Source organism: Phoenix dactylifera, unplaced genomic scaffold, assembly GCF_009389715.1.
Source record: "Phoenix dactylifera cultivar Barhee BC4 unplaced genomic scaffold, palm_55x_up_171113_PBpolish2nd_filt_p 000444F, whole genome shotgun sequence".
In the NCBI taxonomy this organism is placed as follows: Eukaryota; Viridiplantae; Streptophyta; class Magnoliopsida; order Arecales; family Arecaceae; genus Phoenix; species Phoenix dactylifera.
In genome coordinates this window covers 1-71,668 of record NW_024067877.1, presented here as the reverse complement: position 1 = coordinate 71,668, position 71,668 = coordinate 1, and the positions used below count along the sequence as shown (strand labels likewise).

At 41.2% G+C, this 71,668-nt stretch overlaps 3 protein-coding genes and 2 pseudogenes across 4 annotated transcripts; 3 read left to right on the top strand and 2 right to left on the bottom strand.

Moving 5' to 3' along the window:
- Nucleotides 1-23,578: 23,578 nt before the first annotated feature.
- LOC103722914 (uncharacterized RNA-binding protein C17H9.04c-like) lies at nt 23,579-25,646 on the bottom strand. 2 transcript variants are annotated; one of them, XM_008813645.4, is made up of 4 exons: nt 25,539-25,646; nt 25,105-25,432; nt 24,053-24,123; nt 23,579-23,886 (listed from the first exon to the last, which is right to left on the bottom strand). In XM_008813645.4, the coding sequence occupies exons 2-4, from the start codon at nt 25,416-25,418 to the stop codon at nt 23,873-23,875; spliced, it is 399 nt and encodes a 132-aa protein (XP_008811867.1). In that variant the 5' UTR covers nt 25,419-25,432; nt 25,539-25,646; the 3' UTR covers nt 23,579-23,872. The 2 variants fall into 2 exon arrangements, with proteins under 2 accessions (XP_008811867.1, XP_038974835.1); XM_039118907.1 differs by having other exon boundaries at nt 25,105-25,607.
- Nucleotides 25,647-30,568: 4,922 nt separating this feature from the next.
- Nucleotides 30,569-39,308, bottom strand: LOC103722902 (lys-63-specific deubiquitinase BRCC36). Its single transcript, XM_008813626.3, has 10 exons — nt 39,059-39,308; nt 36,046-36,171; nt 35,865-35,952; nt 34,606-34,691; nt 34,321-34,518; nt 32,695-32,891; nt 31,320-31,478; nt 31,143-31,223; nt 31,008-31,062; nt 30,569-30,928 (listed from the first exon to the last, which is right to left on the bottom strand). Exons 1-10 carry the CDS (start codon nt 39,167-39,169, stop codon nt 30,722-30,724), a joined length of 1,308 nt encoding a protein of 435 aa, XP_008811848.1. The 5' UTR covers nt 39,170-39,308; the 3' UTR covers nt 30,569-30,721.
- Nucleotides 39,309-45,354: 6,046 nt separating this feature from the next.
- On the top strand, nt 45,355-57,512 carry LOC103722913. Its single transcript, XM_008813644.4, has 8 exons — nt 45,355-47,572; nt 47,652-47,753; nt 47,909-48,061; nt 49,405-49,568; nt 56,060-56,207; nt 56,426-56,548; nt 56,647-56,734; nt 57,126-57,512. The coding sequence occupies exons 1-8, from the start codon at nt 45,419-45,421 to the stop codon at nt 57,290-57,292; spliced, it is 3,099 nt and encodes a 1,032-aa protein (XP_008811866.1). The 5' UTR covers nt 45,355-45,418; the 3' UTR covers nt 57,293-57,512.
- Nucleotides 57,513-66,052: 8,540 nt separating this feature from the next.
- LOC120103949 lies at nt 66,053-68,507 on the top strand (annotated as a pseudogene).
- Nucleotides 67,633-69,583, top strand: LOC120106061 (annotated as a pseudogene).
- Nucleotides 69,584-71,668: the final 2,085 nt, after the last annotated feature.

Below are 71,668 nucleotides of genomic sequence, written 5' to 3'. Positions count from 1 at the left end.
GCACCTTTTCAAATTGTCTTTCTGGCCTTGTTGTTCTATGGTAATACATCCGCAGGTTAGCGGAATTCCAGCCCCTTGGAATTTCTCGGCCGTCTAGGGCTTCCAACTGGTAGGAGCCAGGTCGGTTTACCCAACGAACTTTATACGGGCCTTCCCAATTCGGCGCTAGCTTCCCACCTTCCGTAGGTTGAGATGCCTTAGCTCGCCTCAGCACCAGATCTCCAATTCTGAAAAGCTTCGGTCGGACTTTGGAGTTGTAATATCGGGCCACCCTCCGCTGATACATTGCCATCCGAACCTGCGCCATTTCCCTTGCTTCTTCCAAGAGATCCAGGTTCCCTCGGAGTTGCTCCGAGTTGGCCTCGGGTCGGTGTGCGGCTACCCGAGGTGAGGGAAGTCCGAGCTCTATGGGGACAACGGCTTCCGTGCCATAGGTTAGGCTGAAAGGCGTCTCCCCGGTAGGAGTCCGATGCGTGGTCCGATACGCCCAAAGGACATTCTCGAGTTCCTCGACCCAAGCTTGCCCCGTCCGTCCGATCCGCGCTTTGATACCTTGGAGGATTGTCCGATTTGTGACCTCGGCCTCGCCGTTGGTTTGGGGATGCGACACGGACGTGAACCGATGTTCGATCCCGAACTCCTCGCAGAAGTCTCGGAAATGCTTGTTATCAAACTGTCGCCTGTTATCCGAGATGAGGACCCGAGGTACCCCAAATCGGACAATGATGTTCTTCTTTACGAACTTCCGGACTTGCGCCTCCGTGATGGTGGCCAGTGGCTCTGCCTCCACCCACTTGGTGAAGTAGTCGATTGGCAACAATCAAAAATTTCCGCTGGGCCGAAGCGATGGGGAATGGTCCGAGGATATCCATTCCCCACTGTGCAAAGGGCCAGGGGGCGGTGATTAGCGCCAAGGGAACAGAGGGACTCTCTGGATGTTGGCGTGGCGCTGGCAGGCGTCGCATTTCCGTACGTGATCCTTTGAGTCCTTCCAATAAGGTAGGCCAATAGTAGCCTTGCCTCATGATCTTGTGCGCCAGGACCTAGCCCCCAGTGCGATCCGCAAACGCCTTCGTGGACTTCGCCGAGGACGTAGGCCGCTTCCGAGGGGCGGAGGCACTTTAAGAGGGGGGCGGTGAACGAGGTCCGATATAGCCTCCCTTCGTTGAGTACGTAGTGGGCGGACTTCATAACAAGTCGCCGAGCTTGATCTTCGTCTTCAGGGAGGATCCCTTCGGCGAGGTAGGCGACAAGCGGGTCCATCCAAGACGGCTCCGGATCAATCGCCATCACCGCTCCAGCCTCGCCGATGCTCGGGGCATCCAGGGTCTCCAGGTAGATCGCCCTCGACAAGTTGTGCGCGTCTGCGCTCACTAAGCGGGACAGCTTGTCGGCCCTGGCATTTTCACTTCTTGGGACCTGCTGGATGTCGACACTGCCGAGGTCGGGAATGAGTGCTTGCACCTTCCGGACGTAATTCTGCATGGTCGGGTTCCGGGCTTCGAACTCCCCACGGACCTGCCCGACCACCAGCTGGGAGTCGGTGAAGACCTTCAGGCGCCGGATGCCGAGCTCCTTGGTGAGTTTGAGTCCCGTGACTAGGGCCTCATACTCCGCCTCGTTGTTGGTCACTGGAAATCCGAACCTCAAGGCATACTCGGCTATCACTCCATCAGGGCTGGTGAGGACCAGCCCGGCCCCTCCACCTTCGGGGTTCGACGACCCATCGGTGTGAAGCGTCCAAATCGGGAGGTCGAGGCTAGGTGTTTCCGGCGACCTAGGTTCCGCCTCCTGCACCGTGCACTCAGCGAGGAAATCCGCGAGCGCCTGGGCCTTGATAGCGGGTCGGGGCTGGTAGCGGATGTCGAACTCACCAAGTTCTACTGCCCACTTCACCAGCCGTCCTGCATTCTCAGGATTGCTGAGGATCTGCCGCAGCGGTTGATCGGTCAAGAGGGTGACAGAATGGGCCTGGAAATAGGGGCGAAGCCTCCTGGTCGCGGTCAGCAGCGCGAAGGCGATCTTTTCAGCCTTCGTATACCGCGTCTCGGCATCCCGTAAGACCTCGGCTGATGTAGTACACAGGCTTCTGGAACTTTGCCTCTTCCCGAACCAGTACCGCACTGACTGCGGTTGGGGAGACCGCCAGATAAAGGTAGAGCATCTCCCCTTCTTGCGGCTTGGACAGCAGGGGAGGAGACGCCAAGTATTCCTTGAGCTGGTCGAATGCTGCTTGACATTCGGCCGTCCAGAGGAAGTCTTTCGGGTGCTTCAACACCTTGAAGAAAGGTTGGCAGCGTTCGGCCGACTTTGCCACAAATCGTCCGAGCGCGGCGACCCTCCCAGCGAGCTCCTGAACCTCCTTCACTTTGGTCGGAGGGGACATATCTTGGATGGCCTTGATTTTGTCAGGGTTGGCTTCGATCCCCCGCTGGTTGACAATGAAACCGAGGAACCTCCCGGCCGAAGCGCCAAAGGCGCACTTCGCTGGGTTCAGCTTCATGCGAAACTTCCGCAGGGTGGCAAAGTCTCCTCCAGATCCGCGATGTGCTGGTCTGCATGGCGGCTCTTCACCAGCATATCGTCCACGTACACCTCCATGTTCCGGCCGATTTGCTCTTTGAAGATTTTGTTGACGAGGCGCTGGTAAGTGGCGCCAGCATTCTTCAGACCGAAGGGCATTACCTTGTAACAGTACAGCCCCCGGTCTGTTATAAAGGCAGTTTTCTCCTCGTCCTGTGGAGCCATCATTATTTGGTTGTAGCCGGAGAAGGCGTCCATGAAAGACAGCAGCTGATATCCGGAAGTCGCGTCGACCAGTTGGTCTATCCGCGGAAGCGGAAAAGCTATCCTTGGGGCATGCCTTGTTCAGGTCGGTGTAGTCGACGCACATCCTCCACTTTCCGCTCGCCTTCCGGACAAGTACGACATTTGCCAGCCACTCGGGGTAGCTGACCTCCCTTATGAATCCTGCCTCCAAGAGCTTGTCTACCTCCTGGTCGACCACTCGGATCCGATCCGGGGCACAGTGTCTCTTCTTCTGCTTTACTGGTCGGTGGGTTGGGTCGACGTTGAGGGCGTGAGAAATGACCTCCGGGTCGATCCCAGGTACATCGGCCGCCGACCAGGCAAATACATCGGCGTTGGCTCGGAGGAATTCCACCAACCGAGCCGAGCTCCCGGGTCGAGATTGGTGCCGACCCGGACCGTCCGGTCCGGGCGACCTTCCTCGAGGGGAACTTCGATCACACCCTCGGCCGGCTCTCCGTGCCGCAAGGCCACCTCGTCTCTGGCGTCGAGGGACTCGACGCTTAAGGCTTCTACGGGCTTCTTCCCTTTGAGAGTTGCTAGGAAACATTGCCTTGCGGTCGGTTGGTCACCTCGGACCTCTCCAATCCCGGCCGCCGTGGGGAACCGCATGAGCAAGTGGTACGTTGAGACCACCGCGCGAAGGGCGTTCAGTCCGGGTCGTCCGAGGATAGCGTTGTAGGCCGAGGGAACACGGACGACCAAGAACCCGAGCCGCACCGTGGCTTCTGCGGGTGCAACGCCCGCAGTCACAGGCAGCTCAACGACACCTTCGGCCGAGACAGCGTCTCCAGTGAATCCTATGAGGGGGGTGGATGTTTTGTGCAACAATTGTCTGGACAAGCTCATCTTTTGGAAGGCCTCGTAAAATAAAAATATCAGCTGAGCTTCCACTATCCACAAGAACACGCCTTACATCATAGTTTGCCATAGTGAGGGAGATCACCATGGCGTCGTCGTGGGGGGTCTGAACCCCCTTTACATCTTCATCACAAAAAGTGATTACATTACCGACCCTCTGCCTCTTTGCGACGGCTGCCCTTGATGCTTCAGTCGAGCCCCCCGCGTTCCTCTCGGGCCGGGGGCAGCCCCCAGTGATAGTATGGATCACGCCCGCGACGGATCGATTCTGCTCCCGAGGCTCCGGAGGGGCCGGGTCGGCCGGACGCGAGTCTGCGGGGGGACGTCGGTCGTTCACATATCGACCGAGACGCCCTCGGCGGAATGAGAGCCTCGATCTCGTCCCGAAGCTGGAAGCAGTCTTCGGTGTCGTGGCCGTGGTCCCGGTGGTACTCACAGTACGCCCGAGAGGGCCTCCTCCCAGGGATCTTCTTCATCTGTCTCGGGACCGGGAGGTCCTCTCGCCCCTTGATTTTCATGAGGATCTGGGCCCGGGGAGTCAGGAGAGGAGTGTACCGGTTGAAACGTCGGGGCGGAGAAAGAGGGCGTAGGGCGCCGTGGTTCCTCGCCGGCGACGGGCTTCTGCGCCGACGTTGAGGCGTCGGGCTCCTCCCCTGGCGTGCCTCTTTTCGCCTTTTCTTCCCGAGCTTTGGAGGGATCTCGGCGGCCTCCTTGCTCCGGTGGGCGGCCGCCTCCTCGGCGTCCGCATACTGGTTCGCCCGGGACAACAGCTCCGGGAAGCTCCGCGGCAGGCGTTTGTCCAGGGAGAAGGTGAGTCTGCCCTTTCGGAAGTCACGCTTCAGGGCTGAAAGAGCCACCTCCTGGCTCAGGTTCCGGACTTCCAACGTAGCCTTGTTGAAGCGGGTAAGATAATCCCGCAAGCTTTCTCCCTCGTTTTGCCGGACATCAAAGAGGGAGTCGGAGACCAGTCGCCGCCGGCTACTGACGGCGAAATGGGTGATGAAGAGGCGGGTAAACTGATCGAAGGACTGGATCGAGTTAGCCTCCAAGCCGGCGAACCACGCCCTTGCCGGGCCACGGAGGGTCGCCGGGAAAGCCTTGCAGAGGAGAGGACCTGATGCTCCGTGGAGGAGCATAAGGGTCCTGAAACTCTCGACGTGATCCCGCGGGTCCGCCGCCCCGTCATAGGGCTCGATCGCCGGCATTTTAAACCCCGGCGGATTCGGGGTCCGCAGGATCCTCGAGGCAAGCGCCGGTTGGGAGGAGATCTCCAAGTCGGCGAAGGGATCTTTAGAGTGGCCCTTCAGGACCTGGAGTTGTCGGTGGAGATCGTCCACCCGCCGGTCCAGGGAGCGCGACCGATGGGTGGGAGACAAGGAGCACCGAGAGGGGGACCGACTGGAGCGCGGGTTCCTTGAGGACTGGGGGGTCTGGGAACGCGCCCGGGCCCGCCTCTCGTACCCCGCGCAGCTTCGATGGGACGGTCCCGGCAGAATGGACCGTGCTCGAGAATCTTCCTCGCGCCGGCGCTCCTCCCCATGGGAGAGGAAGGAGCGCGGGTTAAGGAGGACAGGTGAGCGCTCAGGGAGCAGCGGCTCCTGGGCCCGCTGCGACGCCCGAGACATCACACCCTGCAGGTTCTGCACCACCTCCGCGAGGGTGCGAACCTGCTGGGCTAACTGGTCGAACTGAGCGGCTTCGACCATCTGAATCGGGGGTGGAACGGTGGAGTGTTGCTGAGAATGTGTTGGAGACGCAGCGGCCTCCCGGCCGGAGGCGCGAGAGGCCCCGCGACCGGAGGCATTGGAAGCTCCACGACCACCTCGCCGTGCCATTACGATCGCTCTAAGATTCGGCCCTCCTTCTAGCGCCAACTGTTGCTGGTGGTCCAAACCGAGAACGATTGGCACAGCGGTGTGAACGGGATTCCGTCTGAGCTGCCTTGGTTGATGTTGATTGTGCTCCACCTTCCACCGGGAAACCTGCAAGCAAGCCTCGCACCACCACTGGGGCAGTGGGGGCCCTCCGACGATCAAGTCAGAGGAGATTGGAAGAGAAGGAGAGATAATTGCAGGTAGTAGGAGAATGCTCTGGAAGTTCTTGCTTACCTCCCCCCTTCTCCCCCCCGCAGCATATATACCAGGCTGGGGGGTCCTTCGGGGGGGTTGGTCATCGTGTGGCACGATGGAGTTGCCACTGACATGGCCGTTACAGGGCGTCGTGGGGCAGCGCTGGGTACGGCCGTGACAGGGTGTAGTGGAGCTCCGCCTTGTACGACTGTTACAGGAGATCGTGGAGCAGCGCCGGATACGACCGTTGCAGGGACAGAGGGTCGTGGCGTGCTTCAGGGGAACAGCCTGTCGTTGTCGAGAGGTTGCCGACTCGGGATCGGATTGCTGGATCAAGGGGCAGCTGACTCGGGGTCGGGCTGCGAAGCCGGAGATATCCGACTCGGGGTCGGATTGCTGGATCAAGGGGCAGCCGACTCGGGGTCGGGCTGCGAAGCTGAAGATATCCGACTCGGGGTCGGGTTACTGGATCAAGAGGCAGCTGTAGTCTTCTTGGGCGCGCGTGTCGGTCACGTGGGGCATGGTGGCTGAGTTCCCCCGTAACATAACCCTTTGCCACTAGTCTAGCCTTATTCCTTATAACAATTCCATTTTCATCTAGCTTATTTTTATATATCCATTTTGTACCTATAATTGGATATTCAGAAGGCCTCTCTACTAGATCCCACAGTTTGTTTCTAGTAAATTGGTTTAGTTCTTCTTGCATTGCATTTATCCAATTTACATCATTTTCGGCTTCTTCTATATGTTTGGGCTCAAAGTGTGAAACAAAAGCTAGATGGCTATTTAGATTTCTTAGTGAAGCTCTAGTCCTAACCGGTTGAGATGGATCATCTAGAATGAGTTCCTTAGGATGCCCGTGAGCATACCTCCAAGCTTTTGTTAGCCCATGATCCACAATAGCCTCTTGGCTTGATGATTCTCCTTCAATCAACTTTTGATTATCATCTTGTAATCCCATCTCATCTATCTTTTCCTCAAGTATTTCAACATCATCATCAAAATTAACTTTCTTACTAGAGGAGATGTCACTAGAGTCATCAAATACTACATGTATAGATTCTTCTATGACTAAGGTTCTTTTATTAAATACTCTATAGGCTTTACTAGTTGTAGAATAACCTAAGAATATTCCTTCATCAGATTTAGGGTCAAATTTCCCTAGATTGTCTTTCGCATTATTATGCACAAAACACCTACATCCAAAAACATGAAGATAATTAACCTTTGGTTTTCTGTTTTTCCACAGTTCATATGGTGTTTTCTTTATAATGGGTCTTAATAAAACTCTATTTAATATATGGCAGGAGGTATTAATGGCTTCTCCCCAAAAGTACTTAGGGAGGTTACTTTCACATAACATCGTTCTAGCCATTTCCTCTAGAGTTCTATTTTCCTTTCCACAACTCCATTTTGTTGTGGTGTCCTAGGTGCAGAAAAATTATGGGTTATCCCCTTTTTACTACAAAATTCGTCAAATAATTGATTTTCGAATTCGGTACCATGGTCACTTCTAATGGCTATGACTGAAGACTCTCTAGCATTTGCTACTTCCTTATGGAACTTTTTAAACATAGAAAATGCTTGATCCTTATGTGCTAGGAACATGACCCATGTGTACCTGGAGTAATCATCTACTATAACAAGACCATATTTATTTCCACCTAGACTTGTTGTTCTAGTTGGACCAAATAGGTCCATGTGTAATAATTCTAGAGGCCTAGAGGTAGAGACACATTTTATGGATTTAAAAGAGTTCCTAGATTGTTTGCCAAATTGACATGCTTCACATATTTTGTTCTTTTCAAATTTTAATTTTGGCAAACCTATCACGGAGTCTCTTTTAACTAATTTAGTTATTATGTCCATGCTTGCATGACCTAACTTACGGTGCCATAACCAACTAGCATCATTATCTTTAGTTTCATTTACAACTAGACATTGGTTATGTTTTGCAAGATCTTCTAGGTCTACAACATATACATTTCCACGTCTAATCCCTTTAAAAACTAAGCTATTATCATTAGGATTTGTTATAATACATAGTGATGGTTTAAACATAACATCATATCCTTTATCACATAATTGACTGACGCTTAACAAGTTATGCTTAAGACCATCAACATATCTAACATTATCTATAAAAGTAGAAGGGGTGATTTGAACTTTACCAATACCAATGATGTGACCTTGGTTGTTGTCTCCAAACGTCACAGCACCTCCCTTCTTAGCTTCAAGGATGAAAAATTAGTCTTTATCACCCGTCATGTGCCTTGAGCAGCCACTATCCAAATACCAGCAATTTTTGTTGACCTTGGCTGCAAGACACTCCTACACAAGCAAATCATGTCATCTTAGGTACCCAAGTTTTCTTGGGTCCTTCATGGTTAGTCAAGTTGGTTCCTTTTGGAACCCATACCTTTTTAATTTTTTTTTTAGTTTTACTTTTCCTAAAATTACATATATTTGCTTTATGGCCTACTGTACCACAACAAAAGCAGGTTATTTTCTTAGTTTTTGTTTCTCCAGCTTTAACAAAGAAGTTACTAAGAAGTTTTTGCTTATTCCTTGGTTTATATCCTAAACCGGCTTTATTAAACACTGCACGTTGACTATTTAGTATCATGTTTAATTTTTCAGAACTATAGGTAAATCTTTCAACTAAGGGTTTGTATTTGTTAAGTTCTTTAGTTAGTGTTTGATTTTCGGCTTTTAGATCATTAAGTTCTTTAGTAAGATCCTTATCTAAGGTTTGTTTATATTTTTTAAGTTCTGAAAGTTCCTTAGTTAGTTTTTCATTATCTTTCGTTAAGGTGTTAGTCTTCTTAATTAAGAGTTGGTTGCTTGTCTTAAGTTCTAGATTTTCTTTGGTAAGATTATCTTTATCCTTAATTAATGAATCATGCTTATGAATATAAGTTTGGTTAGTTACTTTTAGTTCTCTGTTTTTAACATTTATATTCTTATACTCAATCATTAATTCATTGAACGCATCATAAAGTTCATCAAATGTAAAATCAAAATGCGTATCGGAAGTTACCTCGTTTTCGTTGGCCATGAAGCAGAAATTGGCCTTCTCTTCTTGTTCTTCATCTGATGAGGAGGATGATGAGTCGGAGTCCGATAGGGTAGTGACAAGTGCCTTTTTCTTCTTGTACTTACTCCCCTTCTTCAGTAAGGGGCACTCCGCTCTTATGTGACCCGGCTTCTTGCACTCGTAACAACCAATCCCCTCATTTTCCCTTTTCTTACCTTTGTCTTTGCGGTAGGAATTTGAGGGGCCTCTCCTTTGATGATAGGACTTCTTGTGGTTGATGAATTTCTTGAACTTGTGCACAAGAAGAGCCTCACCACCATCTTCCTCATCTTCTTCTTCTTCACTGCTGCTGCTGCAAGACAAGTCCTTGTTAGAAGAAGTAGATTTAAGGGCTATTACCTTTTTCTTATGGGAGGACTCTTCCTCGTTGTGTTGTTTCATGGTGAGCTCGTGCGTCATGAGGGATCCAAGAAGCTCCTCAAGTGGTAGCTTGTTCAAGTCCTTGGCTTCTTGAATTGCTGTCACTTTAGCTTCCCACGACCTTGGTAGACACCGAAGGATTTTCCTGACAAGCTCACTGTTAGTATAGTTCTTGCCAAGGCTTTTTAGACCATTGACAATATCAGTAAACCTAGTGAACATGGATGTGATTGTTTCATTTGAATTCATTTTAAATAGTTCATATTTATGAACCAAGATGTTTATTTTGGATTCCTTGACTTGATTCGTGCCCTCATGGGTCACTTCAAGTCTGTCCCAAATTTCTTTTGCTGAATTACAAGTTGAAATCCTATTGAATTCATTACGGTCTAAGGCACAATAGAAGACATTCATTGCTTTAGAGTTTAATTGTGCCTTCCTCATGTCATGTTCATTCCAGTCCATTTCTAGTTTAGGTACCTTAACACCATCTACGTAAATGGATGGGATGTATGGCCCATTTACTACAATGGACCACATCTCATAGTCTTGGGCTTGGATGAATATTCTCATCCTAGCCTTCCAGTATGAGTAGTCAGATCCATTGAAGAAAGGGGGTCTTTGGGTGGACTGACCCTCAATGTGAGAAGATCCAAATGGGGTTGTCATTTTGATCTTTTAACTCTTGAGTGGAAGAGTTTTTGGCTCTGATACCACTTGTTGCCCAGATAGACAACCCAAGAGGGGGGGGGGTGAATTGGGTTTTTAAAATAATTTGACTAATTAAAACTTTGTGGATGATTAATTAAAAACTATAGCAAGTTATTTAATTAAGGCCTAGTGCTGTGAGTAATGTGCGGGGAAGAAGATGAGAGACAATGCACTACAAACACAAAGTTTTATAGTGGTTCGGAGCTAACCCTTGCTCCTACGTCCACTCCCCAAGTCTCACTTGGGAATTTCACTATAACCCCCTTGGATTACAGCCGGTTGTTTTGCAAGCTCACAACCAAACTTGTTGTTTTACGAGCTCACAACGAACTCGGTCGGTTTTCCCAGGCTCACCGACTAGAACCAACCCCGATTGTTTTCCCGGGCTCACAATCAAACCCTTACACATGTTGGTTTTAACTTGGCTCACCAACCAACCTTAAACCTCTTAATTCAATCCCCCGATTGAATCAAGTAAATACAAGAGATAGAAAAAAACAGAAAATAGCTTCTCAAAAAGCAGATTTAAAACAATATAATCGTAAAGGAGTTAGAAGCCCTCAAACGCTTTTAAGCTGGTGAAGAGGTATGGATTCTGGAACTCCGCTCTCCTCTTGAAAGAGTGGTCGACTTGAATGCAGGAGGAGGAAGCTTTGAATGTTGGAAAGAAGTTGTTGGAGCAGTAAATGCAGATCTCCCCTTTTTCGTTTAAGAGCACTTGGAGAGCTTGAAAACTTGAATGCTTGGAGTGGAATATCTGTTCTCTGCCTTGCTACAGTCCTCTGTGGCTATTTAAGCCAACCCCCACGGAAACTAGCCGTTACTCTGCTTTTTCTGGCCGTTCTGCACACTCTGCGCAGCCTGACAATATGACCGTTGGTGGGTTGGAGTCGACTCGCGCGATCAGGAGTCGACTCGGCTGTAGCAGGAGTCGACTCACGCTTTTCCGGAGTCGACTCGGCAACTGTTCCAAATTTGAATTAAAGTTGCCGTCTTGACTGGGAGTCGACTCGTCTTGACCTGGAGTCGACTCGCCAACTTCTGGAGCTGACCTGGCAATTTTGGAGTCGGCTCATCCACTGAAGTCCGTGGATCCAATTTTGAATTTTGTCCACTCGAGTCGACTCGACTGTCCTGGGAGTCGACTCGAATCTCAGAGCCCGAACTCCCGTTTCTCTGTCTTTTGGCTCATCCAGTCTTGGAGTCGACTCGAACTTCCTTGGAGTCGACTCGGCTCTCAGTTTCCGAAAGTTGGTCTTCTGCCTTTTGACGTGAAGCTTGTCTCGGAGTCGACTCGAGCTGTCTGTGAGTCGACTCGAATCTCAGAGGCAGTAACATGGTCTTCTGTCTGTTGATGGTTGCTCAGTCTCGGAGTCGACTCGCGTACTGCGGGAGTCGACTCGAATCTCAGAGTCCGAAAATCGTTCTCTGACTTTTTTCTTGTGTTCCTCTGAGAGTCGACTCTTACCTTCTTTGGAGTCGACCTGCCAACCATCGGAGTCGACTCGCGTTCCACTGGAGTCGACTCGAATCTCAGACCCGAAAACTGCTCTCTGACTTTTCTTTGTGTTTCTCTTGGAGTCGACTCTTACTACCCTGGAGTCGACTCGTTGAACATTGGAGTCGACTCGTGCACTTCGGGAGTCGACTTGTTGACAGTTTCTGAGTTGAAGCTTTCTGTCCTTCTGTCTGTTCTCAGTCGGAGTCGACTCGTACTGATCTGGAGTCGACTCGAGCTCGTGCCAGTGAACTTGATACGCTTGGAGTCGACTCGTGATACTCGGGAGTCGACTCGAGTCTCAGACTTTGGTTCAGCAGACTTCTTACCTTATCCAAAATACTATGAACCAAATCTAGAGACACTTGGATAGGATTTTCACTGAAACACTCAATTGAATTCATTAGTAATCACAAGATATACTCAAATGCTTTGAGCTCATCAAAATCAAATGGGGTTTTAATCAATCACTCCACAGACTCGAACTCTGGCACATAACCAAAATCTCAGTTAATACCATGCCAAAAGAGAGATATGATAATCTTTAGAGCTTAAGGAATGATTTGATAATTATAGACGTGGAATACTATATCAAATGTAAATTAATGATCAAAATTAATGAATGAGAGAAAAGAATCAAAGAAATGGATCAATCACTTCTAATCCTCTTCTAAGAGTACAAAATCGATCTTCACTTAAGGATTTTGTGAATATATCAGCAAGTTGATCATTAGTACAAACAAATTCAAGCATAACATCACCATTTAACACATGATCTCTTATGAAGTGATGTCTTATCTCAATATGTTTAGTTCTTGAGTGCTGAATTAGATTTTTAGTTAGATTTATGGTACTTGTGTTATCACAATTTATGGAAATCTTCTCTTGCTTAATGCTATAATCTTCAAGTTGTTGCTTGATCCATAAAATTTGAGCACAACAACTTCCGACAGCAACATATTCGGCCTCTGCCATAGATAGTACAACCGAATTTTGTTTCTTGCTAAACCATGAGATTAAGTTTTCTTCTAAGAATTGATATGACCCTCTGGTGCGTTTTCTATCAAGTTTACAACCAGTAAAGTCAGAATTAGTGTACCCTATTAAGTCTATGCTTGATTCTTTAAAGTACCATAACCCTATATCTTTTGTTCCTATTAGTATTTGAAAATTCTTTTAACTGCAATTAGGTGTGATTCCTTAGGATTAGATTGATATCTAGCACACATGCATACACTAAACATGATATCAGGTCTACTTGCTGTAAGATATAATAATGAACCTATCATACCTCTATACAGCTTTTGATCTACTGACTTACCTGATTCATCTTTGTCTAGTTTGCATGATGAGCTCATGGGTGTGCTGATTGACTTGTTTCCATCCATATTAAATTTTTTGAGCATCTCCTTGATGTACTTAGCTTCATTGATGAAGATCCCTTCCTTAGATTGTTTGATTTGAAGTCCGAGGAAGTAGTTTAACTCTCCCATCATGCTCATCTCAAATTCACTCTGCATTAATTCAGCAAATTTTTCGCAAAGACGATTGTTAGTAGCACCGAAAATAATATCATCTACATAAATCTGCACTACTAACATATCTTTATTTTTCTTTTTCAAAAATAAGGTTGTATCAACATTCCCTCTAGAAAATTCATGGTCTAATAAAAATTTGCTAAGTCTTTCATACCATGCTCTAGGGGCTTATTTTAGACCATAAAGTGCTTTATTTAATTTGTAAACATGGTTGGGGTATTGATGATTTTCAAAACCAGGAGGTTATTCTACATAAACCTCCTCATTAATATACCCATTCAAGAAAGTATTTTTTACATCCATTTGAAATAATTTGAAATCTTTAAAATATGCAACTGCTAGTAACAATCTAATTGCCTCGAGTCTAGCCACAGGAGCAAAGGTCTCATCAAAATTTATACCTTCTTCTTGATTATAGCCCTTTGTTACTAGTCTAGCCTTGTTCCTAACCACAACTCCATTTTCATCAAGTTTATTTTTGTACACCCATTTAGTTCTAATTATTGAGTATTCAGAGGGTCTTTCAACTAAGTTCTATACTTTGTTTCTTGTAAATTGGTTAAGTTTCTCTTGCATAGCATTTATCCAATTTACATCATTTTCAGCTTCTTCAATATTTTTAGGTTCTAAATGTGATACAAATGCAAGATGATTATTTAAGTTCCTAAGAGAAGCTCTAGTTCAACAGGTTAGGATGGATCATCTAAGATTAACTCTTTAGGGTAACCGTATGCATACCTCCAAGCCTTTATAAGCCCATGATCAGCAATTACCTCTTGGCTTGTTGAAGTCTCTTCAATTTGCTTCGGTTCATCCTCTTGTAAGGTCATGTCATCTATCTTTTCCTCAAGTATCCCTGCATCATCATCAAAAGCTACTCTCTTGCTAGAGGAAGCATCATTAGTCTCATCAAAAACAACATGAATAGATTTTTCAATAACAAAAGTTATTTTGTTGAAGACTCTATATGCCCTACTTGATGTAGAATATTCCAAAAAGATATCTTCATCAGATTTGGAATCAAATTTACCTAAGTTATCTTTGCCATTATTATGAATGAAACACCTACAACCAAAAACATGAAAGTAGTTTACTTTGGGCTTTCTATCTCTCTAAAGTTCATAAGGTGTTTTCTTTATAATTGGTCTCAATAAAACTCTATTTAGAATATAACATGATGTGTTAATAGCTTCACCCCAAAAATACTTTGGGAGATCACTTTCACACAACATGGTCCTAGCCATTTTCTCTAGGGTTCTATTCTTTCTTTCCACCACTTCATTTTGTTGTGGAGTCCTAGGTGCAGAAAAATTATGAGTTATTCCCTTTTTACTACAAAATTTTTCAAATAGATGATTTTTAAATTCCGTTTCATTATCACTCCTAATAGCTGTAACTGAAGTATTTTTTGCGTTAGTTACTTCCTTATGGAATTTCTTAAATACTGAAAATGCTTCATCTTTATGAGCTAAAAATATGATCCATGTGTATCTAGAAAAATCATGTACTATGACAAGACCATACTTGTTTCCACCAAGGCTTGTGGTCCTAGTTGGTCCAAAAAGGTCCATGTGAAGTAGCTCAAGAGGTCTAGTAGTAGAGATACAATTTATAGACTTAAAAGAACTTCTAGATTGTTTGCCAAATTGACACGCTCTACAAATTTTATTTTTCTCAAATTTCAGCTTTGGCAAACCAATCACAGAATCTCTTTTAATTAATTTAGATAGTGTGTCCATGCTTGCGTGACCTAATTTACGATGCCATAACCAACTTGCCTCATTGAGCTTAGTATCATTAGCTACTAAGCAGCAGCTATTTTTAGCAAGATCATCAAGATCTACTACATAAATATTGCCACGTCTTAGTCCTTTGAAAACTAAGCTATTGTCAATTGAATTAGTTATGATGCACATAGATGGCTTAAACAAAACATCAAAATCTCTATCGCATAATTGACTAACGCTAAGTAAGTTATGTTTGAGACCATCTACAAACCGAACATTATCAACAAAGGTTGAAGGTGTGATTTATATTTTAATGATACCAATGATGTGACCTTGGTTATTGTCTCCAAAAGTCACCGCACCTCCTTTCTTAGACTCTAGAGTGAAGAATTGCTCCTTGTCACCCGTCATGTGTCTTAAGTAGCCACTATCCAAGTACCAACAGTGTTTATTGAGCTTGACTGTAAGACACTCCTATACAAGAAAATCATACAGTCTTAGATACCTAAGTTTTCTTGAATCCTTCAAGGTTAGTTATGTTAGTTCCTTTTGGATCCCAAACCCTTTTAATCTTTCTTTTAGCTTTTGTTTTTCTATGGTTACATATATTAGCTTTATGTCCTACTCTACCAGAACAAAAACAGGTTACATCTTTAGCTTTACTTTCACCGGCTTTTACAAAGAAGTTTTTAAGAAATTTTTGCTTGTTCTTAGGCTTATACCCTAACCCGGCTCTATTAAACACAACTCTTTGACTATTAAGGATCATTTCTAGTTTTTCAGAGCTATAAGTAAATTTCTCAACAATAGGTTTATATTTTTTAAGTTCTTTAGTTAATTTTAAGTTTTCTTCACTCAATGATTTAACATTAGTAATTGAATTATCTTTTAAAGTATGATTACTGTTTTTAAGTTCTGAAATTTTCTTAGTTAGTCTTTCTTTATCTTTAATTAATGTATCAGTTTTTTGAGTTAGTAATTGGTTGCTTGTTTTAAGTTCTAAATTTTTTTTGACAATAGAGTCCTTATCCTTAATCAATTTATCATTTTTATGAATGTAAGATTGATTAGTTAGCTTCAATTCTTTGTTTTTAAAATTTATTGTCTTATATTCATCCATTAGTTCATTAAAGGCATCATACAATTCTTCAAAGGTAAAATCTAAATAAGTTTCAGATATTACCTTATTCTCGTTTGCCATAAAGTAGAAATTGGCATTCTCCTCTTGTTCCTCTTTCGATGATGATGATGACTTATCGGAGTCAGTCCAGGTGGTGACAAGAGCTTTCTTCTTCTTGTACTTGTTGCCCTTCTTCAGCAAGGGACAATCGGCTCTAAAATGATCCGACTTCTTGCATTCGTAGCGTCCGATTCCCTCACTTTTCTTTTCCTTACCTTTATCCTTGTTGAAGGAACTCGAGGGAACTCTCTTCTAATGGAAGGGCTTCTTTCTATTGATGAATCTTCTGAATTTTCGCACAAGAAGAGTCTCTTCTTCATCTTCCTCATTGTCTTCTTCATCACTACTGCTACTGCAAGAAAAATTTTTGTTAGAAGAAGTAGACTTGAGGGCAATTACTTTTTTCTTATGGGAGGATTCTTCTTCGCTGTGTTGTTTCATTATAAGCTCATGCATCATTAGAGATCCAAGGAGCTCCTCGAGTGGCAGTTTGTTCAAGTCTTTTGCTTCTTGGATTACCGTGACCTTGGCTTCCCATAACCTTGGTAAAGAACGAAGAATTTTTCTGACAAGATCACTGTTAGTATAACTTTTGCCAAGGCTTTTTAAGCCATTGACAATATCAGTAAATCTGGTGAACATGCAAGAGATGGTTTCATTAGATTCCATTTTAAATAGTTCATATTTATGAACTAGCATGTTGATTTTAGATTTTTTGACTTGATTTGTGCGCTCGTGGGTCACTTCAAGTCTATCCCATATCTCTTTTGCAGAGTTACAAGTAGAAATTCTATTGAATTCATTGGGATCCAAGGTACAATAAAGAACATTCATTGCTTTAGCATTTAGTTGTGCCTTCCTTCTATCATTATCATCCCAATCTTTTTCAAGCTTAGGTATAGCAATGTTATCAACATAGATAGAAGGAATATACGGTCCATTAACTATGATGCTCCAAACATCATAATCTTGGGCTTGGATAAATATCCTCATTCTAGCCTTCCAATAGGTATAGTTAGCTCCATTGAACAATGAAGGCCTATTGGTGGATTGCCCCTCACTAAGGAAAGATCCAAAAGGGGTTGTCATCTTAATCTTTTACTCTTTTTAAGGATTGGAACACCAATCGATATGAGAGCACCTGCTCTGATACCACTTGTTGCCCAAGGAAACAACCCAAGAGGGGGGTGAATTGGATTTTAATTAATTATTGATCAATTAAAAATAAGGTGAGTGATTAACTAAATATATTGCAAGTGTATTAGTTAGATCACTAGATGCAATAAGTGAAGAGAGTGAAAGAGACAAGGTGCAATACAAACACAAAAAGATTTATAGTGGTTCTGAGCCAACTCTTGCTCCTACGTCCACTCTCCAAGCCGCACTTGGGAGTTCACTATAATCCCTAGGATTACAGCTGGTTGTTTCACAAGCTCACAACCCAACTTGTTATTTTTACGAGATCACAACGAACTCGGTCGGTTTTGACAGGCTCACCGACTAGAACCACTCGATTGTTTTTCCGGATTCACAATCAAACCCAGTTGATTTTTTTCGGTTCACCAACCACAACTTTACACCGTTGGTTTTATCTTTGGCTCACCAACAAACCTTACAACCCTTGATTCAATCCCCTGATTGAATCAAGTATACAAAATAAGAGTTTATAGTTCACAAGAAAGCTTCTAAAAAAAAGCAAGTGTGAGACAATATAAACAAAGTTGAGTTAGAAGCTCTCAAACAGATTTTAGATGAGGAAGTGGGGGCTTCTCGATTTCTGAGTCTCCTCTTGAATGTGCCGAAGAATGGAGGACAGTAGTAGAGCCTTGAATGCGAAGGAAGCACCTTTTGGTTTGAGTTGAATACACTTCTTCCTTCTTTTTTTTGGATTCACTCTACGGAAGCTCTTGGTGGTTGAAATGTTTTAATGCTCAAATGGAATAGCTCTCTTGTTGTCTACTACTGTTCACTCTAGCTATTTAAGTGATTCCTTTCGAAAACTAGCCGTTAGATAGTGATTTGGAGCCGTTCTGATCCGTCTGCACAACCTGACAATGTATCCGTTGGGATCGGAGTCGACTCGGCTGTTACTGGAGTCGACTCGCGCTTTACTGGAGATGACTCGCCCGCTATTCCAGATTTGAATTAAAGTGCATGCCTCATCCTGGGGTCGACTTGGACCAAACTGGAGTCGACTCGCCAACATCTAGAGATGACTCGGGCACTTAGGGGTCGGCTCGTTCTTAGGGTTCCAGAAACTCAACTTTCTATTTTTCTTCCTGGAGTCGACTCGGATTTTCGTGGAGTCGACTCGGCTATCTTGAGAGGTGACTCGAGATCTTCGGGAGACGTCTCGTTCTCAGAGACCGCAAAAACTGGTTCTCTGTCTTTTGAGCAGTTCTGCATCGGAGTCAACTCAGGCCTTGTTGGAATCGACTCGGTTGACTTGGGGATCGACTCAAAAATACTTGGAGTCGACTCGTTCACAGGATCTACGAAACTGAGTCTCTGCCTTTCAGACAGCTTTCCTCTGGGAGTCGACTTGGACAAACTTGGAGTCGTCTCGCCAAGTGTCGGAGTCGACTCGCAACCTTCTGGAGTCGACTCGATAACAGGGTCTAAAATTCATCATTCTGTCTTTCTGTCTGTTATCCTTTGGAGTCGACTCGGAACCATTTGGAGTCGACTTGTCAAGCATCGGAGTCGACTCGAAGCCTTTTGGAGTCGACTCGCTAACAGGGTCTAAAATTCATCATTCTATCTTTCTGTTTTTACCAGTCGGAGTCGACTCGGAGAGTCCCGGAGTCGACTCGAGCTTTTGCCAGAAACTCGAAGTGTGTAGGAGTCGACTCGCAAGGTTCAGGAGTCGACTCGTGATGCAGACTTTGGTTCAAATAGAGTTCAATACTTAACCAAACTATTTTGAACCAAAGCTCAAGACACTTAGACAGAAATTCATAAAGATTTACATGAAACACTAGATTGAATTCATTAGAATAACATACGACATACTCCAATGCTTTGAGCTCATCAAAATCAATTAGGAAATACTCAATTACTCCACAGAGCAGCTGTACATGCCCCCCATTGGCTAAGTCCCCATTCATTGTTCCTGTGCCAAACAATGGCCAAATTTTAAAAGTTCTAGCTCGGACTGAAGTAATGGGCCGCTCTACCGTCTGGATACCAGGGCGATTCAAAGTCTCTAAAGTGGGTCAACTTGGATCCGAGCAACAAGAAAAGCAAATCTTACACTAGGATCCCTGAGCCCATCTAGAGGGAGAAAGAAAAAGAGGAGAGGAGTTCAGTCAAGAGTCTGGGTTTGGTCTGTTAATGGCATGAGCCATCTAGGATCATCAATACATCTAGTCCACCAGTCAAATAGAGGAAGGGTTTTTCTCTCTTTTCTTTAAATTAATTACAAATAGGGAAAAAATGGGAAGAAATATAGAAGAAATAAGAAGAAGAAGAACGAAGAGGAGGAAGAGAGGGAAGAAGAGAAGGAAGAGGCCAGGGAAGAAGGTCCGGCGGCGATCGGGCCTGGGGGGTCGACGGCTGGACCGTAGGTGGCAATCGGCGACAACTGCGGCGGCCGACGAAAAAGGAAAAACTGAGATCGTTCTCGGTTTGGTCTGAAACAGGAGAAGGAAAACCTCTCCGTTAGCTTCGATCGGAGGAATAGGGGAAGGGACTTACCGATGCGTCGATGGAGGTGGAGGATTTCGACTGTGGACTGCTCAACTAGTGGCGACTAGTGGTGACTGGTGGCGGCGGCGCTCGAAATAGGGAGGAGGTTCGGAATAGAGCACTCGGACAAAATAGAGGGAGAAAGGGAGCTTCAAGCAGCGGTGCTCAGTCAAGGTGGCACATCGGCCACCTGAGAAGAAGAAGAAGAAAATGGGAGGAGAGGGATCGGTGGCTCCTTCCGACAATAGGTTGAGGAAGAGGATCGGAGAAGGAGCTCGGGATCGACAGCTCGATCTCAAGTGGATTCGAAGGGAAAAGAAAAGGGATCTGATCCCCGACCTTATTCGACCAGTCTCCGGATTGCGATGAACTCCCTAGCTCATTATGATCGGAGAGAAAGAAGACTCCAGTCAGAGTCTTCTTCCTGGTTTCCTCACGTGCAACGCACGTGAGGCCAGGTAGGGGGCTGGGTCGGTCAAGTGGACCGAGCCCAGACTAGGGTCTTACAACGAGTTTCTTGGCTACGATCCTTTGCTCCTAGGCAGCGTGCATGAGTGAGGGATCTATAGAAGATGAAATTTCAATACTTTCCCATTGAACTATAGGGTACATATAGGAGGAAGTAATGTTAACAGAACAACAAACTGGGAGTGATTCATGGACTGATCACACCCTTAGAGATATACACGAATCGCTCAGCCCATGCAGGAATATCGGAAGAGTAGTTGAAGAGAAGTGTTATTCGATGATCCTGATACGCCCCCGCAAGACATGTGTACCATCAGCTACACTGATCTTGGAACTGAGCAGGTGAAACCGCCGGCGAGGAAGAGCCTTGGTGAGCAGGTCCGCGAGCTAATCAAATGTGTTAATATAGAAGATGAAATCTCAATACTTTCCAATTGAATTACAGGTACATATAGGAGGAAGTAATGTTAATAGAACAACAAACTGGGAGTGATTCATGGATTGATCACACCCTTAAGGCTCGTTTGGTTCACGGAAAAAGAAGGGAGGAAAGTGTGGTCAACAGAAAAGTAATGAAATGCCTCCTGTTTAGTTGGAGTTTTCAAAGGAGAGAGATGGAAAAGTTGTATTTTTATGGAAATATGATTCCCACATTTCATAGAAAAATCTTTTCCATGAGCCAGGAATCACTCCATTTTTAATTTTTACCAAAAATTACCTTCAACATTAAAGAGGCATTAAAGACCCAATTTTTTATTAAGGGTATAATAGAAATTACCCATAATATTTCTAGAAAAGTGGATGGTCAACCAAACATAAGCACTCTAGAAATCTATCACTTTCTCATAGTCAACTAAATATGCCAAAAGTACTTTTTTAGGCATCTTCTTCCTAAGAATCTGTTTTCTAGAAATCATATTCTTAGGAGGAAAAATGCTTTTCGTGAACCAAACGAGTCCTTAGAGATATACATGAATCGCTCAGCCCATGCAGGAATATCGGAAGAGTAGTTGAAGAGAAGTGTTATTCGATGTTCCTGATAGGGTCATCGCTCGTCATCCTTGAGGAGATCGTAGGAGTTCATGGTGGCCATCTCCGTTGTGACATCTGGGAGAGGCATTCGGAGGGGCTGGAGGAAAGGAGGCGGCGGCGTGAAGGAGAAAGGGTTTGGTGAGGCCATCTCTTGATTCAAGAGGCCTTTTGGGAAAGGAGAAAGCTAAGGTTCGAGGGGGTTAGACTCCTTAGATGGTTAGGCTCCTGATCCTTTGCGAGCATGCCACCGCGGCTGAGGCTGGGAGGGAGGCTGAGAAAGAACTCGCAGTCGTCGGGGTTTCCTGGTGCTAGGGGTGGGAGCCATGCGAGAAATTGAACCATGCCACATTCATCCCCGCCGTCCATCATCGCTGCAGCTAATGGCTGTTCGCCAAAGTGAGATGACATAGAAGAAGAGCGGGTCCACCGCTAGTGCCACCGCCCGGGCCAGCAGCAGCCCGCAGCTCCACCGCTGCACGCCGCCGCTCCGCTGGTCCAACACGGCTCAGAACATCCATGCTGGCCACCATCCGGCCCACCTCTCACCGGCACCTGCTGCGAAGGCCCGAGCGGTGTCCCGCCACCTCTCCGTCCACGTTTTCCAGGCTGGGTGGGCCTGTCGAGGAGGACGTACGGCATGGTGGCAGAGGAGGGATAGACCGATGGAGGCACGGAGGTGCTTGCCACCGCCGGTGAGAGCATTGGAGAGGCGGGTGGAGGTGATGCGGGAGAGGTGGAGGTCAGAAAGGAGGGAGGTGACGACGTCGGGATGGCAAAAGGCTCCAGAAGGAGGAGGCGGGAGGGAGGCATCGTACCGATAAGAGGTAATTATAGGAGAAGAGGGAGCCATCGGTTCTGGGGGAAAGGATCCTGGTTAAGCGTCGAATGACAGATAATGAGCAGTGATTGGTCTGGTCTACGGCTAAGCTGGTAGATCGAATCTTGGATATAATTTCTCGTTGCAACGACGCTTACAGTAAAAGGTATATCAATAAATTTTAAAAAACTTATAACTTATTAAGGTGTACAACTATAGATTCTGAGACGTCTTGAGGATCCTAAGACAAAAACTTGCATGGAAGCTTTTGCATCGTAATGATCCGCCTGCTATATTTCTTTTTAGCATGGGGCCGGTGGAGTGGCGCAGATCAGGCAACCATATAAGTTTCATATATGGCGCCTGTCTTAGAAATGGACACGAATTGGATGATCTATACACAGCATTTCCTTGCTGGGGACCCAATGACCGATATCTAACTACCTACGATCGTATGGGTTCTCAGAGAGTATCTTCGTCGTTTCTGGATGCACTCCGAATTAAAAATTCCTTTACGTCCTCCCAGTCTGTGCGGCTTTTCATGAAGTTGCATGAGAAGCACGCTTCTAGCGGCATTTTTTAAGGTCATGCACGCATGCCATCACATGATCAAATAAAGCCAGCATTGTTTGGCCCTTGGTGATCAGCAGCCTCCTTGGAGTAGCCATCCGTGGTGGGAAACCATTCATGCCAAGAGGCCATCTTTCCAGCGGCACAAAATTAATATATATTCTCATTTCAAGTAGATTATTATACGCGGAAGCGATACGGTATGCTTCAGATATGTCGAAGCATGGTACCAGGTACTGTGCAATGCACACACCGTATAATGACTGTGGAATCTCCATCGATCCATACGGACTCTGCGAATGGCACCATGACACAAGTCCGAGGCAAACCCGATCGATGCATCGAAGCTTTAGATATAACCTATGGCCCTTGTTCGATGTGCATTGCCCGCTGCGTGTGCGTATTGGTGATAGCTAATATCGATCGTACCTAGACATGCAAATCCTGATGGTGCACCGGATTGATGGGGAGCAGCTGGTCCAGGAAACTAAAGCATGGACATGGGTCATGGTTCGTCGCACAAAGTGGTTCGTGGACGTAAGGAATAAGATGCCCTGCGAATGGCCATCCTCCCGCAGGTTCTTATCGCTAATTTCACATCAAAATGTTCTTATCGTTAGCTCAAATCATGCGAATAGTCATTGTTTATTAGTTATGGCTAGCTGCGCACTGGGATGCATTTGCATCAAAATCTTGGGCTTCGATCCGGGGATGCCAGTGAAAAGAGAGGCAGATTAGGGTGGCCTGGCTCTGGACTTGTCTCAGCACACTCTTTTTGAAGCATCGCCGCTTTCAGCACGGGTGATATGAATTGTTCTTGTCGGGTTTTGATGCTCAGCTAGAGGAGTCACCATTCCCTTTTGCAATTTCAACTTTAGATATAAAGAGAGTCACAAATGCCCATTGAATCTTATCTCTCGTATCTCTACATATTTTATTTTTTTGGGATAGGGCTTTGGTGATGTGATCTAAGCTCTACCAGTCATTTCTGGGTGCAAAAAGCACTTGGTCATTGTATTCCCAAGAACGCAGAGTTACTCCGATGGATGTGAGAGCATATGCCATCGAAGAAATAGGCTCATTCGACCACATGAAAGCAAGCAGAAGCTACATAAATCATGACCATGCCCATGTTCTCGTGATAGAAAAGGAAGATTCGATAAGCTCTTGCGAGGTTCAATTAATACTGTCTTAAAGAAAGCTAGAAGGCCTTCTGATGCATTGCTGCTAGAACAGGGTTGAGAGGCAGATATAACATGAGAAGGTAACAAAATGCCGACAAAAAGACACTTCCAAAATATGAGTTTCTGTCCGGGCTGCCATTGAAGAAGCCTAGCAGGACGATGAGATGGGCAAACTGGGGCAAGTTAGTGAAAACTTGGAGAAATATAAGTCCAAGACTTTATTTGACTGACTTCACCTCTTACATTTTTTTTTTCCTTTCCCTGATCAGCATCCTGCGCCTGAAACAGAAAGCCATATAATTAACATGATAAATAAACATAACATACCCATTAATCTAGAAAGATACATGTTACTATTTGAATAAAACAGAATTAAGATTTGTTTACAAGGCAAAAGCAGGACAAGAAATCGGAGATTGTGAATTTATTAAAGTAATGTACTTACCATAATCCCTTGGTGCATTGCACCAATAGCATTCCATCCTGCTTGCATAATTGTGCTTATTGCATCCGGGTCTGTTGATACATGGAATAGGAGTCACTATCAGTATTGATACAATAAAGCAAAGTGTGCTGCAGTGGTTACATGTCATGCGACCACGTGCGATCACATTGCGCGTTGTGCAGCTCTTGAATTATATCCTCCTACTCTAGGTAGTACAGATACATACATATGCATGCATGTATAGGTTATGTGTATGTTCTGTTTTGATTAATGGGTCATGGAGCACGAGCTAGCCATCCCTATACCCCTAAATTCCCCCAAGGGAGTTTAATTCCACATCTCTAGTATATTTACCATCGCTTCTCATGTATAGCCCCTATATAAAAGACCTTACCACTAGGATAGCTGGAAAATTCCATTTTATATATTAGAGAAAATATAAGAAAAATTTATATATATATATATACATACACACACATATATCCATAAATGCATCGAGTCGGCTTAAATTGGTTTTGTAAATATTCAAACCAGAATAGAATCAAATATTTTCAGTCCTAACTGGCACCAAAATAATTTTTTTAAAAGAAATATATAAACCAAACCAAAAAAACCGCTTCGAATCATGTTTATGAACTAGCCGATTTTTTACACGCCCTAACTTAATGTGGTCCCGGTGGCCTTTTAGGTTTGTTAACAGGTTTTCTCTCACCAGAGTTGCTCTTGGCCAGGAATTTGGCATCAGATTCTCTGAAGGTCGACGTCTGGCCAATACCTTGCTTTAAACTACCCTGAATCACACGATGATTCATCAAGAGGCTCCCTTATACTTGGGACAAGTCTGGCTAGATAAAGTGCTTTCAGTGCAAAGACATGTAGTAATCGAGGAACAGTAGTGGAGGCGCGACCATATAAATGAGGATCCTAGCTAGCTACTGTAGCTTAGCAGGAGAAGTATAAACAAGGGATTGATGAGAATGGATATATATATGTATGTATGTATGTATGTATGTATGTATGTATGTATGTATGAATAGGGGTAGGGGGCAGACCTGGAGCACATCCAGTCCCCTGATTTCCATCCAGCGGGAGCAGCGTGTCCAAATCCCCAAGACTGAGCCACCGCCGCGCTGGAGTCATCCTTGGCCGCACCACACTTCAAGCAGTTGGCGCGGCTCGCATAGTTGTGGACACCGCATAAGCAGTACCAGTCGCCAGGCTTCACGTCCCATGCCCCACTGTTGCTTGTGTAGTCGGGCCGGTCGACGCCCAGCTTTGCCTCCCCACATCGCTGGCATGACTCCCGCCGGCAGAAGTTAACATACTGGCATGACCTGCAGTTCCAATCTCCTGGCTTCCTGCTCATCTTCTCTAGTCTTCCTGCCCACAGGAACAAAAAAGAAAAAAACATATCCATTCGCCAGTTAGTCAACTCTACGTATTTTGAAGCAATGGGAACTCGAGAAGGTGGAGAAGAACTCAGTACTTGGCGGCGGCAGAAGAAGAACAAGACTAGAAGTCAGAAAAAAAGAACAGCAAAAGAAGAAGAAGAGGAGATGGCTTGACGACTTGGATGGTTTTGCGGTGTGGGTTGGGGTGGGCTTATATAAGGTTGGGTGTTGGGCCCGGGGGAAGTTCGCTTTCTGGTTAGCTGGCCCGCCTTTGATATTGGAATCACGGGGAGAAACGAAGGGGGCAAGGAGGGAGAGGGGAGTGGGAGGAGGATGCTAAAGATGGAAACATCAGAGGATGTCAAGGGGTCTTCTCAGCTCATCTTTTTTAGGCATGCGTGGAGGATATTTGGAGTGGATGGGCAATATGATTGGAGGAATTTCAGATTTTAGTTCAGAACCTCGACTCTTTATGTGATTCCTCCCTGCTACATGCTCAAAAGTGGGTGGAAAAAAAAAAAATTCAAGGAAGGTATTATGTGGGGATGGATGTATATGCTTCGATATGCACACATGTTGGATGTGCTGGGAACTAGGCAGGGCTTGATTGAAACTTAAGAGAAAGTAGAACGGATTGTGGTTGGCATTTTGGTTCCAAATTTATCTAATGCCTTGAAACAGACTAGCGTAACAGCAACTTCTGCTACTTGTATTTTTCTCTCCGATAAGAAAGAAAAAAAGTGGAGCAATGCAAGATGGAATTGCTTGATGGCTTGTTTGGCAGAAAATGGACATTGAAATTGGTCATTATATATGTCTCGGAGCTTACTTTGCGAATTCCATGTATATGATAGCTGGCTCAACACGGTCTTCAACTTTCAGCAAGCACATGTTATATAGGTGCTCATCAAACTGCTACTGAAAACATCATATAGAAAAATATTGTTTTTGTAGAGGATTCAGGTAGATGCAGCCAGGTAATTGATATTTGAGCTGTGTCATAATCTAGGGTCAGATTAAAGATTCTCCATCGAATCCAACAGGGAATGAAAGCTAATATAATTGAGTTGGGACGAACCCATGCCTTACTGAAATTGGCCGCCCATGAGATTCTTGGAGGACCAGAAACATGACATGGCTGACTCGACCGAGAAGCGCAAATCATGCGAACAGCTTTCAGCATGAGAGCATGATTCCGAGGAGCTTTAGATCCCACTAGGCGAGCGCGACAGGGAGGATACGCCTTCCCCGAGTGTGTCGTAGCTCAGATGCCGGTAGTTGGGCATGGCTCAGGTGCTGCCCTCTCGGACCATGGATTGGATAAGAAGGAACCGGAACACAACACCATCTCGCCAGACCAGATGAATATTCCAAACGCCCGTCCAACCTTGGACGCGAAATGAAGACCCCACTGTCTATTCCCCTCGTCTCCACCGTTGCTTAATCGTGCCTTACGTTCTTTTTATTTCTTTCTTCTCCCCCCCCGGCATTTTTCCTAATTTGTTTCCGTTGCTGAACCGTTGCTATTTCACAGCTCCTTTTCTGCGCGAATATTCCTTTACAAGCAGACCTTTACAAGGATACAATAATGGGTATTGATATATATATATACATGCACTGACAGAAAACATATAGAATCTGCTCACAATTAAAAACCCGACCATCACTATAGTTTTGGTAGCATTTATAGATAGTTATTTTTGTATGCAGCTTAGTTTTCTGTAAATTTTTGTGGATGCTTCACTGTTTTTTTTTTTTTTATATGAGTATCAACATTTTTTGTCCTACACTTGATTTGGAGCCATTTAGTTTCTTTTTTTTCATCTGTTCCTCTCCTCTCTTGATAATGTAACTCATCTCCGCCTCTCATCTCTGTTGTAAATATGATTAATCTTCAATATAATTCGGGTGGCTTTTTTTACCTCTTCTTTGCATCAAAAATAAAAAACATTATCTTAATTGCGTCCATATTTTCTACGCCGTGAATTAATCCTGCATTCAGGCTATCAGGCGCATGTGACGGTATGAGTTCATGTATTGGAAAATTTCACCTCTCCTCGAAACCTTTCCTCCTTGCACCCGTTTGAAAAGATACATGCCGATACACTATAAAAGAAGAAAAGAAGAAGGAATAAGAACCCAAGCTTACGAGCTCAAAGCTAGATGAGCATCAAATGATGGGTCGTGCTCTAATTCTCCTTTTTCCTCTTTTCTCCACGGATGAGAGAGACTAAAGGGGATTTTGAGGAGGAACAAGCATCTTTTTTGCCAAAAAAAAAAAGAAAAGAAAAAAGAATTCCTGATGAACAGGTGAATATTGTTCAATGGGAAAGAGAAAAAAAGAGAGTTGATATTGCTATTGTTATTGTTATTATCGTTGTTGTTGTTTCTAAGTAGTCTTATGAAGAACAGAGCCAAAAACTATTGCTTGTAACCACATAATAGCTTCATCACTGAATGTCTGAAAGAAGACTAGAAAGTTAAAAACTTTATGGTTACTGTTGTGGTTCAAATCTGGCCCGAGGGTGCCATGCCGGAGGAGTCGAGGGAGCTGTTAGTGAGTGGAAGAAGAGGACGAGCACCATCTTCCGTGCGGTGGCGGACCTGCACAAAGCCTCGTCGGTGAGGTTCCGGGTGAATGACCGCGGACCGAGGAGGAGGAGCTCCGGCAGGTGGTGCGGCGGTGGACGGCTCTCTCCGGAGAAACTGCAAGAAGCCGGTGGCCGGGGGTTCCGGCGCCGGCCCTCCGATGCTTAAGTCAAAGGGGGGACTTCTTCTTCTCCTTCCTCCAAACATCTTTTACGTAACCTCTCTTCACCTCGAGGCGCCCGACCTCAAATCGCCCGAGGTCACATCTAACAACTAAAACTTTTTCTTCTTCTGAGAAATAACAAGTAGAACCTTTTCTCCCTGGTGCTCTCAAACCAATTTTTCTGCTTCCAACTCTCTTTTTATTTCTTTCTTTGGGAAATCCACTTCGAAAGAGCATCATAGATAAGTGCACGCTCCTGAATTAGAGAGGGTCCTGCACTGGACTTAGCAGAGCCACCCGAAACGTCGAATCAAATCAGTCGTGACGATGAGCGGAAACAGAGGAACTCTGCACGCCATTGCCTTTGTGCATAGATTGGAATGAAAAGAAGAAGGGAAAAAAAAGCTAAAGAATTTATAGGATAAGGCATGCATAGGAGAGATGATGACAATTCCTAAAGAAACAGAAAGAGATGCAGGAGGTAAAATTCCAGCGTCTTATCGGACCAATAGCCAAGCTCAAGAAGCAAGAACAAAGGAAACCTCGGCGACGGGAGACGACGACCGAGAGAGAGAAGGAAAGGGCAGAGGGCCTGCCGGCGATCAGGAGGAGAGAGAACAGAGGATCGGCGGCGCAATCAACTGGTCGCATTTGAGAGAGAGAGACAATGATGGGCTCTTAAGGGAACATTATAATAATTTAAATTTCTAGGGGCTTATTTCCAATAATCTTTGTATACCACTTCACTTAGCGTATCCCGATCCAGTTGTTGGGGGCCACCAAGCAGCACTGCAAAGTCTGAATTAATCCTGGCTAGCAACATGCTGGAGCTTGGTTCAGCCTCGATATGTTTCGAAATGTTATAGAAACGTATGATCGGTCTTGTTATATTAATAAAATTTTTGAAGAGAACTTCCTTAATAAACAAAAAATTCTTCAATCTAGTTTGCCTTCAATCTATATATTGATCTCTCAAAGTTTAATTTCGGTGATTGAATCGTTCTTTATTCTTCATGTTACATTAACCCAGTTTTTATCCGCTAGCACCATCGCTGCCACTCTAACTGACCTAGCCTACCTTCTGCTACTCGATGATTTCACAATGGACCTAAACTCCATGGTGGCAGCGAGGGTAGTAGAGGCGCTCCAAGCAGTGACGCGGTGGTGGCGATGGGATGAAGAAAGAGTGGGTAGTGTTCCAAGATATGGGAAATGAGAGCTTCTCTCCCATGCAATATCGTTGATATTATAAATAATTCAAGTCGAATTCGGATAATTGGGTTCTAAACCTCGAGCTGGGTCGGATTCTGAGTGCCCAATCCATTGACAGGTGCACGAACATAAATACAGAAGATTCCATTAAAAAAAAAAATCATAGCATAGTTCTAGTTCAAAAAAGATGCTCGTAAATACCAGTGATTTACAAAGGAAAAAATAATTAGATCTTAAGTATGAACTCTATGAGCAGGTACTTGACTGACATGTTCGTTATCCTATTTCCTCCTCTCTATGTTTGGTTCTCGATCTTTTCTCTTCAATAATTACTCTGCACTTTCTTGACAAATATATATGAAGTTTTTTTTTTCTCCAAAAAACTAATGCATTCATATTTTTGAATACAAATATCCAAACAGCCCATAAAAATTGCTAACTCATTGTACACTGTGCGAGCAAATTTTCCCAGCTTCACTATGAGCAAATTTCCCACAATTTAATGATATCAAGGAGACAGAGAGTGGATTAGCAAGACAGCAAGATTCATCGTCATTATCTACATAACTACATACATCTAGGTTGGTGTTAAATAAGCAGATTACATGATGGTTCACAAAGCGAACAGGACAAGGACTTACCGCGGGAGCAGCGCTTTGCCATGGCCAGCTTCCTATCTAGAGAGGAGCAAGAGACGGAAGCCGTTCTTGAAATCAATCTCTCTATTTTGGGGAAGGGGGAGGTTCAAGGCTGGAGACTGTGAGGGTAGGAAGGGAGATGGGTGCAGTGCCAAGGGAAAATAACATATGCTAGCCCTCGTGCTTCGAAAAATCGAAGCTTATATGTGGTTTCAGGTTTAACAAATCATATGGCATGTTCATTTTCAATATGATTTTATCGTTGCATATTTTTTACACCATGGCATGTCTGATTTTGTTGGGAGCTCCAAAATATTTACTTGCTTTGTCCGAGACTTAAAACTCAAGACAGATCACAGAGAGGTGCAACTTACTCCCTGAAAATTATTTCGTTGGGATCCCTCGCACCGAAAAACAGAGAAGAAATGTCATCAAACGGCATAATAAAGACAGTATCCCTCAATACCGATTTGCATGATCAAAACACACTTGATCCACAGGGAAAAGGGGAGACTTGCACAAGTAAATTGACGCTGCTGGACGAGATGAAGCAAGATTCAATTTACAAGAGTCACGAGTAGAACAAAAGACATTCATTCTGATCATATCTCAATAATCTAAATAGAGTGACATAATTATATTATGAAATAAGGACCAGAATTACTTATGGTACAAATCAAAATGCCTTTCGCCGGCTGCCAATACCACTAGGACTCCTTACACTACCAGAATCTGATGAAGCATGCATCTCCCTTTGCCCCTTTGATAGGTTGCCACGAACACCGTGAGATGGCAAACGCCGAGGAGATCCTGAGTTCATCTCACTGTCCCTGCAAACAGCTTCGGCCTCCAATAACTTGGCTTCCTCCATTAGCAAGGCTAACTGGTTTAACAAGATGATAATCATCAGCCCTCTTCAATTTCTTACAAAAAGTTATGAAAGAAAAGGTCGACTCGATTACCCGAATCTCATTTTCCTTCAAGCGGTCCTGAAGTGCATTTACTGCAGGGCTTAAACTGCAAAAATTGCAGAAAAAGCACAAGTTCAAAAGAAAACCTTTGTTTAAACTGCAGGGCTTAAACAGGCTCCTACTCACCAGTATTCCATCAACTTGCACAGAGAAGCCTGGTACGTGGCCGTGTGATGAACAAAAGTAAGGGGATGCATTTTCCCACCACTGGTTACAAAGTGCAGAAAAATCAATAAAGGATACCTAAGTCTCAAGAAGAGGTATCACAGACAAAACAATTGCACATCAAGCACAATACATTACCGCATATTTTGGGAGATGGCTTGGCTATATGCAGATCTCTCCTCCTCAAACAGTACATGCTGCATATCAGTGAATGAAGTTAAGGGAGAGTCGAGCTTTAGCAGATACCTTGCTGGCAATACTTGCAGTGGCACTTCCTTCCTGATATACTGTGCACCACTGCAAGCCACGGCAAAATTCAGAAGATGAATTAGAGGATCTAACAGAAAACATTACATATCTTTATTTTCTCTGTAGTTATTGAATTTCTTCCGTTGAACCAAAAGTTTTAGCTTGTAAGCGATGAAATAGTTTGGAATATGGTGATGATGCCATAGATTACTACGTCCAGAAACAAGGGGGAAAGAAAAACTCTCATGAGGATGGAAAGATGTAACATTTGCGAAAGAGTGTTCTTCAACAAAAAAGGTTGACTGCATGTAGACATAGGAATGTGTGTTCGGACAAGCAAATCATGGTTATATTCTATCAGATATACGTCCACTTATTGCTTAAAATTGTAAGTGGATTTAAGATTAACTCAAGCAAGCAGATAATTTTATGACCAAAGCATCAAGGTCACTCGTAAAGTTTTAGTGTAGTAACTAAGGCCTTTTTTGCTATCACTACAGTTTTTCTTTTTCAATTTTAAAAATTAAAACATGACAACCATCTGTTTGCTAGAGCATGTTTCTATTTCTTTTTTTGTTTCTAAATACTCTAGTCTGGTTTTTGAAATAAGTGAAAGCTATTAAAAGTAGCTGTCATTTTCTTTGAACAGAGAAACAGGTTCAGTTTTACCCCTCTCGCCGCAACTGCCACCACCGCTCTCCTACCACTACTGCCACTGACACCATCACTCCCCTGCCACCACCGCTTATAGATATTGATGTTTATGTTTTTTAAATATAACATACACCAGATATGTTTATGTTTTAAAAATTTAGAGAAAAGGAAAACAAAGTTTCGATTTTGAGGTTTTAAGAAATAGAAAGCTGGCAGGGATGCCAAACACAACCTAAATTATATGCACGGGCATTGAAAATGATATCATAGCTTATGGTTATTAAAATAATATGATTCAGAACATGGAATCAGCAATTACAGAATAAAGTATAGAGATTTATAAAAGATGCATCCACAAGAAACACCCTGCACCTCATCAGATAAGCAAATAGTACAGAAAAACTGTTGGTTCATGAGAGCAAGGGGACTATGCTTATGTTTGAAAATTAATTTGTATAAATTTTAAAAATTTATAACAGATAAGTAAGATGAGTGTTCACACTTAAGAGGCATGTATCCTGTGACTGATTTTGCATACAAGTGAGCAGGCACAATCAATCCGCCACCAGATATTTCAATGTTACAGTGACAATACAGTATTCATTGATACCTCATGTCCAAATTAGAGCGATGCAATGCCTCCTGCATGCTAGGTGTCATATCCGGAGAATCTACATCAGCTGCCATGTTATGTGCGCTGTTGGCATTGTAAGCAACAAGAGAGTTTCCTCTTGCTCTCTGCTTCCCTAAATAACTGACATCAGCATGAGAAAAGAACTCCTCCAAATCTGAAGATCTTCCCCCAACCTAAACAACATATGACATATCTTATTTTGGATCATACAAGGAACGCTTGTACAATGTAAAACGGAATGCCCTGGTTGTCAATACTTGTGTATACTCAAGCCAAAATAGAGTCGGTACTCAAAAGTCAATACCTGTATTGAAAAGCTATGAAGTATTTTTCTTCAAGTATTGTGAATGATACAATGCTAAACAAAATCAGTTTTTTGAGAAACATAGTGGGGATGCCACCACACAAGTCCGAAAAAACCCAGGACCACTCCCATGAGATGAGAGATGCCAACTGCCTGAGCTAAGACTGGTCAGCATGGTAAAGAAATTCATCAGAACAATAAAGAAGCATGTGAGACTGCAGTGCATAGATCATAACGTAGCCCAAGTCACGAGATCTCAAGGATATACTCTATGTTGCAGAAAATAATGAGCCTTGTGCTGGAAATTTGACTTTTCATTGATGAACTAAGCAAGCATGATTTACCCCTAGAAGGAAGGCTTTAGTGTTATTTTACACCAACACTTCATTACTAACTATTAAGCACAGCAATAACCCAGGAGATTTTCGATCATAAACAAGTATTAGTCCCAGGACGTTTTCTAGCAGCAACGTCCTCATAGAGAGTTCCCATGTAGGTAGTCAAGGCATTTAGGCAGTCTTAGGAAGTCTTCCACCATCATTAGTTTATAACCTACAGAATGCCCAGGCAGCTAAGCAGCACAGAGAGCTCTAAAACTACCATAATTCATCAAACTTGCATCATTAATTGGCAGCTTAACGCTTACAGATAGATACATCAATTATCCATATTGCAAATGATGGAGAAAGGTCTATCATTTAACTCCCAAATAAATTCTTCATAAATGATTCAAGGAGTCTACAAACGACTATAGGTTAACTATGATAAGATATATACCAAAGTTGTAATAGCTTTTATATATTTTACAGACATATATACATACCGTAGAACAGTTACAAGTGCAAATCTTGTTAAGCTATAACTAGATATACTGGGTATACTAAACTTAAAATAACTCTAGGCAAAAATATATAAAGCATATATCTAGAGAGACATGCACAACATGCACTACCTGGCTGGTCTACTGATCAACTAGTTGACCATCTAGAAAATCCAGTGGACATCTAGATATTTACACCAGCCCAGGAGCATGTAGCCAAGACAGTGCACCCCACCTAAGCATGTAGGCACCTAAGCATTTACCCTAGTAAAACTGTTACTGTAATGGCTTGTAAAGTTCAAATCACTCATCGGCTCAAGTATATATAGTTAAATAGACAACTCAACTAAGGTAAAATGTAGCCGTCTACTCTATCAGAGGTTCATTCATTCACTATCTCATTGGTGCAGGACAGAAGAGTCGTCTAGAAACGAACCAAAATAATTAAAAAAAAAAAAAAAGCAACAGCCAACCAAACCTTGGTAGCTTTGGATGCTCTAGAGTCCCCAGTGTCCTGTTCAAAGCTTTCAGTCAAAGCAGACCCTGATGTTGATGCCATATTCTCCGAGGAACTCCAAGATGATTCAAGCTCTATAATTGAACTATTAGTGACAGGGGACACATGCCTCTGTTTCCCATCCAAGGATTGGAAAGCAATGACTTGAATTCTTCCAATCTGAGGAAATTCTCAAAGCAGTTATTGAGCCACAGAGGAATCCTGCTGCAATTGTACAATAAAAAAGAATAAAATTTGAAGACAGGCCTTCTGAGCATCCTCACTAAAGCAAGAAAAGATCAGCCCAATAAAACCAGGATCCAGCAACTGATACATTGCCTGGGTACGAACATCTGCAAGTTTTAGATTTCATAGATACGATCAAGGAATATCCTTTCTTGCAAATAAGTTCAATTCATTCAAAGAAGAAGACTGCATGTCTGATGCATAAATAAAAGCAGATGTAACTCACCAAAAACATTCATTGAAATGCCATTGTCAAATATAAAGATGCATTACACCAAAAATCATAATAAGTGCTAAATGCAGGATGGGCATATGCAATTGGCAGATAATTATTTTAATAATTGGAACCAAGTAAACAACCAATAAGTAGGCTAGCAAACACTCTAAAGACTACAGATCCTACTGAAAAGTATCAAATATTATGACATAGGTGAGATCATAAATTCTGAAAGTAACAACCTGTGCTGTTCAAAGACTTTTATTCCCTAGTTTTTTCTTAGGTGTAAGACAATGGAAGTGGCAGGACATCATCGGCAAAACCTGAAGCTGCCATGTGCCTTCATTTTCTGCAACACTACTCCCAATGAGTAGGGTAGCAAATAGACTAAAGACTATAGATTGTACTAAAAAGTATCAAGAAGCATGACAAAGGTGAGATCATAAGATCTGAAAGTAACATACTGTGTTGTTCAAAGATTTTATGTCCTCGTGTTCTCTAATGAGTAAGACAACAGAAGCAGCTGAACATCAACAGCAAAAATCATTTTTGAATACCCCAAACAAAATCAAGGATAACAACATAGTACGACCACCAATCTTCAGCAATCAGCTAAATTATGATATAAATATCTTGATACCCTATTTCAACCATTCTTCATTACCCCCTAAGAAAATACATTGTATGTTATCCTCTTTCATCAAAAACTCTACCTTTCTACAAAATCCTTTAATTACAAAATTTGAGTACTGTTACCACATTTTAGTCTAAAGAAAAATTTCATTCATGCACCAATATCCCCTCCTCCAGTCCACACATACCTTAAACTACTACTTTGTAAGGTTTATCATGACAACTGATAGCCTATGCCAAATGAAAAAACAATCAAATGAAAAGATTGCAAATAACTATAATAAGTCAAGCACAACAAATACCACTTGCAATACAACATATAAAAGATAGCAAGCAGGAGGTAATGTAGTTTGACTATAAATTAGAAACATCCTTGAAAGTAGCTCTGTGGAGCCATAACATATAGTAGTCATTATTATTGTCAGCTTACCTACATGAGATGGAAGAACTGTAATATGAGGGTGTGAATGGTACCACCCGATTACCCTTGTTGTCCTTCCTGTTGTCAGTGTCATTCTGTGCTAAAGGGTCAAGTTTAACTTCCAAAACTAATATAATTTGCAAAGGTTAAGATATAAGAGAAAAAGTTCTAAAAATGTGATGATGGATATCTCAGCTTGAGCCGAAGCTGCAGCCAGCAACTCAGGATTAGTCTCCACTCGATCTTTTCTACGATCAGACCGCATTTGTGGGGATGCTCCCCAGATCAGAGCAGCTGCATTTCCACCATTCATGTACTACAAAATTTGCAATGCCAAACATGAAAAACCCAACTAAATAATGGTAAGGAACTTCCATAGTAATGATTTATAGTTTAAAAGATAAATAGGTTACAGAATTAGAAACAGAAGTAAACTAAACAAATCTCAAAATTCCTGAAGAATAATAATAGAACTGGCAGTAATCTCATACAAGTAACACATGCCCATTAAGTTCAAGAACCAAAAATAGATACAATACAATGCATCTGTAGCAATTTAACTTTTTATGGGATCTATCACAATCTATCAGATGTTACAAAATTCAATGATCTAACAAATGAACATAAGTAATATTAACATTCCCACCCTCCCACCAACTCACCCCCCACGGAAAAAAAGATCAGGCATCTCTTCAACTGGATATATAGTGATCACAAATCAAGAGCCTTATTTCCCCGAATATTTGGGATTGGCTCGACAAATTCTTCTGTCATTGTTTAGCTGGCTAGGGAAGTCCTAACTCCAAGCTTATTCAACACTTCCTCATGACTTCCATCGAAGCTGATCATCTGCTTTCTTACTGTCTTCAAGACCACTAACATATCAACAAGCCCTTCAACCATATTGCGTGCACACATAGGAAATACCGTGCAGAACCAAAGAAACTGAATATGCCTTCCATCGGACCATCACTATATCCCATATCATGCAGCTTCTAGCTCTAATAATTAATCATGTTTATTTCTCTTTACTCGTTTCCTCCTGATATTGTTCTCTCCATGGTTTGTTGTGCCAGTACCGAGCACCGTACCGGTTGTCCAACAGCACGAGTCGGTACGGGCCCGCGCCGTGCCGTGTCGGGCTTGTACTGACACAGAAGAGGGCGAACGCAGACCATGGGAAAAAGAAAAAGAGAAAGAGAGAATGGAAAGAGAGGAAAGGAGAGAGAAGGAGGCCAGTGCCCGGGCAGGAGGCGAAGGCCGCCGCTGAGTCTCCTCTTTCGTTCAAAACAGGGTGCGGCCTCTAAAAAATTTCGCAATTTTTAAGTAAAGTCAGAGGCAAACGATTTGCCAACTATACTTAAAAATCATAATTTTTTTTAAAGGCTGGACCCTGTGACCCGGCCGCGGCCTCCACCTCCTGCCCGAGTGCCGACCTTCGCCGCCCTCCGCCAACCTCCCTCCCTCTTTCGCTCGCTCTCTTTTCTTCTCTTTCCTTCTCCTTCTCTCCCTCCGGCGACGGAGTCTCGGTTTCATTGCCAGAACTGTCCGGGTCCGCCACTGGTACGGCTCGGGACATCCCAAACCGGGCGATTCGGGACGGTTCTGCCTATCCTGGTTCTCTCCTATCTCCCCTTACTCATCTTTATCCCTTCTTGTTAGTGAAGATCAACATTTCCTCAAAATATTTTTGTAGAAAAAAGAAAGAAGATAGAGAAGAAGAACTGAAGCAGAAAAGGAATGTAAGAAACCTGCAACCTTATTCCAGTGCAAGCAATATATAACCAATCCCTTTAGTAGCCTAAGGTAAAATACATGAGCTAGAAAGGAACAAAAATACTGGGGGGAAAATGAAGCCAACTTTCGAATACAATAAGATCTAGTTCTCATATTTGCAAATACATGACTCCAACTCTCCAGTCAAGGAAAATTGTATTATAAGGTGATTCTCACAATATGATATCCAAATAGCAGCCTCTACAGTGTGGATTAAGAACGGATATACAGTAGGCACTATCGCCTACCTAGTGATTCTCAAGTATTCGATCAATGGGAACGTAAGTCGCCCTCATGGAGCTTCATGCAGTACACCTAATTGTATCATATACCTATGGTGAAGTGGAAGAAGCTCTGAGTACAGTTTTCTCTATATGAAATTCCCAAATCCCAACTAAACTCTCAGCTCAAGAAATATAGTTCTTTTTTTTATTATCAACAGGAAAGAAAGAAAAATGGAGTAGAACAAGGTGAAGTTCTTAATAAAAGAACTTTGTGTTAAAAAAAAAAAAGAATGCAAAGCTTAAAATATTGTGGGCCATCAGAATTGTCGCCATGAAATATAAAAGCCCAGAACAATATCTCAAACTTTCCAATAACCAAGGAAAGAATCAAAAATTGGACTTTTAAAAGTAACAGAAATCAAACAACTCTATTGCTACAACCACACTCTAAACGGCAAAGAAAAACCAGATCAATTCTGACTCATACCGCAAGAAAACTTTAATAACTTCATCAATTACCAAAAGCATGCTATGATCAGCGACTCAAACCCCAGAACTCTATCCTAATACTAAGTACCTAATCAGCGAGAGGGGGGGCAACAAAAATCAGGCAATGGACGGCAATAGAAGCCCAAGAAACAGAAAAAACACCGCAAGATTTGATCTTTTTATGATCTATGTAGCAAGGAAAGTAGAAAGAAGTAGCCGAGAAAGACAGAGGAAGGTGACTTAGACATATGATCTTGGAGGAGAAGGCCCGTGATCTTCAGGCAGTACGATTCCTCTTCCACGAGCCGGAGGAGAGGGGGGAAAAATTAACGGAACAATGAGAAATTCTAAAGAGAAACTTTTCTTTTCGCTGAAAAATTCCCCAAATGCGATTTTTACAAGGAAGTGACTAATCACGCAAGAGAAACCGGAGGTATGGAAACGCGCAACGCAAGAAAAACCTAATAACCGATGCTGCGAAAAGCATCATAAGATACTTCGAGGAACAAATCGAATCCAATCGATCGGCTCCTCCTCCAACCCCATCACCGCATCGATCTGACTTAGCAAGCCCCAAAACACAAAACCCCAACCAAATCGAGCGATGTTTTTACGGAAAAAGAACCCGGAAAAAGAAGCTCAAGACGCGTGCAAGGTTCGATCTTGATGCGATCAATGGGGAGGACGAACAAGGAAAAGGGGAGAGGAGGTTACCTGGATGTCGCCGAGGAGGAGGCCCATGATCTCCTCCGTCTCCGTGGTGAGTGCGTGGGTGAGGCAGGTCAGCCACACCTCCTCCGACATCTTGACGCATGCCAGCGACATCTCCTCCTCTTCCTCCTCCTCCTCCTCCTCCTCCTACGGAGAGAGAAAGAAATCGCAGAGAAGAGGAATTTTTTTCTAGAAGGTGGGGGGGCGGTTGTGGGGAAGAGATGGGAGCCTGATGGTTTTGTGCCGTGTATTAGGTTACTGTTACGTCTACCATTCTATTCTGTATTAGTATTGATATCATTATTATTATTTTTTATTAACATTATTATCATCACTTATGTATTATAATAATAATAACAACAACAATAAACGAATTCGATGGGTGGCGGCAGATTCCAGCAAGAGGGGTACCAGGTTTTGGGAGGCGAAATCGAGGGATCGTGAAGGTTGCACTGGCATCGATTTTGTGATTAGAAACTATGAGTCTTTGATTGGTAGTGGTAGGAGGGCGGCGCACCTCTTAAACTTTAGTTTGTAGAGCAGAACTCAGGGCTGCATGAAAAGTGCACCCAAGAAAAAAAAAAATTCTCTAACTAATGAGAAAGAGAAAAGAATTTAGATTTGTTGAAAGATTTTGAATTTAAAAATAATATTTATATTATTTGCAATTACGTTACAACAATGTTGAATGGCTAACAGGAAAAAGGACCATATTGGGTCCCTCATATAACTTAAGAAGCTGGTGAAAATTTTTAACTAGAGAAGACTCGAAAGGATGAAACAATAATTTTTTCTGTTATTATTGGATCTTGTTGGCAAGAAAACACTTCCCTTTTTCGCAAATTAGTTGCAATAACTTATATCTACCTCTCAATTACTTCATATTGCATGACAGAATTTTTTGTTCACACGTTAAGTAAATGAGTTGGAAAGTAATAAGTTATGTTAAAAAATACTTATTTCATCCTCCTGAAAAAAGTGTTTTAATTCGTATGATCCAGAGTGTTTGTTTGAAAAAAAAAGATGAAGTAAGTAAATTGCCAAACATTTACTCCATATTTTTAAATTCAGAATGTAGCAATTTTACCAAGAACCAGTTATGTATAACAGTAACATGATTCTCTATACATGCTATTGGTCTAGCTGTTTGTTATGATTTTTTTTATGGAGTGTCGGATGGTGTGGAGTTGATACAGAAACTGTCATTGTCTTTCTCTTTTCCTTTTTTTTTTTTTTCTTAACCCAAGTACTTTGCATCATTTATGCAAACTAGCCTTCAAATTTGGGCGCATCGAGAATTTCCACCAAGCCTGGCATGGCTAGACGTAGTGAAACAAAGATCCAAAATCCATTTTAGGAGAAAAAAACGAAAACAACATTTACTTCAAAGCTAGAAAATTGTAAATACAAACTTTTTGATAGGATCGTGAAATGATTTGAGAGGAGAGAAGAATAAACTCAGAGAAAACAAGTAAGATGATGCTCTTGTCTCCAACGAACCAACCAAGGGTGAAGTAATTGATAAATGTATATGTATTATTCAATATGGTTTTTCATATGGAGTATTACTATTTTCGTTAGAACGATAGAAATAACCAGACTCGTATGGCTGTGTGGAAACATGTGGTCCGCGAACGTTCTGTGACCACTTTCTCTAGTAAAACAAAATAACCAAGGCTGGAAATGATCCAAGGCAGAGAACCACCCGTGTTTTTTTTGGGCCCGCGGGGGGGTGGGGGGACAGGACAAAGAGACGAGGAAGACTCGCTGGCATGGAATTAACCTTCTTTTCATTTCCTCTCATTTGGTCCTTTTTTTGTGATTCGTGCTCGGTAAGATGATTTCCATTCTTTTTTATGGTGCTCGGGAGGAGTTTCGCTTCGCGTTACGAATAAAGGAGAAAGAAAAGTCAAAAATGATTCGGCGGCAATGATTGGATAGATCGGATATGGACATGCCAGATCAGACGAGATCGTCTCCTCCGTAGCATATTATTATGGAGCTTTTTTTTTTTTTTTGGAATGGCACTGACTTCATTCCGCAGACTAGCCCATATTTTATATTTTGATTTTTCGTAGCGTACTCATACCTGAATGTCGTGAGACACCGGTGCGCAAAAAAAAAAAAAAAAAACCTAGCTCCCGTTCACCGTGGGCACGAGCTCCAAGGCCGGGGACAAAGGAGAAAGTGGGGGCTGGAGCGAACGGAGAGAATGGGGGAGCCAGCGCAAACGGAACATGGGTTCGAAATTGGGACCCCTTCGCTTTGGCCGTTTACACGTGTTGGATCCTGGTTTGTCGGTCTACAGCTGATATGGTGGACCTGGTCCAACCAATGTTTCGATCTCTCTCACTCCTCTGGCGGGCTCCAGTTCTCCCAATCGACGGATGCCAGCCCTCCGATCAGTGGCTTCAACGATCATCCCGAGCTCTAGTCAGCTGCTTCCGCAGCCCTCCGGAGCTTCGTCAGCTCCGGCGACCCTCGAAAACTTTACTCCCTGACCTCAAACCATCGTGCATTCCACGCAGCCATCCCTCAACAAACCTCCACACCTTTCCTACCCTCCCGAAGGCCCCCTCCATCCTTCTCGCCTTCCGAAAAGGCCGGCAGACTCATGCCCTTGCCCTCAAATATTGTTGTGGCATCGACATTCTTTTGTGCAGTTCTCTATGCGTGAAATGTTCGATGGAATGCCTGAGAAACGAGTGCCTCTAGGACAAGTTAGCCCCATGAAGCGTTGACCTGCTCTACAATTTCCCTGCTCGCTGGCTCCTGGGTTGCGAGGTCAGGTCACCATGGTGGATGTTTGCTCCCCATGCATCGACCAACATGGGTGCGGTCGAGCTCAGTAAGTGGGTCATGCCTCCATGGAGAAGCATGACATTGATTGCTAGATCCGCATCAAGACCACCCTCGTCTACTCAAGGTGTCCTCCCTCATTTCTTATTACCTTAATGATATTTTCCAGGAGAAAACACGCTGCATCATAATAGACTCGGGAAGTTAATTCACAATAAGAGCTTGGTATTTGAAGATTCCTGACCGAGCATTTTTATGATTCACCACAAGCATCACATATTTCTTGGAGAAATTTTCAGGCCTCAAAATGTAGGAGTGATCAGTCCAGAACTTGGGTTGCATCCAGAGTGATGGGCTAGATTGGCCATTGGAGTTCGGTTTAGCTATTAAAGTTAGGCCCAAAATGTTGTTGAATTGGGTTGGTTTGGGATTTGGGCACTCCGTTTATAAAACGCTCAAATTGATTCTGGCTCTGTTTAAATGGGCCGGCTGGAAAAAAGAGATATAGGTTCTGGGCAGGGTATGAGCCCGGGTTAGGTACGGGGCCAGCCCAAACCTGTTTGCGGGCCATGAAAGCCCGCCCATTCTCATCACAAAATTACCAATCACTAGCCATGTCTCATTAATTTTGCAATATTATCGCATCGGTGTATTTTTCTTCCAGACTAGTTGATATGGAGGATGTGATCCGCGAGGGCCCCTACTAGATAAGCATGCCATTGACTTTAGCCCTTGAAGTGCCATTGCCAAATCTTCTGCATTGCCGCATGAGCCCCGCCGAACATGGAGTAGGAGGCAAAAGAATGGTTGAACAAAGGCTTTATTCAAGAAAGTCTCAACTCGTGTGGAGTCCCAACCTTGCTCATCCCCAAGGACGGATCTTGGAAAGTTCACATCGATGAAGTCATTAGCTATTCTTTACCACTAGTTCATCCATAACTTCAGCACCATGATTGCTTTAATGGCTATCTGCATAAAGGAAGGAAAATTTAACTAGAATTTGTCTGCTGATGGAACCTTTGAAGACATCAAGCAACAAAAAGTCTGAAGCATTGATTCTGCACTTGCTTGACTTTGGAAGAGTGTTCAAGTTCTCATAGGATGTTTCTCAGGATATGATAGAAGGAATCATTAGTCTAATGACATACTTCAGCGAAATAGCGAAATAACTCGGTGATACCATAAGGGATATTCCACATACAATATTGAGTTCTATGTCATGATCCAGACTTTGAGGCACTAGCTCATCCATAGGGAGTTCATGCTCCACTTCGATCATGAAGCTTTGTGTTATTTGAACTTCTAAAGAAAGTTTATGATGTCGGGGAGACGTTAAACTTAAATTAAAAACTCAAAGGAGAAAGAATATGTTTATGCCATTGATTGTGATGAGATAGAAATCCTAATGTGGCATGTGCAATGTAACGTGTAGTTGGAATAAAAGTAGGGTTGGGTTACTCTCTTCCAAGGTCAAAACACCTTCTTAACTAGCCACTCCAAAGGATACAACTCGCACTATGTTCATCAGCAAATCTTAAGAATTCATCAAGAGAGAGGAGAGAGAGAAAATAGAGAGAAGGCAAGAGAAGAATAATTTTCTCAATAAATTTTTCACCACTCAAGGATCTTAAGTTTGCTTACAAGAGGAGCCCCAATGGGGATATTTATAAGTAATACAATGAGACTCTATTCTTCAACTTTCTAATATGGAATTCTAAGTCCTATTCTAACTCCAAGGATCCTAATTATTAACTTTCCTAATAATATCAAAAGTTCTTAAAAAAAAGTTCATAAAAATTAAAATTCTCTATAATCAACTAATATCAAAATTTTCTAACAAAATAAAACTCATGTCGAGTTTCGAAACATATACGTAAGGGACTCGTGATCTGGGCGGTCGGAACTTCCGACTCGTGTAACATTACATGTGTCCTAGGCACTCTGGCATCAGCTAAAGTCCAAGCTCTATAATCCTTATTTTCTCAAAATTTAGAAGGCATTGGAGAAGGTTGGAACTACCCTAGCATTGCAAGAAGTTTTTTTTTTTTTCTTTCTCTAAGAGTAATTGTGGAGATTTTTACGCGCAACGAAATAAATTAGGAGCTATAAGTAAATGGTCTGGCCAACAATTTGGTCGGGATAACATTATCACTCTAGTAAAGTAGTGTTTCCATTGACCGAGTATGAAAAAAGATAATCAAAATGCATCACACCACCGTATCAAAACCTTCAATTGTTATCTTTACCATTCACTTCTTGTTTGGTCAAATGCTTAATCTTTCTTGTTTTTGCCTAAAGATCTTGTATATAATGCTTCTTTATTTTTATAATAACATAAGTGGAGTTTTCTCCTGCTTTTTTTTAAAAAAAGGAATTATGTCAAGTTTTATATTTTAATAGCACTGCTACATGACTCATTAATCGTGATTTTATATTTTTGTTATTTTACTGTTTGGGGATATACTATTTTGGAATGTATTATCAAATATTTATTGGTAATGTGGCAATAATTCAACATTAATAGAAAATTTTACAAACACTCAGCAAACATGCACGAATCCTGGCTGTCCCCCTCGCAAAAAGAACCTAACCAATTAAGACTCTTGGATTTAGCCGATACGCATCGGACATGCTCCTCGTACACCTTTAATTAGCCAATGGCCATCGGCCTCCAAATATTCAAAGAGAAGAAAGAGAGAGAGAAAAAAAACTAATGCTATTCTTCTTCTAAAGCTCTCTCAATCATCATCACCTGGGACCGCATTTGCTCCCTTGTCCAGTTCCCACCGTAGATTATTCCTTAACGCGACTGATAGATTCGTGTCTATTGATGGATCGGCCTACAAAGCGACGGGGCGAGGATTTTCTCCTCGTCAGGGCCCCACAGATCCGGAGATAGAGGATCCGATCTTCCCCACTACCGAAAAGTGCCCTCCGTCCACCAAACGCCCCTCTATAATGCCACAATTTCCGAATTACCCCTGCTTTGGGGGCTCGTCCAGCCGGAAAAGCTCCTTTGGATCTGAACCTAATTTGAGAATCAATAGAACGTTAATCATTACAATAAACACTGTTAATCGCAAGCTGGTAATGTTAAATTTTTATGAATGCTATGTTTTTGTTTGACATGACAAAGACCAAATGATGGCCGTTAATTACAAACTTAATTTAGCTGCTGCAATATTGTGACCACAAAGCACAGTTATGAATTAATCGGAATCTTTAAACGTCTGGGCCGGCTGAACTGATTAGAACCTGTATTTTAAATCGACTTTCCAATCTGGGGTAGGTTGCTCCCCCACGCTAAATAATTTCCGGAGTTTTCCATCTCGCCGGGTTAGGGCGCTGTTGAAATTAAAGCCAAAATCGAAGGGCGAACCTAAATTACCTCTTCTACCCAACCCTATAAATAAGCCAGAGCCTGCTTCACGAGATTCCGTCGCTCTTCGCTCCCTCATCCTTTCTTCCTCTCTCTCTCTCTCTCTCTCTCTCTCTCTCGCCCTCGCCCTCGCCCTCGTTCGCTCGCTTTGTGAAACCCTAACCCTAACCCTCCCATCTCTCGCCATGAAAGAACCTGCTCCTCCTCGCTCCAAGAAGCCGCCGTCCCCTCAGAAGCTAAGGCTTCGCTGTAGCTTCGGCGGAGCCTTCGTCCCTCGTCACCCCTCCGGCGAGCTCCGCTACGTCGGCGGAGAGTCCCGGATCATCTCCGTCGACCGCCGCGGCATCGGCCTATCTAAGCTCGTTTCCAGGCTCTCCGAGCTCTGTCCCGACTGCTCCTTCTCACTCAAGTACCACCTCCCGGAATCTCCCTCGTCTCAGCCGGAGCTGATCTCGATCAGTAACGACGAAGACGTGCGGATCATGGTTCGCAACCACGATCGGCTCGCCGCCCACGGGAAGGCATATCGCCTCCGTGTGTTCCTCTGCGACGTGACGCCCTCCCTTGCCGGGTACGTTTGGCCGAGAAACCCTACCTCTGGTACTCGTACTGGTTCTTGTTCTCAACTAGGAGTTCCCGTCGGGGAGAGAAAGACTTTTGATGGAGGGGATGCCTTAGGAGATCTGACTGCAAGGACTTTCGGAAAAACATGCGGGGATTCCTGTGAATCTCTGGGTAGCAAGGTGTTTCGGACTCAAATTACGACCACCCACGAGAATGGGATCCAATATTTTGGTGTTTCGACGGCCCGTTCTCCGGGGTTCGGGAATCCTGAAAGTCTTAATCGGGTTTCCCTAAATGGATTCAAGGAAGATTCTGTCTGCGGGGTTGGATTCGACCAATCAGGTGGAGCTGCCTCCAGTCTTGGCCAAGTCGACAGTCATGATGTCCAATCTTCCGGTCCTTATACCTCTGCACCATACACGAGAAAAACTGAGAATTATACTGCTAGGAACACGAACAGAGAGAATGTTTTCCCATGGAAGGCTGATCATGCTACTGTCAAGACTTGCTTTGCACCTGTTTCCTTGGGCAATCAATCATATAGGGGGGTGTTTCAGTCCCAACTTTACAGCGGAAGTGATGGACATTCTGACTTATCTCATTGCATGACTAAAAATCATCAGTGTGGTGGTCAGCACAATAGATTCCATGGCACTGGTCCATGTAATATGTGTGGTTGTTGGATCGGATTGAATGATGTTGCAGCCCAGCAATTCTGTGATGGGAAGTTTTGCTTGCCAAGATTGAGTTTTTCAAAGTTTGTGGTGCCAAGAGCTCATCAAACCCAACTGACAAAGCCAATAAACTTTGGGAGCAATAGAGGTGTATTGAGAGAACAAAGATTGCGGCCAATGCCAGGACAGGGTGATCTTCCAGATGTGGGATTCGAACCGCAGAAACTTCAAGGGAGGTCAGTAAACTATAACTGTTTAGACCAGCCAGATGATGTTGGCATTAGCCCCTCTCTCCATTCAGACACCATGAGCATTAGGGATAATCTTTTAAGCAAATCTAGGATAGCAAAGCCAAATACTCATTCTCATGCACCTTATCGAAACAATCCTTTCAGTGATGCGAACCATTGCCCAGTTCAGTGTGATGAGAGCGCATACTGTGACGTTGTCCATGCAAACAGCTCTTACGATTTGGATAACAACTCAGGCTTTTTGGAACCAGACAAGAGAAATAATGCTAATGCAGCACTTTCAATTTTGTCCTTTTCATATGGCCTGCTAAGAAAGGATGTAGAAGAAGTTGATGTGAAGTTGAGAAAAATCAACATGATGCCACAGTCTGATATTGTTGCTAAATTGGATGACATCTTTGAACCTGTAGAGTCATCAATCTATGATACTTCTGTCATCAATCTTTCTGACATTAAAGCCCCATTGGATCTTCCCATGCATGCTTTATCATTATCTTCTGCTACCGAAGCTCATCCGTCAGCACCGGCTTCATCTGATAATAGCAACAATCTGCTAGAATCTGATGACTTTGCTCCCAGTGTTATTGCATCACCGCCAAAGGATGAAACAGGGCTCCAACTAAATAACGTGCATCTGATAGAGGAGAATCCTTTCATCTCGGGGCGACTTGTTGGAAATATAGCTGGAGAAACAAGTAAAGAGAATGCATTTGGGCCAAGATTACTTTGGGAGTCGTCACAGCCATTGAGCTCATTGGTGGCACTGGTATCTCATGGCACAGAGAAAGAACTTGCCTATATTAAGCAGGACCACGAGACCATGCTGTCCCCTACTTATGTGGAAGAGAAGGTATTCTTCAATCTATCTCAATAATTTATTATGCATATAATTTCATTGGCTTAATTAACTGAATAATTTATTCTGGCAGTCTGATGTGTCCGGATCCACAAGCATATGCTCCAAGGAAGCAAACGAAACTATCAGTAAAGTTTCAGCAGTTTATCCTCATTTGGCTATGCAAGAGCTGCAGGTAAACAACGCCTCATCTTCAGTTTTCAAAACTCAATGATCTTTTTCTGCCTTTCTCCAAAGTCAAAGCAATAAACTCTGAGTTTTAATTTGGATACTATTAGTTTTCATCAAGCCTTTCTTTCTTTGTTTTCTTTTCCTTTTTTCAATTGGCAGATGATAAAAAATTCTGATCTGGAAGAAATACGAGAGCTGGGAGTGGGTACATATGGAACTGTTTTCTATGGTAAATGGAAGGGTTCTGATGTTGCAATCAAGCGTCTAAAGCGAAGCTGCTTTGCCGGTGGTGAATTGGGAGAAGAGCGCATGGTGATTATTCTATCTCAGCTAAGATTTGCCGTACCGGTCGGTACTGTATCATACTAGTATTGAATCGGTACACAGTCTGGTACTGTACCGATACTCGGTATGTCTTGCCATCTCGTACCGCATCGATACTCGGTATGCCTTGCCGTCTCATACCGTACTGTGTACCGATATTGTAATAGGATGATACTAATACAGGGTTCAGTACCAAGATGGCAAACCTTGATCTCAACCTTCTTCTTTAACAACAAAAAAGAGAAAAAGGACCTCAGAACTGCCAAATATATCTTGTTCTGTATAAATAGATTATTACCAAAAAAATAGCGATCCTTATTGCAAATGTTTAATACCAGCACTTGTCTTGGTAATCCTACTTAGCCAAACCTGTTGAATGTCCATCTTGAACATCACTTGGAAGTGTATGGACCAGTGCTTGGACATTCTATTTGAGTTCTAAGTTTACAATGTAGCTTTTAGAGTTGATGACTCAAGTTGTTTGGCAGCCTTACTCAAACTATGGAGATCATATCCAGAAAATTCTATGAAAAATGAATAACTAAACTATATAAATTGTTTTAAGAAGTTTGGTTAAGAGCATTGGAAAAAAAGCTGATTTTTCAACTGAACCAATTTTGACCTTTAATTTCTACAGATGATACTGCTTGCTTGTCAAAAGAAGATATTATGACCGGAAAAAGTAAATTACATAATTAGGCAACTATTTTATGATTGATGTATGCATGTATCATGCATGCGTGCATGTAGGTTGCACACACATTATGTGCCTCTTATTCGTCATGTATGTTTTACACAACTTGGTGTAGGTAAGTTCTCATGAAAATCAGAATTTCTATTGGTTTCACCTATGCTCTTTTGGCCCTTCTTTATTGGTATCCCCTTCTTTATTGGTACCATCTATTAGAATCAGGGCATATCACCATAATGGATTGAGCTGATTCATTTGCCAGTTTGGTAAATTTCTTCTCAACACATTCACAGATAAAAGTGAGTTTCCCTGTGGCAATATTGATCATTCTAGTATATACCTCATTTGCCATTATGTCTGAGTCTGGTCACTCAAGTTAGCCAAGCTATGTTTCTAAACACAGATGCAGAACCACCTCAATCATGGCATGAATTTAGTCACGGAACCACCTCAATCATGGCATGAATTTAGTCACGGAACCACTTCAATCATGATATGAATTTAGTCAGGAGTGTTTGTGAGCCTGTTGCCCTTACTGACTAGTGACTGGTGTACTTGGCTTTATTGATTATTTAATTTCTTATATTTATGGGCATGTATGTGCTTGGACATTGCAGTTGAACTTTTACATGAATGACAGGTCACAGACTTCTGCAAAGAGGCTTGTTTGCTGGGTCAACTTCACCACCCAAATGTGGTTGCATTTTATGGTGTGGTTACAGATGGCCCGGTGACAAATTTGGCTACAGTCACAGAATACATGGTGAATGGCTCCCTAAAACAAGTTCTGAAAAGAAAAGATAGGTACACTTTCATTGTTTCCTGTTCTGTATTGATTAGACTATACATGCATATACATATACATATACCTACATACATAGAAACATAATACATGGTGAATGGCTCCCTAAAACAAGTTCTGAAAAGAAAAGATAGGTACACTTTCATTGTTTCCTGTTCTGTATTGATTAGACTATACATGCATATACATATACATATACCTACATACATAGAAACATACATAAATATATATATTGACAGAATACTGACGGTCACTGTTTGCTTTACTTGTCTGCTTTTCTTACCTACAGCTGTCTATTGCAGAAAGTAATAATTGAAAGATTCAAGCAAATACATGGTACTAACCATTCCTTGTTACAAGTTATTATTATTTCAAAAACAAATTATTCTTCAATTTCTAATAATATTGGAATAAATTGAATGATGCAAACCAGAATTTATTAAAATTACTTTAGAAAGAGCTGAATCATGATAATTCTTTTAATTTTGTAAAAAGACAACATTAATTTCGTTTTAAAACACAATGGAGGTGTGACATCTGTTATCATTTTTGTGTAGCAGTCTTTACTATATTATTAAAACATTTCTAATACAACGAATATTCCCTATTGATTATGTCTATCAACTTTTGTGTCAAAATACCCATATTTCAATATTAAAATGCATTCAACTAAAAAAATAAAAATATCTTCCATATTTTAAAAATAATGTTCTAGGGAGCACGTGCACGTCGTGCAGTATGTGGGTGGTCAAGGGATCGTATGGTGCACATACATTATGCAGGCCACGTATACAAGTGCATGTGCTGTTATTTTTTTTTAATATTTATAAATGAATAAAATATGCTATATACTCTATATTTTTTATTATTTTTTATATGTAATATCAATATTAGTAACAATAAAATTTAGCAATTAGTGCTTGCTATTTACTACCTGATTTTTAGTAGAAATAATTATAGGATATAATATATTAACATTGTGAATAATAGAGGCCCCCAACCAGCTTGAAACCCCCTTCCAACTAAGCTTTATTCGCATGGGCGTCAATAAGAGTGGCTACATACATGGCTACACAATACTAAAAGGGCTAGTTATGCAGTTGCATAATGATAAGTAGGTTGCATATGCAGCAGGACAATGCTACTTCTATTGCATGTGTCCACAAAGTGCTAAGCAAATTCTCTTTGGCCCATATGCAGCTCGGTTGCATATGGTAGTCGTGTATTGGTTGTATGCTGTGGTCAGGGGACTGCATATGCATATTTAGCTACATATTGTCTTATGTACTGCATTATGAAACAATGTCTAAAAAATTAACGGAAGAGATATAAAAAAATTAATTTTCTTTTACATCCTAAGCCATCTAGCACACAATGAAATTTTCTATCTTTTAAGATAAAGAGCTTTAACTCTTATTTCTTGAGAATAAATTCTACCAGATCTTCTCAATTACAATTTTGGTTGGATTCTCTCTTTTTTGGAAAGAAAATGGATTCTCTCTATTATTTTTGGGGAAAAAAGTTGAATAGTCTCGTTGTTTTTCTTGATTTCGGCCCCTCTCTCCTTTCCAAGTTTCAACCTCACTTCATTTTCAAAAATAAAATAGGCTAAATTGTTCTAATTTATCTTTCCCTTTATCACATCAAATCTGTCAAAGTTGGCGGTGGATCTCCTTTCTCTCCTCTCTGTCTTTCCAATCACACACTCAAGATGATCTTTTGTATCACCTCAAAATCCAACCATGTGCTTTCTGTGCTATTTTTATTTTTTAATGCTTTATTTAATTTAGGAGAAAAATCTAAAGACCTACCATAGAAAATTTTATGTCAACACTTTTCATTTTGTATTTTTTCCTCTTATTTGTTTCTTGTTTTTCTTTAGCAATCAGTTCTATGAAATTAGTTTATTTTTTGTTTTAAAGTTTGTTTTTTTAGCATCATTTTATAATCAATTTTATGTATTCAATTCTATTCAGTTTAAAGTTGTCCATAATTTTAAAGTTTGTTTTAAAGTTTGTATTCAATTTTATAATCAGTTCTATGAAATTTCATTTATTTACTTTTATTTTGTTTAATATAATATTTTTATTTATACTCATGTATCTTTTTTCTAATAACATGCATTGCATGTGCTTGGTTACTAGTAAATTGTAAAAATATGTCTAGATGGCTAAAGGAAGTAAAACTCGGTATCTATATGCCATTAAGTTTCGTCGACTTCATGTAGAACTAGTTTCTTGCTGTTCATGGATTAGCACCATGGGAGGTATCATAACTTAAATGAGTTGTATTAGTTGCAGTTATGTAGAACTTCAGTCATTTTATGGTCTAATTACGCTGAAGAGTTTAGTTTTAAACTGAGAGGCATATGAATTAATAAGAATGTATCAGACTGTCTATAGTGATTTATATTTGTCCATCCACCAGGACTCAGATTATGGTCAAGTTGACCTGATTAATGAGAAATGGTCATATCCACCATATATGTGTACCTTGCACATGGGAATGCAGAACAGAGTGCTCTAAGCTATATACCAAGTAAACCTAGCCAAATTTGGATTTAACCAGCAAGTTTTGTGGTATGACTTATGCATTATGCAGGCACCCAGTAGAGCTCCACCTTTTTTATCTCATGGTGGTAACCAGCTTTTTCCTTAGCATGCTATATTTCATGTACAAGAGACAATGACAGAATGGAACAACATTTACAACAACTGTCAAATTCATGGGATCTCTCTTTCTCCTCCCTCCCTCCTCTTCTCTCTCTCTCTCTCTCTCTCTCTGCTCTTCCTAACTCTCATTCACCAAATATTTCTGTATATTGTATAACTGCATCTTATGCTAACTGACATTTTTCAGTGCCCTGCATTTCAGTAAATATACATTCATCTAAAAGCATACCGAGCACGTGTATTTACCATGTTTTTGGAAGATGCTGAGCCATATTTTTTAATCTCCATTTCAATATCTAAGTATTTTAGACCCAGACACGTGTTTGGCTGTCTCACAGCAGTTACATGGTGTTCAAGCAGGCTACTTATGGTAAGCTGACATCTTTTCAGTAAATTGATAGCACAGAATGATATGATGTGCAATGATAAATTTTGATGTTAGAAGGTCTGAAAAGCTTATATCAAAAGATAATTTCAATTCCAAATTTATCTAGACATATATATGAAATATGTAAACAGAAACTACAGGATGTCATACATATTAGGTGTGTGCTTAAACATGTCTGAGACAAAGTTTTTTTTTTAAAGAGGAAAATTGGGCCAAATCCCATCAGTTCACTAAGAAAATGACCCCAACATACAACCGGTGTTTTTTTGCCACCGAAAAAGAAACAACTTTCCAAAATACAACTTCTTACTCATAACAAGTTGGACAGTAGGCATAATTTTCAAAAGCTTCTTCTCACTGCACACTCTCGACCAACTTGTTGGCAGAAACCTGATCTTTGCAATGACATCTGCTATACTTTCCTCTTTTTAATTATTGCTCTCTTCTAATCATTAGCACTGAGTAATTAACAACTAGGACATCCTGCCCTTTCCTTCAACTCTTGATTTTACTCTTTCTCCTAGTTGTCCATATAGACATAAGATCTTCAGGAAGAACATCCATTCCAAGCACCTTGCCAAAGTGGTCCTGGACCGAAGAAGCCAAATCACGGTGGAAAAGCAGATGATTTGTGGTTTGAATCTGTTTTTTGCGCATAACACACAAAAATAGCCCATTGAATCATTTTTCCAAAAGATTCTCCCCTAAGAGAACTCTATTCTGAATCATCAATCAGGAGGACAGTGCTTCGGATGGAAGATGACAGTCCCATAATTTTTCAGAATAAGTTGCCACCAGACCACCATGGCTTAAAATTTTATTTGCTTCTTTGACAGAAAACTGACGCTATTCCATTTCAATGAAATCATGTCCCTGTTCAAAGTCAATCTGACCTGTTGTAAAATTGTTGAAGTTATATTGCCTCCTCTCGCAATGTTCCAACCAGTTCACCTCTGAATTTAAGTCTTCATCCACGCTGTCCATAACATTGTTTCTTGAGAAGGATATCCTATGATAAAACTTCTTACCTACAACTTGGCTGATAGCTTTAGCACTACCATGTTGCAGTGAAGTCCTGTTGAAACTCAACACTGTCCCACCCTCCCAAAGTTGACATCATATTTTGTCTATCATACCTTTTGCATTACCATGTGGTGATCAACTCGATGACTGAAAATCGACACTATCAATCGAATCATGGTTCAGCTGCTCTTGAAGATTAGGATGTCCCTACTCAGGAAAAGAAATTCCCTGGCAGATAAACTAGCAACTGATTATATCTTCTTTTTGGAGCCTTGTGGTAAAGCTTGTCTTTCTAACTAGGTGTCTAACAATGCCTTCTCTAACTACAAGATTTTAAGTTCCCCAGCGCACAGTAATTTGTTGGTGGAGATCAATTTATTCCCTCAAAGTGAGACCTTGATTTGTGGCTAGAAAATAATATTTATTCGCTCTTTTAAATACTTAAAAGTGGGCGAATCGGCAAGTAATGTGGGCACCTAGTCATATGTTGGATTTGTAAGAGGGCACTGCATTGACAAGAAGCAAAGATTGCTTGGAGTTGCAGCGCATTAGCATGTTTGATGAGGGCTCAGGTCTAACTTTGGGGATTTGGTATTAAATCTTTTTGGTGAATAGAGTGCTTCCTCCAGCTAAAGGAGGTGCGTGAACTCAACAGTTGCTTGATGTTGAACCTTTGAACTATGAAGGCATTGCTCTTGGCAAGTTGTGTCCCCTTTGAAGGAGGATAATGGTTCTTTTATTTCTTGATGATGGTTATGAACAGGTAGTCTGCCCTTTGTAGGGGCATTGGTTAAGTTTGATATCTCCCTTGAGTTCTTGATTTTAAGGAAGCAGCATGATGAACATGGATAAAAGAGAGAAAAAGTTTCCATCCACCATAGCCATGAATAGCCCAGAATTGTCATTAACATTGATCTTGCTCCTAATTGTCATTTAATTGCTTAATCAGTATACAAAAGTATTGTCTTTCGGCAAATGGTAGAGTATTTCGCTTTCTTTCTTGAGATGGACTTTTGATGAAGACTTTTATATAATTTAGCCCATGATAAAGTGCTATAAGGCTTCATTTGGCATTACTTTTGAAGGGCCAAAAAGTACTTCTTATAGGGTTAGGAACTCTTTTGGGTAATTTTTAGATATTTGATAAAAATTTTGAAACAGCTTTCTGGCTCCTTCCAAAAGCTAAGAAGTAAGAAGTCTCCTAAGGAAAGTTCCAATTTGTAGCTTTTGGGTAAAAGTTATACCTAAGATGTGTCGGAAACTATTTTTTATGAGACGCTCGAGTTCAGCCTTGGCAATGAGAATTTTTTAAAATTAATTTAGAAATATTTGATAAGTTAACAATACTTTAAAAATTATAGTTTTTGATGGTATAGTATTATTATACCATCATATCACATCACATAATTATCATTACTATTATTTTATTATAATTAATAATATTATTATAACACAATAATCTTATAATATAATACTATAATAAATTAATAATATACTAAAATAATAATATCATTTTATTATATTATATGTTGTTATTATTATTATTATAGTATAATAACATGATAAAATATTGCTATATTGTATAATATAATTAAAAATATATTATTTATTATATTATTTAGGTTAAATATCAAAATCAATAATTTATAAATTAAGAATATTGTATAATAAAAATTTTGATAGTAGAAACAATTACACAATTGAAAGCATTATATAATGCCTTCTATTATTATTTGTTGATACTAAAAGCATTCTTAGTCTGGTTACCAAACAGATGTTAAAGTTCTATAGCACCTCAGAAATGTAGTTACCATGTGGTAAACAACTTTTTATTAAAAGCTCTACCAGTGAAAGCTCTGCAATCTAAACTAGGCCTAAGTCAATGATAAAATTGCAATGTTTGCTTTTCTGAAAGGGGGACTAGGGAGGTCCACACTAATTGCTTGCAGAGTGCCAGCCATTGGGGGAGTTGACCTTTGTTGATAACACTATGAGGCATGAAAAGATATGGTGGGAGTGGTAGGGAAGGTCGCTTGGTCTGCTCCAAATTTGTCTGACTATTCAAGGGGTGATAAGATGGTGCATTATTTTGCTAGAAGTTTCATAACTATGTGCTAAAAGTTGTTTGGTCTAGTCTAAACTTTTAGATAATTACCAAATCAATAAGTCCAATTTTTTTTAATTGTGTGCTAGAAGTTCGTCTGCATATTTATTTGCTTATGACATTATGCTTTTGGTTTTCATGCTTTGGGATTGTAGTAGGACCCGCTCACTATCTAGTATGTATTCTATCTAACCATTCAACAATGAGGGTCTGTATTCCTCTACAATGTATATTGAAATATTTGATGTACTATGTTGCCTTTGTATTTGGATAGCTTCCACCTTCCATAATTTTGCTGTTTTACAGAACTGTTGATCGTCGGAAGAGGCTTATTATAGCGATGGATGCTGCATTTGGCATGGAGTACATTCATGAGAAAAATATTGTTCATTTTGATTTGAAGTCTCATAACTTATTGGTAAATATGAGGGATCCCCAGAGACCAGTTTGCAAGGTAATCAAACATGATAATATATATATTCTCTATTCTATGCTAGTTTGGCGTATTCATGTGCACATTTATACAAAAATGTAATTTGGTACTTGTGCATTTATGAATATATAAAGATTATAGAACAGTGCACTAAGTGAATCAGCTTTGTGACTATTTATTAGCTATATTATTTGTTGGGCTTGCATATCGTCGTTCTAATATAATGCATATAATATCAGATAGGAGACTTAGGCTTGTCAAAGGTGAAACGGCAAAAGTTAGTTTCTGGTGGGGTTCGAGGAAGTATTCCTTGGATGGCCCCTGAGCTTTTGACTTGTGAAGACAGCATGGTGACAGAGAAGGTACTCCTAGTTTTGGTGGTAACTGTTAGACTGTTAGCATGACATTCCTTTGGCACAAAATGGTAGGAGATTTATTCTCATTTTTGCCTTTCCTGCAGGTGGATGTATATTCATTTGGGATCGTCATGTGGGAACTTTTAACTGGGGAAGAACCATATGAGAACATGCATTTTGAGGATATAATAGGTAATCATCCTTTTTTATCCCATCTTTTCAGAATTATTTCTCTATTTTCACATTGCAGAAGAAAATTTGAAAGATAAATATATCTATAGACATAAAATAAAACAGGCAGTTCTCCGTGGGTTGTCTATGGCTAGCAAATTTTGTTTTCATCATCGATGCTGGTGCATGTTTGCTATAAATATTTTGGGTCAGTTTCTTGAACTTGGTTGTCAGATTTATTCGATGTTGCTATGCATATTCAATAATTTGAGAAAAATGCTTGAGATGCCGTACTTATCATAACTGGCAGTATATGGAAGACATAAAGAATGAAAATTTGCTTATATCATGTCAACAATAGTAAATGTTCTTCCCCATTTGCTGATCTGATATTCACTGGTGATGCTTCCAGCTGGTATAATTAAGGGTGACCTGCGGCCTGAGATACCGACCTGGTGCGACCCTTTATGGAGGTCATTGATGGAGAGATGCTGGTCAACTGATCCTGCTTCGAGGCCATCCTTCTCCGAGATTGCTAAGGAACTGCGTGCCATAGCAGCATCAATCAATATCAAGTAACAGGCAGTTGCCGGATTCAGGCATATGTGAAATGAGAAGAAGTATGTACAGTTCGAGTGGTGCGGGGTAGGATCCCTCATTGTAAGCACCCTTCGAAATGCCGGGACGTAGCTGTGTCTGCCATCCTGTGCTAGAAGTTGAAGTGGTTGGCTTCTGTACAAAACAAACAGGCAGATTTTTTATCTCAATATTTGGGAGATAGTGATATGGGTTAATGCGACGCAAATGTCAGCCCTTGCTTCCTGATAAAACTGATGCTGCTCATCTTGTGTGGACTTTTTCTTTTTTCGCCTCCTCCCCCTCTTTTTCATGTTGAGAGATGAAGATACCTCAGGGTTTGTTTGAATTGTCAGATCAGCTTCTAATTCAACCGAACTTTAAGAATTAAGAGTGCGTGCCCGAAGCCGTGGGCAGTTGTTGAATACAAAGCGAGAGGAGCACTGAGACTCTGCCGCTGGCCGAGATGTTAGATATCAAGAATTGTCCGTTTTGCTGCTGTCTTGCGCAGAGCTAAACAATGGTGCATGATTTTGGTTCGGACATCATGACACGAATGACATCGAAGGGCAGCCCGTAGAGAATGGAGTGCGAAAAAACGTCCGTCGTGCCTAAAGCTTGGAGCTCCCTAAACCGGACACGAATTTGGCCAAAATCACTCAAAATGCCCTACAAGTGATGTTTGTTCAGGTCTCCAGCATCCCTGCAACCCAAGACCCGCGGTCCGGCAGCCAGCCGGGCAAGTCCGAACTAAAATGTATAGGTTGCATTGTCTGGTCTATCGCCTTATTCATGAACTAAAATGTATGAAGAATGTTCTTGGAAATTATTTACAAAAAGGTTGAGAACTTTAATCTCGTTAGTTTTACATATTATACAGAGACTAGTAGCAGTTATATATCTCTTGCATCTTTCACCAGGGAATCTTATTTTCATCAGTAAATTACAACAAGAGTAAAAGAGTCCGTAATCGATTTAAGAGGTTTTCCGGGATTTTGTTATTTACTGCCTTTTTTTTAAATAAAAGATACAGATTGTTTTGTGACTTGGGCATCGACATGCATTAGTTAACCTTTTTGGGCAACTTTTAATGCGTTTAGAAAAGACTTACTGGCATATTGGATAAGATATCGCATGGATATGCTCAAACTGTCTTCTTTGTGTACCCTGCTTGATGCGTGGTTTGTGTTAGCTTAGCTGTACATTAGCATTACTTAGCTGTACATTAGCTTAGCTAGTGACGTGACTGTACATTACCTGACATAGTAGCCGTTGGAACTGTACATTTTGTATACGATAGCCACCTTCTCCTTATAAAAGGTGGGCTATGGCTGTTTCCCAAATGCAATAACAAAGGATCTTTCTTTTCTCTTTCTCTTCCGCTCCTTCCCCCTTCCTTTTTTTACATGGTATCATAGCCATAAAGATCATTTTCTTCGGTTTCTTCTTTCCTCCCCTCTAGTAGGCCACCGCTGATCACTTCTTCTTCATGAGCAAGTGAAGCATATTGAGATAGATTGTCACTTCATTCGGCATCATATCAAGCAAGGTACTCTTCAGTTGATATATGTTGCTTCTACGGATCAGCTTGCTGATATTTTTACGAAGGCACATTCACCGGAGCGTCATTGTGACTTGATTCACAAACTGAAGATGGCTTCCTCACTCTCATCTTGAGTTTGAGGAAGAATGTTAGCTTAGCTATACATTAGCATAGCTTAGCTATATATTAGCTTAGCTAGTGATGTGACTGTACATTACGTAGCCGTTGGAACTGTACATTAGCCGTTGTATATGATAGCCACCTTCTCCTTATAAAAGGTGGGCTATGGCTGTTTCCCAAATGCAATAACAAAGGATCTTTCTCTTCTCCTTCTCTTCCGCTCCTTCCCCCCTCCTTTTACAGTTTGTACGTCACATTATGTGAACAATGACCAGCTTCATGTGTGAGAATCTGTATCTAATGTGCTCCTAACTAATTTAAATATGCTTCTTGCAAAGGCCGGTATTGTTTGCTCAATCTAGTTTAACGTGCTGCATTCTTGACCCAGTGGGATTGCTTGCTCCTCCTTTTGCTAATAATAAAGGCCAAGCTCTTTATGCTGCTGGAAACTGATGAGCTGAACTCTGAAACTGGACAATCTATTGAGATAGTTAAGGTTTCCAAGAAGCCTGTTACTTACTTAACTCTTTCTTAATGACATGTTAGTTTGGGATCCCGATATTTGTTACCATTTACGTTTTTCTTTGAAGATGGAGACTCTCCAGTCATTACAACTGATGGTCAGGAATCAGCTTCAAGATCCTGGTCGAATAAATGCGAGGTAGGGTCTGATTACAAGTAGTCGTGCTTTGCAAATATTGCCTTTGTGGCAAGGTCAGGCCATAAGTGAGCCTGTGCATGTTCACCTCATAATTGTCTTGCCAGTAACAAATTGGTGTGTGAGTGGATAGTGTAGCAGCTTAAAAATAGGTTTTTGAATGGATGGAGTGCTTTTAGAAAGCTACACATGAGCTTCTTGTTTAGAACTGTTTCGTTAGCTGTGTCCTTGTTTGGGGTTGGTAGCAGGGTTTTCGAAAGCTAGAGGGGCTCTTAAGGTGACAGAACCCACATAAGGCTTGAGGCACAAACTGCCAAAAGGACACTCGCTTGAAGAAAGCAAGGCACCAGTTTAGGACAATGCATTAGAAAGACAACTATTTTTTCTCAAGATGCATAAATAGACTCATGAAAAACTGAAGGATGGGTCTCCAAGCTGATTCTGGAATTTTAAATGTTCCTTAGACTTCAGGCGGTCATTGTTAGTCGACTAGAATTGTTATGTCTTTCTTGGTACCTGGAACTCTGAAGCCTCCAACTTCTAGTTCTAAGACCAATGCAGCAATGCTTTACTACTACATTGATTTATTTCGGCTCCATTCAATCCCCATATTTACTTGGAGAAGAAAATCCACGGTGTTGAGGTAATTTAATCCAGGAAATTATTATCATGGCGTAAATTGTTACATTGTGCTGTAAGATGTCGCACCTCGGTCGGCAATTGAACTGTGTAGCTCTGCGTTGCCTGGATTTGTGGGGCAAATTAGTGAATTACAAATTATTTTTTGATTTCCGCTCGTTTACTTTTGCACTCTTGAGCTTGGGATTTGTCTTACAATCCAGACCAGCGATATCTTTCAAGCTGACGATCTTGAAAGATAACAAACCAACTTCTTGGGATTTGTGACCAGCGATATCTTTCAAGCTGACGATCGCGAAGGATAACAAACCAACTTGACGCTCTAAGTTTGTGTACTTTTTTTTTTGTGTGCTTGTCTGCAAAATTATCTATTTTGTACTTTTTAATTATGAATTTATTTGTCTCCCACATTGTAAATATATGTGTATGTATGTATTATTAGAGTTTTAACTTAGAAAAAAAGATTAATTTTAAAAAATAAATATATCAGTTTTATTTCTTAAATTTTAGATGGTCTAAAAATTTTAAAATTCTTGCCTTTTTCTTTTCAGAACGGTCGCATTTCCAAAAACGCCGACTCAGTTTACATTACTATTTTTTTTGCTTCACGGGACAAAACAGTTTTTCTCTCTTTTTCTTTTCTTTTCTTTCAAACCTTTTTTAAGTTTTTTTTTCATCTCGGCAAACTGAAGAAGTTGGAATCGATCGGGTCAAGCTTTCTCAACAATCGTGCTCGTTAAAGAAGAATCGGATTGAGCCGAATTACTGTATCTTGAGAACGACATGCCTAGATTATTCCTCTATAATATTTTTTAAAATAAAAATATAGTAGTTTTTAGGTAAAATATTTTCAACATATATTGTAGCCTAAATGAATCTTGACATGGCAATTTTGTGGACTGAGCGAGATTAATCAAGGTCGGTAACCAACATAGTAAGATGGAAATATTTGGAAGGACATGAGATCTTCCAAAACTGATTTATCTTTGCAGGAATATAAAAGACTATAGATTTTGGCAAATACCATGATTTTTGAGCATCTTGTTCTGTGTATAAGCGCCTTTAAATCCGTTTTCTGGATTGATGTTGTTTGGTAAAAAAACTTAATTTTTATGGAAAAGGAAATTCATTTGAGATGGTAAAAAAAAGGAGATTGGAAATAAAGAGGATATGACTAATATTGATTTACACGGTATGACAATTATATATCTACTCCTTGTAATTTTTGATGATAAATATCAACTATTATTTTTATACGCTAATTTTTGTTGAAAAGGAAACTCATTTAAGATGATTGATGCAGCATAGTTTACTTAGTTTGTGATCGAAACCTTTGCATTTAAGATGATTCATACCTGACGATGCAATATAGTTTGTGATTGAATTCACCAAAACTATCTGATCTCTTTTGTATTGGATCTGGATGAACAGTCAAAATCTTTGATGTGGAACCTAGCCGAAATTAGTTTATTCAGTTGGGACTACTAACATATCATATGCAGGGGCGGCCCAATGCATTTGGGGGCCTAAGGCGAACTTTCTAAGAGAGGCCTTTTTTTTAAATAATAATAATAATAATAATAAATTTTAATAAGTGCAAAATACTTTAAAAATTTATTTAAAAATAATCCGTCTAGCTTTTTGAGATGCAAAATTGCTAATCAAACTTTTGTACTCAAGATTCATTAAAGTACTATTTTCAATCGATAATATAGCTAATCCATTTAATCTTTCTTGTGACATAGTTGACCGCAAATAAGATTTTATCAACTTTAATTTTTGAAAAACTTCTTTCAGCAGAAGCAACTGTTACAGGTATTGTTAACAATATTCTGTAAGCAATGCATGCATTTGGAAAAGAATCTGTTTTTTTTAATAAAACTTAAAGTATCAATAGGGGTACAAGTTTCTATTTGTAAAATTTCTTTTAAAACGTTTAACTCTGAAAATAGATCAAGACCATCAATATCAGAATATTCACCATGCTTTAAATAGTTTCAAGATTAAGACAACACCTTTTCAAATTCTCTTCATTCAAAGATTTTAACTTTCTAAAATTAAACAAAAAACCAAAAAAATCTTCATATATGATGAATTGTTCAAACCTACTTTGAATTGAAGAAATAGCTTGATCTACTACATATAAAAAGTAATCAATTCTAAAAGATTCTTCAGCTGATCTTATTGTCTCATCATCAGTATTTTCATCAAATTGTTTTTTTCTACGGATCACACGTTTTTCACGAAATGTAGGTTCTATTTCCATTTCATTTGCAATTTCTTTAGATGAATTCAAAGCATTCATAAATTTATTTTCTCTATAACTTTTTAAATAAGAAAGAAGACCTTTTAATTGATCTATAGCAACATCAATATGCATGTCTTCAGATTGTAAATTCTTACTAACTGAGTTAACAGCAAACAATATATCGTACCAAATATTCATGCCTAATAAGAATTCAAAATTTTCAATCTCATATGTAGCTAAACATATGGCTTCACTCTTTATTTTAGGATCTTCACTAGTTTCCGCTAATTGAATTAAGGCATCTCTTATTTTAGGAGCTTGATGTTTAATTGCTTTGACACTTTCAATACGACTTTCCCAACGTGTTTGTGATAAAGGTTTAAGAGTTAATGTAGATACATTATCTTGTAAAATTTTCCATCGTTTTGTAGAAGAAGAAAATAAGGTATAAATTCGTTGTATTACTCCAAAAAAAGATATAGCCTTAGGACATGAGTTAGCAGTATCACATAATACTAAATTCAAGTTATGACATCCACATGGTGTGTAAAATGCTCTAGGATTTATATCTAATAATCTTTTTTGTACACCTTGATGTTTTCCTTTCATATTAGATCCATTGTCATACCCTTGTCCTCTTATATCATTAACCTCAAGTTTATGTTTTTCTATTATATTCATAAGTTCATTAAAAAGGCCCTTTCCAGAGGTATCATCTACTTCTAAAAATTCTAAAAAATATTCTTCTACTTTTACTGGACTTGTTGAAGTATCTACACATCTTAAAAACTAGGGTCATTTGTTCCTGATGGCTTGCATCAGGAGTGCAATCAAGTATTACAGAAAAGTATTTTGCTTCTTTAATCTTTTTAATTATTATAGCTTTAATTTCAGACGCTAATATTTGAATCAATTCATTTTGAATATTATGACCTAAATAATGATTGTGAATTTCACCATATTGAATGCGTCGAACATGTTCTTGCATTACTGGATCAAATTCTGCAATCGTTTCAATAAAACTTAGAAAATTTCCGTTATTGCTTTGATAGATCTTTTTATTCTTTCCTCGAAATGCTAAATTATTTTTTGCAAGATTTTTTACAACAGCAATAATTCTCAATAAAACTTTTTTCCAATGATCCTTCTCTTGGTTTATTTGTTCTTGGAGACTTTTATCAATTGTCTTATTTTTTATCAATCTCACTTCTATATCAATCCACCTATTCATGCTAATGATATGCTCATTAGTTGTTTCATGACTTTTAAGCTTGATACCTAGATTTTTCCAATCCCTACTTCCTTCATTGACTAATTGACTCGTGCTAGACTTTGAATCAAATAATTTACAACAAAAATAATATACCCTATCCAAATCCTTTGAATACACTAACCATCTTCTATCATATTTTTCGCCATTAGGTAACTTACGAATGTAATGTATAGTAGAAAAGTGTCTATTATTTTCATCCCTAGGAAAATAAAGATCATAATCTCTAATTGGACCTCTTTCTACTAATAGATCTCTCAACTTTGTATCAATATTTTCCATTGACCAGGATCATATATATTTATAGAAATAGAACTAGTTTCATTAAACTCTACACTATCCTTATTTATCCTATCTTCATCTAATTTCTTATTGTGTTCTTCACTAGATATTGTTTGGTTGTCAATCTCATTTTGTTTCGTTCTTTTTATATCATCTTCTAACTCTATTTCGTTTTGAGTTGAACTTGATGTAGTGTTTTGTTTATTTGTGACAATAAATCTATCTAAAGCACCTTTTTGAGATTGAATGAGTTTTTCGATTTTTCTTTTCTTTTTGAGTTTTTCATACCCACATTCAAATTTTCTATTAGACATTTGAATCCAAAAATAATATTATCAAACCAAACAATTAAGACAATCACTACAAACAAATCAAAATAGAATAGAGTTGAAAATGATAAAACCCGAAATGCCAATAGAAGCGGTGCCGGACTCGACGACGAACTCAAGTCCCAACAAGCGGTGCCGGACTCGACGACGAACTCAAATCCCAAGTCCCAACAAGCGGTGCCGAACTCAATTTTAATGGAGACCCTAGACATGAAAAACTATTATCAATTTTTAAGAATAGACATAAAATTTATTTTAAAGAATCCGACAATAAAAATTTTGATAGCATTGAAATATAAATAGTAAAGTGGAAATGGGTGCCGGCACAGTTCCGGCAGCCGGCACATTCTGCCCAAAAAATAAATCCCCCGTTCCCCAGACCCAGACACCCAGGGGCGGAGCCGCGGAAACAAAGGGGAAAACAAATAAGAAACAGGGGCGGAGCCGCGGAAACAGGGGCGGAGCTGGAGAAGCCAGAAGGAGTACTCACCTGACACCTAGTCGAGGACGGACTGCGGAGCCGCGGAGGGCCGAGAACGAGAAGGAGACCTGGAGAAGAGACGCCGGCGTCAAGTCTCAAGAACCGAGTTATCGAGATTCGAGGAACGGGAAGCCGGGAAGGAAGAGGAAGAACTATTGAATGACTTGAGTCAAGATTCAAGAACCGAAGAAGAGCTGAGCTGCTGTCTGCTGAAGGAAGAACTCAAGGATGAAGAAGAAGACGCCGTCCACTTTGGTTATTTGGGATTATGGTGTCGGACCGATCGGCTGACATTTAAGAAGTAAGAAGACGGTGGCGTGCCAGGCGGATGGTTGGATGGAGAAGACGGGCTAGTTGGCTACGCTAGGGCTTGGGCAGCTGGAGAAGACGCGCTACGGACGGGGATGGGCGGATCCGCGGATGGCTAAGATGTCTTGTCCCGTTGCCGTTGGCCTGGATGCCGGTTGCGGACCGTTGGTCGCTCATCGCTGCCTGTTGGTCGCTGCCCGCTGGTCGCTGGAGCCTGGAGGAGGAGCTCTCTCAGAGGCGGAGGCCGGAGGCCTTTCTTTGGTCCGAGGCCCTAGGCGACCGCCTCGATCGCCTAGGGCTCGGGCCGGCACTGATCATATGAGTTATATATGGTAATGACGGCTCGTTACAATCAAAAAGAAAATAGAAATTTTTTATGCTTTATCTTATTCACGTCCACCTTTTGCCTCTCTTCCCTCGACACCCTTCACCTTTCTCTCCTCCGCCTTGCACGACTCCATGCGAAGCCGAGCCCCTTTCTCACCTTCGAACGGTCGACGACCTTCGAACGATCGACGTAGGCTGCTGAAGAGCCTTCCTCTTTCTCTCCTCCTCTTCTTCCTTCCGGCCGGCCGGCTGTTTTCCTTTTCTGCTTTTCCCGAAGTTTCTGTGCTAGGATTTGGATTAGAGGTTTAACCTGTTCCTCTCCTCTACCACTGGTCTACTGCTTGCATGTCATCTCGATCGCTGTGTTCCTCCTTTGCTAGGGACTACCTCTTCTGGAAAGGGTAACGAAACCCCCTCCACCCCGCCGGCTCCGACCCTTGGGCCGCATTTAATTCTATCTGCGCGTTTGTCCCCCCCCCCCCCCCCCCGATCAGTTTTGATATGTAAAGAGAGATTAAATTATGTGTTGATTGCTCCATGTCGCAGTCACGGTAGCGATGGACGGGGCTCCCACCGGCAGCGCTGGAGCGATCCTGGGCAATTACAGACTCGGAAGGACTCTCGGCGTCGGCTCCTTCGCGAAGGTGAAACAGGCCAAGCACCTGCTCACGGGGCACCAAGTCGCTATCAAGATCCTCAATCGCAGTCAGATGAAAAGCGCGCAAATGGAAGAAAAGGGTAATCTTCTTCTTTTCTTTTTCTTTACAAAACAACAACAGCAACAAGAACAACAAAAAAAAAGAAAACAAAAAGAAAAATTGTTATATCTTGCTTGTCGATTGCTGTGCTAGCATCTTGTTCAGATTTGTGTTGAAACCGCCTCGATTTGATAGCTGATAATTACAATATCATCTCTCTGCATGTATTGTAGTGAGGCGAGAGATCAAGATACTGAGAATGCTCAGGCATCCCCATATCATCCGCCTCTACGAGGTCATTGAGACACATGCAGACATATATCTTGTAATGGAATACGTTAGCTCTGGGAGTTGTTTGATTACATTGTAGAGCGAGGCAGGCTGCAAGAGGACGAGGCTCGTCGTTTTTTTCAGCAGGTACATTAATTACTTAGTACACTGTTTTCTTTTTCTTCTTCTTTTCTGGGACAAGCTTCCTTGCAGTTATAATTATAGCACGATGTCGTCACTTCTGAATGATAGATGTTTGCAGCTCTTTATTTAGATTTTGTTTCCAGCACAACTGCAGGATGTCATTCTTGAGGAAACAACTGATGAACTGATCGTTCTTGTTTTGGGGCAATTTAATTCATAACAAGTTTTGTCTTTAAGTTATCCCATATCTTCTTTTGTTCTATTAATTTTATTTTTTTGACGACTGTGGCTATGGTAAGCGTACTTGAAATGGAAATGAGAAATAGTTCTTGCAAGTAACCAGAAAAATTGTCACTGCATCTACTTTTTATCGGTTCTTCTAGTTTCTGCTGAGTTAGGATAAATCCTTATATCTTGGTCGAAACAGATCATATCTGGTGTGGAATACTGCCACAGAAACATGATAGCTCATCGTGATCTGAAGCCAGAGAACTTGCTGTTGGATTCCAAATGCAGTATTAAAATAGCAGATTTTGGCTTAAGTAATGTCATGTGTGATGGCCATCTTTTGAAGACTTGTTGTGGAAGCACCAACTATGCTGCCCCCGAGGTATAGAAATACTGCCATCATTACTGATATCACTCGCACTTCTGCAGTGTTAATTGAGTGCATTAGAGATGCTATTTTTATGGATTCTTCAATATCAGTGTAGTATTTCCTTTGTGTAGGTTATTTCAAGTAAACATTATGCTGGCCCTGAGGTTGATGTTTGGAGTTGCGGTGTCATTCTTTATACTCTTCTTTGTGCTAGGCTTCCTTTCGATGATGAAAATATCCCCAGTCTGCATAAGAAAGATAAAAGTAAGGACAATGCCAAACACCTTATCTTGAAAATATACTACTCATCTAAATGAATACCTTTCCATGAAACTCGAACTTTTTCCAGGCTGGGACGTACACTCGTCCTGGCTGTTTGTCTGCTTCAGCAAGGGATTTGATTTCTAGGATTCTCGTAGTTGATCCCATGAAGCGAATCACTATTCCTGAGATTCGTCAACATCCATGGTTCACACCTCATCTTCCTCGCTATCTGACAGTGCCTCTACCTGATACAATTCAGCAAGCAAAAAAGGTATGTTATTGTGGTTTGTCCTTAGTCTTATAAAGAGTAATACAAGAAATTCTCTTGCTCTGTTGGATTTAAAACTTCTACCTCTTCCTTCATATGCTTCATCTCTTTGCCTGAATTGAAGGTGTTTGTTCTATTACTGGATAGACAATGTGTGCAAATGAAGAGAAAGGCGCCCAATTTTTCAGTTGTCATGCTGCGAATGCTGATTTGTGGGTCTAATACATGAGCTAGAACTTCTCCATTATCTTATGGAGCAAGTTTGCTTCAGCTATTGCTGTTTTGTTTGTAGCAATAAAGATTACTTTTGTTTAAGCAGAGATAGTACACAGACAAAGTAACTAGATGGTCAGGAAAATAATTTGAAGTCCATGGTTTTATCTGACTCTTGGTCATGGCTTTCATAATCAATATTGTCCAGCTATAGTGAACAAATTTGTGGATCGCATGTCCTATCCTCTTCTCCTGAATTTTAAGATTTGTAGCATTGTTTTGTGACATGGGTTCTGCATGCTTAATTGTATATTATCATTTGTTGCTTTTGAAGAGCCCTCTGGTGAGTTCCACAATTATTTTTTCGAAAAAAAGACTGCAGAGCAAATATTAACCTGAACTCCTAATTTATACTTGCAAACTTTTTCTTCATGTAATATTTCTGTTAATTCGCAGCCACTTTTGTAGATTGATGCGGATATTTTTCAAGAAGTTGTTAAAATGGGTTTCGACAAGGACCATTTGGTCGAATCTCTGCATAATAGAGAGCAGAATGAGGTGTTTTTTTGTGTTCTGAAGCTTTTAAGAAGTTACTACTACCATATGAAATTATATAACTGATATTATAAAGGATTCTACATGCAGCCGTTTCATATTACTTGCTTCTGGATAATCGGTTCTGTTCTACCGGTGGCTATCTTGGAGCTGAGTTTCAAGAAACTATGGCATGTTCTAAATATTTGCAACCGACTCTATTGAACTGTTTCTTTTAGATTGCTTATTTGGTCCCCTATAGATTCAATGTTAATTCATAAATGTGCGTTTCTGTAGGAATATGGTTCCTCGTATATGAATTATTGCAAAACTCCCAACTCCAGCCCTTACAAATTATTCATCTAGATATATGGATCCACAGGGCGTTGGTTCTAGGGTACATTCATCTGATTCCAAAGCATGGGCTCTTGGACTGCAGGTCAGTTGTTCTCCTTGTTATGTTATCTTTGCCTTTGTTTTCAGTTATATATATGTATTATATATATATCTGTATTTTGCTGCAGTCGTCAGCCCATCCTTGTGCAATAATGATGGAGGTCTGTAAAAGCTCTCCAACAACTTAACATTTGTTGGAAGAACATTGGACACTATAATATTAAATGTCGATGGGCTCCTGGCTATCCTGCTCCGCATACTAATCATAGCATTGGCAATGAAGCTGCCATCGCAGAAATTGATAATATTGCTTGGATATCATCTTATCTAGTCAAATTTGAAATTCAGGTTATTGTCTTCTCTTGTTGTATCAAGAGGACTTGTTTGCTTTTAATGAGTCATCATTATTCACTTGCTTAGTTTGTTTTGATCTGTAGTGCAACCACCATTTTAAAGTGATAATGCCCTAAATTCTCCTTACTTCACCTTTATTTCATCAATCTCTCTGAAAGCATATTGTGGTGGTATATACCATAGATATTTTGCTGATATTACCTCATTTAATTTGCAGCTGTACAAAACCAAGGAAGAGAAGTATCTGCTTGACTTACAGAGAGTCCAAGGTTCGCATTTCCTTTTTCTTTATCTATGTGCTGCCTTCCTTGAACAGCTTATGTTTTGTACCATGATAGTTCTCCATTAGGGTTTTTTTTGTTTTTTTCTCTGCTCACTTTGATACCCTTGAAGTTTGTGAATATGTAAATAGGCACTCTCTGTGGCTTCCCTGTGGCTGCCATGTCTTTGAATGCTTTGGTGCTTTGGTGCTGATTTTTTTCACTTTGGTCAACCATAGCATCCTGGTGGATACTTCTGAATCCCATTTGAAACGATAATCTGTTAAGATTGCCTCTGCCCATAATGCATTAAATAGTATGCCTCATATTATTGAAACCTCCTATATTTTCTGATGTTGTGGATTAGGAGGGGCTGTGCACATTAAGTAAGTCCACAGTCAAAAATTCAGTAGTACCATATGACTTTGTCTTTATTTCCTCAGATGATGACCTGCTATCAATTTTGGCTGTGGTGATCTGATGCCTATAGATTTATAGCTTTCAACATATGAAATTATGGCTGAGTCAATGTTGGAATGAAGTGTTGGGTGGCAGCATTTTATTGGATCATTTTTTACAACTTGTAACTTGGTCTGGACAAATGAGCATGCAGTGGATCACTATGGTGATCTAAAATGTCTCCTCATTTATCTGATTTCTTTTGATCCTATTATTTGTTTGACTGATCGGAATAAGCCAACTGGAGTAAAAGAGCCGCGGACTATTGGCAATCTTGATCATAAATTTAGCTAAATTATATAGATGCACTATAGCAATGCATTTCATAGATGTGATAGCTTGCGTGCATTTGCTTTGTATTTTTGGAGACCGAGGAAGAAAGTGTAGCTATCTTTTTCAGCTTGATCGTTACTTGTTACATTCGCATGTATCTTTTGGTGACTTTGATGTCGGCAATTTGTTGATACTGGTTCTCTAATCATCCGAAGGTTTTATTGTGGAGTTACCTTTCCCCACTTTCGGGATATATACCACTTGATGTGGTTGTCTGCTTTCCATTTTTTTTTTTTTTTTTGGGCTAGAGAAAAAGGGAGAGGGGGAGGAAGGGACAAGCCCACCCCGCGTAAGTAGCCCCCACTGGGCCCGCCGCCCCGTCAGAAAAATGTTCGATGAATTGTCTGCTCTCTATTATAAAACACAATTTCTTGTAGTTTTTGCTTGACTTGAGCCTGATTGTGTTGTTTTATTCAAGGATTACTGCCCTTTGCACTATCTTTCGTGATTTACTAATTAGAGGGTCTTTGCCTATCTCTCTTCTCTAAATTAGAGGAAGTGCTAATTAAGCCGGCTAGGTTCAGGTGCATTATACGGCTTCCAAAATATTTCAACCTTTTTCTTTCTACTGTCCAGCTATTGCACAATTCAGTGGTTGACATTGAATAATTTTTTTATATAAAAGATACAATTTGGACCCAAACTAACCGGCCAAGTCAGTCTCCTCCGCATAGAATTAGAAGAGGGCACCAAATTGACGTCGCATTGGCTTAAACAAGGAGACAGTTCTAATTACACCGAAATTATATATATATATATATATATATATATATATATATATATATAAAGCAAAAAATTAGAAAATTTTGAACCGTCCTGTTTTTTCTTTTTTTATTTGGTAATCTTGCCAGATCGGACAACATTCCGGAAAGAGAGGAAAGATAAAAAGAGTTTGAAAAGGGGAGGGAGAGGGCACGTAGGTCATGGTCAGGGTGGATTCTAACCAATAGGATGATGCCGCTTGTCTCTTGACATAAAAATAATTTTAATAAGTTTTTGGTAAAGGCAGGATATGATATCATGTTATTTGAATTTTTTTAATGAAAAAGTTACAGATCACGTGATGGATCACGGATCAAATCACCGGTGGGTGATACCGATCCTCGATTACCATATGAACATGGCATGGGATAATTTTTTTTTTAATTTAATCTGTCGAAATATTAAGTTCAATTTCGAGATCAAGGCATTTGGGTGCATAGTGTGATGTCTCGTCAACGAGGCCCAAAAGGTGAAGCCAGACCGCCCATCACCGACGGTGAGGCTTCTCCGCCGCTTTACATCCGCAGGCCGGGACCCAGCCAGACTTCTCCATCGGATTCGGCGCACGTCGGATTGACCACTCGATTGTCGCTCGCGGGGGTCTCCTCCTAAATAGGCGG

What these genes read in the sequence shown, in the direction of transcription:
- LOC103722914 (XM_039118907.1), bottom strand. Translation starts at nt 25,469, where the DNA reads ATGGATATGTTTTTTTCTTTTTTGTTCCTGTGGGCAGGAAGACTAGAG. An exon ending in GGGGACTGGATGTGCTCCAG is followed by an intron (nt 24,124 to 25,104) that starts GTCTGCCCCCTA and finishes ATGTATCAACAG; the next exon opens with ACCCGGATGCAATAAGCACA.
- LOC103722902 (XM_008813626.3), bottom strand. Translation starts at nt 39,169, where the DNA reads ATGTCGCTGGCATGCGTCAAGATGTCGGAGGAGGTGTGGCTGACCTGC. An exon ending in TCCTCCTCGGCGACATCCAG is followed by an intron (nt 36,172 to 39,058) that starts GTAACCTCCTCT and finishes CAAATTTTGTAG; the next exon opens with TACATGAATGGTGGAAATGC. An exon ending in CAGCTTCGGCTCAAGCTGAG is followed by an intron (nt 35,953 to 36,045) that starts ATATCCATCATC and finishes ACCCTTTAGCAC; the next exon opens with AGAATGACACTGACAACAGG.
- LOC103722913 (XM_008813644.4), top strand. Translation starts at nt 45,419, where the DNA reads ATGAAAGAACCTGCTCCTCCTCGCTCCAAGAAGCCGCCGTCCCCTCAG. An exon ending in GTTCTGAAAAGAAAAGATAG is followed by an intron (nt 49,569 to 56,059) that starts GTACACTTTCAT and finishes GCTGTTTTACAG; the next exon opens with AACTGTTGATCGTCGGAAGA. An exon ending in GCATTTTGAGGATATAATAG is followed by an intron (nt 56,735 to 57,125) that starts GTAATCATCCTT and finishes TGATGCTTCCAG; the next exon opens with CTGGTATAATTAAGGGTGAC.